A 72,089-nucleotide genomic window follows, 5' to 3' on the forward strand; every position below is an offset into this window, starting at 1 on the left:
ATATATTTTGAAGGAAATGATCGAGTTCTGGAAGGCAAGAATTAAAAAAATGGCATAAAAATGTGTAACTTTGTGGAAAACCAGGAAAGTCAACACTCAAGAAAACCAATGGCAATGGGCGAATATTGGACCTTTTTGAAGAGGTAACTTGTGTTTAACAGAATATGTCGGCGGTAGCTTCTTTTGAATCATGTGAAATTCAATAATTTATTGCATCATGATTTTACCAAATAAATTCTTCGAAAACGAGGACTTGTCACCCCATTTTTTTTAACGACAAGTCGACAACACTTTAAAAATGGGCAACTCTAAGTTCGAATTCTGTATTGCCTTAAAGAATTGGTTCTCTTATATTCTGAATGGGTATAGCATTACAAACGTTTACTCCCCTAGATTTATACGTTTTTTAAGAAACGAGCAATAGTATCCGCGTAATGCGGTGGGGAGATGGTGGGGGTGATAGGTCATAAGGTGATAAGTCATAGAGTGTGATAACCAAATGACTTAGTCGTACGGGCTTTGTATTCGGATTTTGAAAATTCGTCGAAAGTATAGCGAATGACATCTCTAATGAAAGAGCATGGAATTTTAAGAACAGTCACACAATTTTTATAATTTATCGATATACGGTTTTTTAGATAAAAGATTTTGAATAAGTTAGAGGAATAAAATGATTTATGGAGGAGAGAGAAAAAATAATGAGTGGTTGAGATTTGAGGAGAGAAAAAAAAAAATGAGTGGTTGGGATTTAAGAGTATTATAGGTATATTAGGTAAAAATGTTTAAATTAATGAATAAAGAAGAAGGGTAATTTAGGTAGTTCAAATCATCTTTTGAGATTTTAAAAAGGGCAAAAAACTTTACAAGATAGTATAGATATAGATAGATATCTTAACTACTGGACCAAAACCTACCCAATTGTCTTTGGATCATTTCAATTAAAGGTATATTTGAAAAACAGATAACTAGAATCTACCAAAGGGTGGGTTTTTTAATACCAATCTTAAATTAGGACCATTAAGACTAAATCTCTACAATTCATTTTCCTTTCTCTCCTCAAATCTTAAATTCCGTTTTCCAGAATCCGGCGACATCTCCAGCGATATTTCTGGCGAGAATAAGTTTCGTTTTCCGGTGGATAAGGTATGGACGTTGTCCTCATCCGTTCAAAATAAGTTGTCACCGGATGCATATGTGAATCGTATAGATTTGATGGGCGACGATCCAAGAGATGGTGGCGATTTGATACGATACGGGCGTAGTCATTCTTGTTGGCGTCATGGTTGGGGTGGTCGGAGATGATGGTGGTGGCGGTGTTTGTCTCGCTGTAGAAGAAGGAAGGAGGAGAAGGTGGTGGCTGGAGAGGAAGGAGGTAGGATGAGAAAAAAAAAACTACCCGTAATGGTTGAGATTTAAGGAGAGAATAAAAATGAATAGTTTTGAAATTTTTTCCTAATGGCCCTAATTTAAGATTGGTGCTAAAATAACTTTTTCCAATCTACCAATAAACAAAAAAACATGATTGATACTCTATTTAATCGACATTGCTTCCCGAATGCTTATTTTTATTTGTCAAATTTATTTACAAAAATAAATAAAAATATATATCAAAAACGAGTAACTATTAAAAGTTAAGAGTGTATTTTTGTGACTTTTACAAAAATCAAAGGCGTATATATAAATTTTATAAAGCCGAAGACACACTTTGCATAGACCAGGTCAGAAACATTAAAATTACCAAATAAGCAGCATTCAATCTTCACACGTACTCCATAATGGTTTGGCATCAGCAACATTCAAGCTCAATCCCACTACTCTCTTATAAATACATCCATAGCAGAGGTGGATCCAAAGATTTGATTTAGTGGGGCAAAAAAAATTTCATAGTAGCCAAATAGCAATACACCAACATAATATCAACTAAGTGTGTGAGGCGGCTACACCGAAAAATGCAACAAAAGTAGTAAAAATAACTTATTATTTTGATTTTATTAATTAAAATTATTAACTAATAATTCAATAATACAATAATTATTAACTGCATAATAATAAAGAGTTAATATTACAAAGAAGTCCATAACAATATTATCACAAATTCAAAACCTCATAGTTTATATAGATCAATGTTCCCTAGACCGTAATTACGGTACGTTGAGATAACTATATGAAAAGTTAATGTTAAACAAAAATGAAAAGCCAATTTGAAAGAAAATCAAGATATTCAATTAGATTTAATTTTGAGCGATACTTGAATTAGTATTACAACATTTAATTAATAAGTCTTTAATGAACATGTTTTCACACAGTTAAGTTTTCATAATTTTAATCCTCAAAAAATTGTGATTATTTCATATTGTTCTTGATTTATAACTTCTAATTTACGAATGACCCAACAAACACAAATGAATTCTTTTATCTATCCCACATCTTATTATGTAAAAACTTTAACAAGATTATAGAGCTATATATATATATATAAGACTATCATACAAATTTAATACTTATCTCCTTTTATTAGTTTTTTGACTTTTTCCTTAAAGCAAACAGGGCACTACAAATCTGGGCTGAGGGCATCATTCAATTGGGCCATAGCATCCGCCCCTGATCCATAACATATTCTCTCGACAGCTGAATTTGCATCGGGTTGGTTGACCAAGTGACCATGATTATTAACCCAAAAGAAGGGAGATTGCCACCGCTGACATAACCATATCAGCATTGCTCTATCGATCGATTACCTCTATGGATGATACTATATCTAATTTCCACATGTCTCAAGTAAACAAAATAGCTTCCAGCAGCTTGGATCTTACGACTCTTTTTCGATATTCCATCACACATTACTCACATCTCACCATGCATAATTAAGATAGTGGAGTTGTATGTGAATATTAGGTAACTTTCATTTCAATTCTTTTAAACGAAAATGTATGATCTTCTAATATGATATTTTATCTAGTACTCGTATTTATTAGTCCATGTACATGTACATCTCTCTCTCTCTATTTTTTTTTTTTTTTGGTACCACTTATATATTTCAAAAACTACATATAGAAGCATATCTTTGATCTATTGTCGATTCATAATTATTGAAAGGATGGACAACAACAATTGAAGGCTGAGAGAATCGAACTACTTATATTGTTAATAAAACAAGAAAGAATAGTAAAACCTGTTAATTAATTACTTACCTCTAGCTCTGTTTTTTTGAGGGTCAAAAGTTGGGTTTATGGTTATGGCAATATGAATGATATTCTCTTGGATAGAAATGTTGTATGGATTTTGCTAACATGATATTATGATTAATGCAATGACATATTAGTCTTTTGCTTTATATAGGGCGCCAACAAGCCACTCATTATATGAAAGAAAAAAGACTAGTTGAAAATTAATGGGAGTTAGTGGGATTTTCAAAGGAGTTAATCAGTCAAAAAAGGATATATTTGATGGCTTTGGCGCATAATAACTTAATAAGTGAGCTCTAACTGTAATACAATTAGACGACATCACCTTAATTTATATATTAACTAAACACTTAGGCCTTTCCTTATAAGGACTCTGTCTTCAGGACTTTTTCACCGCCACATCAGCATCACATCATTTAAGACTTACCTCAGGACTCCCCTGTCTATAAGACAAGTTTCCTTAAATTTCTTCTCCACATCATCAATTATTTTATAATTTATCTCACACATACAAATACACATATATATACACTAGACACACATAAAACAAAAAAAAGAAGCCTACAGCGACCCCACTTTCGTCGTCCTTGATAGTCCTCGGGAGGACTCTCACTCTCCCTTGAAGACGCTCTAACCGGATGCACCATGCCGTTAATGTCTTGCGTCCTTGGTGATTGGGACGCACCATGGGGACGTTTATAAGCAATGGCTTACAAACCATAGTTCACACAACTGCTCCAGAATAAGTCTAAGGATACAATTGGTTTACAATTAAATGATTAATAGGTTTAGTAATAGATATTATATTATAAGTTTGAACAAAATAGATAAATAAATAAATAAAAGAAATGTATTTGGTTTGATGGTTTCCAAATAGGTTTACCCAATTAAGTTATGTATTTTGCCCAATCCAGATGGCCGATTCACCTAAGTGTAAATACCAACAAAAAGTTATTAATGGCTAGCCGATTCGCATAAGTACGGTCTAGTTCTTTATCAAATTTCATTTAATTTATACCAAACTAACGAAATCTTTTATCTTTATAATAAATAAAAGAAAATTATCTTCCTAAAGTATTTTTAGAAAAAATATTATGTGGCAAATCCACATATTTTTTTATAAAAAATTTCTTTGATTTATGATGTCATATATAAATATATATTAGGTGTTTTACCCGCATGATGTGCGGTTATTAAATTTATTTTTTAAAAATAATTTTGACACGGATAATAAAAAGAATTGGTTTAATGATAAAAAGTTTATTTATAAATTACCGAGTATAATTTATATGCGTGAGTAACAAACAAACTTATATGTTAATAATTTTATTGAACCTGATTAAGTTGACTATACATGTAAAAATCTAAATAATTTTTTTTTTGTCAAAATCAAACGATGACCATAACAAATTCCATAAACCCCAAAATAGTTTATTATTATTTATATTTGATGAGAATTTATTAAAATATCTTTGCCATATATAGAATTTTTGGAATTCATTAAATATGTTTAAATAAGATAATTATTATAAAAATTTATAAAAATGACACAATGGATAAAAGCTTATGTGTCAATTTTTAAAAATAGCTTTAAATTGAAAGATGTTTTAAAATATTAGGATAACTACTCTTTTAATAGATATATAGATATGGGTTTTAGGTAAAATAAAACAAGTATTAATGTAAAACAAATAAAACAATAGGTTTTTCTATAGTGATAATCACCGTGCATCAAAAAAATCAGAGTACATCAATTGTTTCATGAATCTTCGTGCATCGATTTAACCATGATTTAAGGGACAAGATCTTGTCCTATTTGTTTTACTTTAATACTTGTTTTACAATACCCAACCCCTATATATATGGAAAAAAAAACCCATTATATTAAATGCTTATTTAAAATTCTTAATCTTTTATTAGAATTAAAGAAAGTTATCTTTCAACATAAATTTTTGAAATTTCTTTTTGTTTTAACCCAAATGGTAATCTTATTTTATGTATTTTTGTCTTAGTCGATTCATTATCTTTATATCAATATCAAGTTATAATATATTAATAACAAAAATTACATAACTTTTTTTTACTACATATTTTTCATTTCTAAAACTTTAATTATAACTAAATAAATCTAGATTTTAACAAAAATCACCATTAATTTAATTTAATCTCTATCTCTATTACTTTATAAAGTATTTAATTACATTTTAAAAAAAAAAAAAAAAACCTTGATGTTCCTAACTTGCCTCCCTTTTTTATCCATTAGTTTGAATATCAACACCTAATATACATATAATACCCTTATATCTCAACCGCTCATTTCCTCTCTTTTCTCAAATCTCGACTACTCATTTTTTCTCTCTCTCATCCATAATTTATTTTATTTATATAATTCATTCAAAATCTTTTATCTCAAAAACCGTACATCGATAAATTATAAACATTATATTATATGAGTGTTTTTAAAATTTAATGTTCTTTCATTAGATATACTTTTGATGAATTTTTAAATCTGAAGGCGGAGTCTGTACGACTAAGGCATTTGACTATCATACTCTATCACCTATCACCGCCACTATCTTACCGCTGCAACGCGCGGTACTTTCTCTCCTGTTTTAAATAAAGATGTACAGTTAGCGAGTTGCTTTAAGCTATTTCTTGATAATAAAAAGTTTATCATATTTGTAATATAAAATGCCGTGAACTTTTAGATGTAATAAATCAAAGTTTTGTATCACGTATTTCATCTTTTGGACGTAATCAAGGCCGTTGGTAAAAAGTTTTTGCTAAAACATGTAGGCGCGCGGTGTAGCAACTTTATATCCATAAATTTTTGAGAATGGAAGGCAATAAGGCATGTGGTAGACCCTTGTTAATTTGTTATCCAATACAAAGAATTCGTGGAATTTCTGTGGATTGCGTTGAGGGAAATCTACCAAAGCTACCCGCGCGATGCAGCGTGGAATAAGAAAAAAACGCCGGTGGTTTGTGAGGCGGCGGCAATGAAAAAGAAAAAAAAAAATAAGCCGGCGGCGGTGGATGGTGGTTTGATGGTGGTTTTTGGGGCAGTGGTGAATGGTGTTTATGGGGGGAGAAAATCAGAGAAGGGGGGAGGGAGAGAAAATCAGAAATCGGATGAACGTATGTGTGTGTAATGAGCGTGATGGAGAAAAAAATAGGGTAGTGTAAATTAGGAGGGCATAAAAGACATTTTAAAGGTAGAAGTGTTAAAAGAGAGGTGAGGTAGTTTGCTTATTAAGAGAGTATAGATATATGAGTCAATAGTCAAATAAAACAAAAGAGCCCACGTAATAAATAGACTCATCCATTACTTTTAGCCTCACAAAGACAAACAATCATACAAAAAAGTTAAAACATATATACATGATGATAACCAAAAGCGTGACAAATAGGACACACACTGAGCTTAATCACTCACTCATGTTCTACTATATCTTCCGGTCAATATCTATATTAATACATAAAGGAAAAATGAATATGAGGTTATCCGATACTTAAATTTAGGTGTGGAATCCTTCACAAATTAATTTTTTAAATATTTTTGTTTAAAGAATAAATGTTTAAATGGATTAGAAAACTAATATGTGAGTATGTCACACCTAAAATTAATTAGGTACCTAACAGCCTTATATTACCATCCCTTTATACTTATATATAAATAATAAAAACATATTGAATATCCTTATTTACAAATTTTAAAACTCTTTCAACTTTTAACTTAAGATAAACCTTGATCTATCCATTTTTAACATATTAAATCAAGATTATCCATTCTCATATTAAATAAAGAGCAATATGGTCATTTACACACTGTTAAAGTATAACATGATCAACACGAAAAACAGAAATGCTTACATATTCAATATGGAACTATAGTATTAAATAATTAACACAAGGTACGTACAGAGAATTATCGAAGACTATCACAATTGATTATTGATCAAAATAACACAATCTACTATAAACTATCTGCTACCGCCGCGTATTACGCGGCTAGTATATATGCTAGTATATTACTACATTATTGATATATATATAGAAGATTAAATCACCAGCAATTAGAAGCAGTAGAACTGATCTCTGACAATCTTAAAATCTCTTCCAAGTAATCAGCACCTAAATCCTCAAACACAACGACCTCATCATTATTCTTACTATCATCATCATCTTTCATTATTCCTTTCCTTTTATTTTCTCTGGCTACTGCTTTTCTTCTCATAGAGTGACTCCTTTTCAATGCCAAAACAGGTGAACTCCCTTCTTCAAACCGATAATCCATAGCTTGAAGGGACTCGTAAACCGTCTCTACCGGAAAGTTAAGAACCGCCATTGGACCCCTAGCGACAAATGCAGCTTGGTCATAAGCCAAAGCAGCTTCTTCAGGTGTATCAAATGTACCTAACCAAACTCTAGCACCGTTTCGTGTGGAGTCCCTTATTTCGGCCGCAAACTTACCCCAACTTCGTGGACGTATGCCTCTGTAGCTAATCTTTTGATCAGCTGGGTATGCCGATGATGTGTAGTTTTGGTTTGACAACTGATCGTCTTGATCTTGGTAAGTAGAAGACTCGGACAACATTCCGTAAAGAAGCATTTCTTCGGAATCGTTTTCGTTGAAAGCAAGGTATTGGTTTGGAGTGTATGAGTAGAATGAAGTGTCCATGGAAATTGATAGTTTTTAAGTATACTGTATAACCAAGTGTTAATTTGTGGCTAGCTTGATGTTTATGCAATGATAATAAGTTGGTTAGTGTAACGGGTTAGTTACAAGACTTATATATAGGCACACAAAAGCAGTTATAATATGAAGAAGATAAATAGAAAAGAAAATAAGTGAAAACGAGATAGAGTTAGTGGAATATTCAAAGGACCTGAAGCCGCACGTGTGGGTGGTCAAAAAAGTAGAATTGTTGGTGGCTCTTGCCATTTGTCACACTAACAGTAGCTATCATTTGACATCAGCTTAATTAATTACTGTAGCTAGTAGTAGTTTCACTCCAACTTTTAAGATCTTTGTTATCTAAGCATTATTCAATCTTAGCGTTCATTCGCACTACTTAACTTCAAATTAAGATTGAATATGTTTAGAAACAGCTAATTGATAGTTTATTTTATTAATTTGTTGAGGTCTGGATGAGATCATGATATAAGTGTGTTAGTTTAATGTTACAAAAAAAAAAAAAAAAAAACTGTGTTAGTTTCTATAAATCATTTTTCTTTGAACGATAAATTAATTAAGGTAGATACTAGCTAGTATATATATGTAGAAAAAAGCTTAGGGGGTGCTAGCTAGTACTTATATTACAATGCACCAAATTAAACAAACAGTAAGCTTTACTACGTACCTTAAACCTTACAGCGTCTTGACAACTCCTAGAAGTCGATCGAATTGCTCTCTAGTGCAAACTGTGGTCTGTGGACATATCACTGCAGCTAGCTAGCATAGTGCATGCAGCACTGTAACGGTTCTCAATAGATTTTCGTTCGTTAGTTTCATTTCATTTTATTCTTCCTGTACATGTGTCGATTTAACGAGATGAAGATCGATCTTAATTCAATTTTAGTACTTGCTAGCTAGTAGGTAGGGCTGCATTTGAGTTTTAACTATTGAACGTGCAGTGTGAACACAAATATTAAATCATTAGAGTTAACAAGTAAAAGTAAAACATAGTCAATATCTTTTCTTTATTGAATTTTCAATAACATTATTATTTACACAAAGGTAAACAAAAAAGCTTAGTATTATCAAGCTAGCCGCATAAAGTAGTGGTACATGCATGCATCTAGAAAAACTTTCTATGAATTGGTTGTTTGAATAATTCTTAGATTATCATTTCATCACTTAAATAATGGATACTGCCGGTCTTCTTTATTTCAAGTACTCATTTTTAATTTCTGAAAATACCTCCATATATAGTTGAATGGATAAAAAGTATGTGCATGGCTAGCTAGGTCGTCAAGCTAGAATACTTTCCTGTGATTAATTATTAAGACATATGAATGAGCTTAATTGGTGAAGATATATACATACTCAGAATACAAGAATTACACATAACTGCTCTATGTATAGCTTTCTTTTTCCCGAAAGAAGTGTATGTGATTGTTGAAAGGTATTGATTCTCAAAGTAATATATGTATTATCCAACGGGCTGAAGTAAATCTTGCATAATTTTTCGTGCGATTTCACGATTGTACATGTAGAAATCATTTTTTCTTTTAAAAGATCACGAATACCATGCGTGTGTCCGGCCTTCTGATAATAAATATCTCTTTTTGATATTATATGCTAATTTTCCAGTGTGTTGTGATCATGTAGCGCTAAGAAAATTTTTAGGTTGGATTTTCATTATTCTATAATTGATCCAAGGGCAGAACTACACGGGGTGCTTGGTCCCCCAACAACTAGTTAGATCTTTGCCAGAAGTCGCAGGTTCCAGTCATCACATTACACAAGTCAACATATATATTTTCAAATATATAGTTATATGTATGTGGGATTAGATAGATAGTTATATGTAGTTGTAGGTTAAGACGGAGAAAAAAGGTTTTGGTGGTGGATTTGTATACTTGTATAGTTGTATGTATCAGTAACTTTAGAGATGGAGGATTTTTATGGAAGACTGAGACGAGAGTGATGACTGATGATTTTTTCTTTATCCTTCATTTATTAATAAAGTTATTTATAACTTAGACCCTAAACTATCTGTTGTTTATAAAAGTGGTAGCTTACTTTGAAGATTAGAAGATACAAACATTTCAAATTGAAATTCACAAAAAAATGTTTACATTTTACAACTACAAACCAAGTTCACTAAAAATGTTAAGAAAATATTTTTCGTCTTCCGGCCCCCGTCAACCGGATTTCCTGGCTTCGCTCCTGATTTGATCTAATGCTTGAAAATGTCAAGTATATTAAGGAACGATCAAATTCAGTGGTTACCAAGAACCAGGTCGAACTAATGTTAATATAAATATAATATGATTAATTAGTTCTTCATGCAACGATCATTTTCCGAATTGAACAAATTAACATATATATTGTGTTTCTTTTCACTATAATGTTATAGTACGTTTCCTCTAATATTAGTTTTTGCGTGTATAATATGCACGATCATGATGATATGATCTTGCATCTATATGATTATTGGCATGTTGGGGACTTGGGTTGTTTGGGACACAAAACTTTGAATTAATTAATTTGCATCATATATCAGCCAATTAAGTCTGCACTTATTCTACATTGCAAGTTATCAACTTCAATTTGAAATCATATAAGTACCTTAGCTCGTGGAATCTTAATATGCCTTTGATCGTCTCGGTAAAATCTCTCATCTCTTTGGCTGATAGGAAGAAGATGCACTTGGATGTCGTTATACAAACTGCTCTTTGGGTTGAAAGAACAGGAACCACACATGCTTCCAAAGTATCAATACAAAATCATATCGGAGGCTACTTTTGATGAAATAGTACTACTTTCTTTTAATTGGATTATAAATAAAGGCAAAAACTATAATTTTAGCTCGTTAGATTGGAGTCGATCAATCCATTCTCTTGTTAACTCTACTATATTACTCTTATCTTTTAGCATCTTGCTAGAGTATATAATATATATTGCACTGCTGTTCAAAAGCAAATTATCTTAATTATATTATCCAAGTCTGATAATGATCAACAGATCAAAACATCCTACGTAGCGAATTAACTCATTCAATATTAATTACGAGTACTTTAAACTTCACAAATATACGAAAATTAAGTTGAAAAACAAAATTAAAACTGCATATATCTCAAATAAATAAATAAATGAATCAACATATATAGAGACACTCGATCTGCAGTTCAATCAGCTGCTCATGATTCCTGCCAATTAGAACCGGGGCATTCAGACAGACTCAAAATCTCCTCCAAATAATCAGCACCCAAGTCTTCAAATACCACCACATTATTCTTACCATTATCATTATCCAGTTTCATCTCTTTTCTTTTCTTCTCTCTAACCGCCGCTTTCCTTCTCATTGAGTTACTTTTCTTCAACGCCAAAACCGGAGAGCTTCCTTCCTCGTATCTATAATCCATAGCTTGAAGGGACTCGTAAACCGTCTCTACAGGAAAGTTAAGAACCGCCATTGGACCCCTGGCGGCCAATGCAGCTTGGTCATAAGCCAAAGCAGCTTCTTCAGGTGTATCAAATGTGCCTAACCAAACTCTAGCACCATTCCTTGACGAATCCCTTATTTCCGCTGCGTACTTACCCCATCTCCGTGCACGAACCCCTCGGTAGCTAATTTTTTCGGGTGGAGAAGATGTGGTATGTTGTTGTGAGGATTGGCCATAAGAAGATTGTGGCAACATTTCATAGAGAACCATTTCTTGGGAATCATTTTCATTGAAAGGAAGGTATTGTTGGTTTGAACTACCGTTGGAATAGAATGAAGAGTAGTCCATGGAAATATATATATAGTTAATTAATTTGACTGATCGAAAAGTTAGCTATAGTATGAGAATGAGAGTTTGAGTTTGTTTTTGTATGTGATGATCGAGATGCAATATATGATAAGTTGTTGTGTTGGTGTTTGGTGGAAGTTCCAGAAGAGTTGTATCTATATAATCTATGGGAATTGAAGAGAGCGGTTATTCTAATTACTATATATATACGTTGGGAAGAATTAGTAGAAAGCGGGAGTTAGTGGAATATTCAAAGGAGAATTAAGATGCACGTGCGAGTCAAAAAAGCAGATTTTGGTGGCTCTGGTCAGACGCTAATTCTATTTGACATGTCATTTGATGTTTGACCTCTTCCATGTCATTTTTTATGGCATATATAATTAATTACTCGATAAATATAACTACTTATAATAAAAGAAGGGAGGTGATATTAGTACGTAACATTGGTTGCCATACATGTACTCAACATATGCAGAATTGACTTATACGGCTCGTAAAATTAAACTTGTACATCATGATAATTAAATACATCAAAATAGGATGAGAGATGCTAGAGTGACAAACAAAATACAAAAATTTTTTTTACAAACTCATGAACTACCAATTAAAATCAGAGGGGAAAGAAGAGAGAGAAAACACAATCAAATATCATTGGTACAATTTACATGACATATTAACTTTATGTTTGTAAACCTAGCATTTTCCAAATAGGATATACTTATATTTTGTTCCATTAAAAAAATATATCATTTTTAAAAATTAACCTAATAATGTTTTTAACAACTTAATTATGACATTTGATAAAATTTAACAATGAAATCTCTCTATATAACTAAGAGAGGATATGTTTTTTCTTAGGTAACACTTCTCTTTTTATGCCAACTAGGCTTTTTTCTTGGATGTCATGACACTTCATTTACCACGTCATCCTACGTGGACATTTGTTTTTTTTTAATTAATCTTAAATAACAAATAAAAAAGTCAAATACAAGATTAGAACTCATGACCTCTAACTTTTCATATGATGCACAAACAACCTGATCTAACTTAATATTTATTTATATTTTGCAAATTACGGTAGATGTTCATTGAATATTAAAACTAATTAAAAGAAATTGATAATATATTGTCAATCTTCGTAGCTTATCTCTTTCTATTTTCTTTTGTATTTTGATATCTTTATATGTGGAATATAATATAATCTAAGTTTAATATAATATAAAACTAGATTATATTGATAATTACATATAATATTTTACTAACAGATTACATTATCAAAGTTAAATTAGAAATTTACTTTATCAATTTCACACATATACTTTTGATATTTAAATCTATATTTGTAACTTATCTTCATATAACTTAGATTCCGTATCTTGATAATATATGAGCGCAAATATGTTTATATATGCTTTAGACCACGTCTTTTTATAAATTCAATAATAATCATCACTGTGTCGTTCAAAAAATTAAAAAATAATGATCATTGTTTTAAATGAGATTGTTTTTTATATTATATTTAATATATATATATATATATAGATCACTGAAAAATAATTTTATGATTTATAAATATTTACGTTTCATTAGTCATGCTTTAACAAATTTGATAAGTATATATTATATATTTATAAATTTTAATTTTATTATATGTATCAGTTGTATATTGATTATTTTTTATATTATCATAAACTATGAATAATCATGTAATTATCAGTTAATTTTAGTTTACGTTCTTAGTCAGTCTCACACAACGTGCGAGTTTAATCTAGCTAAGATACAAACCTAATGGATTACGTTATATCAAATTATTAAGAATATTATTAAGGGATTATTACCTATAAATGTAACTAACTATAATCAAATGTTTATGTTATATAAAGATCTTGTAAAATGTCTATATCATGTAATAAACTTTCAAATCCCGATTATTAAATGTATCTGACCAATCAAAAACTTACACGTTGCAGCTTATATGGTTGCTACATATATCCGGGTACATCTCATAACCAGGATTTGAAAGTTCATTACATTACATAGACATTTTACAAGATGTTTACATAACATAGACATTTTGTCATACTTAGTTACATTCAGAGGTAATAATCCTTATTATTAATTATTTAATTTTATAAAAAACACAAATGTACCAAAAAGAATAATCCTTCACATATGAGTCTAGGTTTCATTGGTAACGAGTACCTTAAAGGAATTATTATTTTTTTTGCCCCAAGCGGGGATCGAACCTGAGACCTTAAGGTCACCAGGTGTTTGCCTTACCATTAAGCTAATTCCTTGTTAGTATCCATTGTTAAATTTATAGGTGATGATATTAGTACCATCGAATTTAATAAAGTTACCACATAGTATAATATTTATAGTTGACTATACAAACACATATTGCATAAATATGGTAAATCAATAAAGTTTTATGCTACTATTATCAATTCTCTAAATTTATGGGATGAAAACGTACTGTTCTGCATGTGTGTGTAATTAGCTAGCGATCAAGTCAATTGACCATGTGTGAACACATTTTCATATTATTGTAAAGAAAAATGAGAAATCCTCTTAAAGATTAGTCTAAAAATCTATCTAAAACTATAAAAAGGTGACATGTGTTATCCATTAATTCACTTTCCTAATCTTGCACTCTGATTTTTTCACACCGCATCATCTCATAATTAGAAAAATATTTAGACTAATTAATTAAAAGGATTAATCATTTCCTAATTGTAAATGATCCTATGAACTTGACACAATTTCGTGGTCAATGTTTAGCTTTATAAATTTCACCTTTAGTGATGGCAGTGTTTTGGTTTATTTACGCAAGTGGTGGGGTACATCTTATGAAAATGAAAGCAACTAAAGCATAGTATACAGATTAAGGAGCATATAATATATGAAGATAACTTAAATATTCAAGAATTAATGAATAGCCCAATAATATGAAATTTTTTTGTTGGAGATGATAAAGCTAAGTTTTTATTAACTTTCATAGTATAATTTATAAATAGTTGTATAAATTTGGACATCATAAGACAAATTGTGGAGAGGTCACAACCCCTTTGTTCCTATTAAACTCCGTCCTTACATATGCTCTAAAACCATTAATAAAAGGTTTAACACCCATCGAATTATAAAATTTACTTATAAGAGTATCTGATTTATGATGATGATGGCTTTAAACAAGTTTAAACAACTGTCGAACAGCCAATTTTGATGTATGTGTATTTGGGCATTTGTGGTGATAGTGATAATTTTGATGATAATTTGATATGCAGAAAACTAGATGCACAATTTCCTTTAAAAACACCTCAAACAACCGATAGGTGAAGTGTGTCATATGGTTACATGATACTGCAAACTACTAACTTTAACTTATCATCATATTTTAACTTTAAAAGTAGATTGACAATCTGACATATCAACTTGATTCACTTCAGCTATATTTATTCTATAAGTCAAACATTAGCACTATGTTCCAGTAGTTAGAACTTTTAAGAATTTTTCTAGGGTCACCTACTCATTACTATATTGCAGGGTGTCAGCAAGAGTGACTAACCTTGGCCAAATGGGTGTGCCGGCCAGGTTAGGTAACGTGAGAATTTGGGCTGGGACTGGTGCAACTCTACATTTAATTATGTGGTTATCTCGAATATAGTAGTAGTAAGTTTGATCACCGGTGTCAAACTGGGTGGCAGGGACGGGCTATGATGATCAAATTTGTTACAGAATAGTGTAAGATAGAGACTCTGCTAGCCTGCTAGGTGAGCATATATAAAAACTATAAAAGAAGCAATCCAATCATTTACAGCTTAAATAAGATGAACATTGTTATAGTGCTCTCATTTTTTAATACATTGTTATTTTATTTTACAATAATGGGCCAGTTTTTTATGTTTTGGCTCATGTCTACAAACTTTTTTTAGTGCTTGGTGCTTGTGTTCGTTCTTTCTAATTAGGATTCAAATTATTTTTATTGTTTCCCACCTAAACCTGTTTATGACTATAACATAAGAGATTCATGTATAAGTAAATATGTCCAGCCCGTCGATTTCAAAAAAATCATGAGGGTTCAAGTCCCTCTATCCCCAAAAAGACCATTTGCGGAGTTTGACTTCTTCTTTTATCTTTTATTTTCTATTAGACCTAATAAATCGTTACAGTTGACTCAAGAATATCAGCCAATATGGGTGAATGATTGTAATCAGGTTTGAAAGGATGGTAGCTATTTTGGTATGTGGAGTCTTCATTAGAAAAACTCCTACACTTCCTGATGCTTAAAACTTTTTTAGATTTGACCTAATAATAGAAATACAATTAAACAATCCAAGTCAATAATATATATTGTTACATTCTTTAGAAAAAAAAAATAAAGTTGGAAGCGCATCGCGAATCTAAGCATTAATGTCTCTGGAATAATTCATCATGTTCTTGCAATAATGTCATGAATACAATAAGTTCATTGAATTTTACAAGAAGATGAGACAACTCAATGAAACCGAAAAATGTAATATTTAAGTATGTTGTTTGTGACTTTTTAATGTCTAGTTATATTGTAATAAGATAAACAAACTTATGTTTATAACGTTATTAGCTAATGTATAAGTCTGTTATTTTTAATGTTATGGATATGACGCTTTGTAATCTACTTTCCCGTTTATGATCTTATAAGCTAACACACTTATGTTTATAAATACTTATGTTTATAATTGCTGAATCAATAACGTTTATAAAAATTGCTTACGATTGAACGTGCATCGCGCTGGTCTAAGCAGTAATAATTTATAAATAGTTGTATAAATTTAGACATCATAAGACAAATTTTGGAGAGGTCACAACCCCTTTGGTTCCTATTAAACTCCATCCTTACATATGCTCTAAAACCATTAATAAAAAGTTTTAACACCCATCGAATTATAAAATTTACTTATAAGAGTATCTGATTTATGATGATGGCTTTAAATAAGTTTAAACAACCGTCGAACAGCCAAGGACAAGAAACGGCGTTTAAAACAAACGTGCAACAGCGAACAAAGAAGAAAAATGGCGAAGTTTAAAATAAAAGGAGTATATAGTATACACTTTAAGTTACCAAAAAATATAGATAGATAGAAAAGGCCTAACAAATAAGTTCCAAGCCCAATAAGAAATGCAGCCCTATAAGAGCTGAAACAGAAATATAGATAAAAAGAAGGCCCGTTCATATTATTTTGAGTTTGGAAATATTTAAGGTATAAATTATAATATGCAGACTTTACTAAGCATATAACAACGAATTAATGGCAATTAGGCTATTAGAGTTCAGATTGTTAGCATCAAAATCTTTTCAAAACTTATTATGGTATCCTTTTTTTTTACACCCCATTGTGGTTTGTGGTACACTCGCTTCAATGATACTTAAGTTTTACCACTTAAGTTTCAAATACTTTTTATTCTATATCTTCTTTTTTTTAAAGTGTACGATTTTATTTCTGTTTTGGAAAACTCGATTCCTGAAACGGTTCCCATCACCCAGGATGGTGAATTTCGCTGGAAACTCCGTGTCTCCGTGTCGTAATTCGACAGCAGAAGGTCTAGCATACGTTGTCTTAACCGGGTCTGCGTTAGAGAGCTCCCTCGAAGTAGAAATACCTATTTCAAATACCTGATGGGGAAAACCCCCTATTAATCCGCCCGAAGACACGATGATCAATAGGAGTTAAACTCTAGCCCCTCAGACTTGAACATTGGTATACCCAAACCAAGCCTTCATAAAGGGACTTTCTAATGTCCTCCCCAAGGTTTGAACTCAAGACCTCATGGATAAAGGGATGATATTTCAAAATTTCACCATCTCTTTTTCTTTGATCTATATGTAGAGAACTACTAAAACCCACAACAAAATACGTAGACATATAACTGTCTCGTTTTCAAACATACTCATATATCTTAAGGGTTTTGTTAAACGAAACCTCAAAACTTTCGTTAAGATTCATTAAATAGTTATACACTTACTATAAAATTCAGTAAGTAGGTTTTTCATATAAAAATGTATAACTTTTTTATTCATATTAAGTGAACTATATAATAAATATGACTGATTGTTACTAGCTTATTGGTGAACTAATAATCCTTCATTTAATGCTTTCGAGTTTTGACATTGTGAATGTCAACCATTTGGTTATCTCTATCTCATACACTTGAATGATTAGAGTAAAAGTAGCTGAACCCTCATGTTGTAGACAATTAATTCTTTAGCAACAATCGGTTGGGGATGTGAAGTTTGAAGCCTTTGAAATAATTCAATCCAATCATGCATGTTAACAAAGTCAACTCCTACGTACAATCGATCATAAATACAGATAGCAAATATATGATGCATATATAGTCGAAGGGCGTGAAAAGGTAGGAAACGACACTGTGATAATGAAGATTTCAGACTACAACTCTACAAGTAACCAAACTATATATAGGAATAGAGCTAAACCAGTTTCAGTTAGTTGGGAGGAGTGATCGATGTAAGCATGTTGGTCTGCCTGCATGTTGCGGGGGCTTATTTAAATAAAAGGTAACTTTCAGAAGAAAAAAAAGAAGGTAACCGAATAGTCCAAACTATATGGTATCATTTTGATATATATTAGTATAAAAGCGGCCTTCAATTGGTCAAATGAATCTCAAATGGTGCTATGAACTTTCTCTAAAATTTAAGTTACTACTGTATTAAGTATTGCTAATAATTAATTATCGTTCAAGAAAAAAAAAAGATATCCTTAACTAATGGGATACTTGTACATTGGAAAGAATCGATAATCAGAACAAGATATCAATATATCACTATATATATCGAATAGTAAAGTACATGGAAAAAGCAAATAATGCCACAAAATAAGGTATAATCCGGTTCAGATCCGGTTGGTTGAGCCTAATCCACCATCACAAAGGATATATATGCGGGTTAATTGCAAGCATATTATACGTTTTTCTCGGCAATAAATTTACAACTCGATCTTACTCTAAGTTGAAATTATGATAAATAAAGAGACATCATATATATATATACATATTATTGGATATCCACACACATGGAGCTAGGGATGAGGACTCTTGATCCGTTATATGTCATGTTTTCATACTAAAAATCCCTAACCTATCTATAATTCCTTATATAAACAAGTTACCCTTTCCAAATTAAACACTCTACCTTTACATTCCCTATTTTACCTTTTTAATTTACACTACCACCAAACACTTTAATCTTGAAATATCGAAAATACCCTTAAGAAAATATTACGCCCAATTTGTCTCCCTTGCCCTAAAGCTGCTCACATATTATACCAAAAAACATACTCATATATCCCCCAGAACAAAACACACACATACATCCCTTGAGAACCGCCTCCCTCTAGAACACACATAGCCACCGCCCCGCAAAACCGTCGCCGTCTCCGCCGTCTAAAACACACATAGCCATAGGTACAATGATCCGGTAATCGCGCAGGTACCACTACTTAACCAGCGTTTTTTTCCTATGACTCGCTGCATCGCACAGATATAAAGCTAGTTGCTTCTATACATAAACTTCTTTCCTCTGTTCCATGCACCAACTTAACTTAATCTCCAAAATTAACTCTCGATAGAAAACATACCAAATTGCCTAAAACTATTTTAAACTTATAAATCACATACCATGAGCTCTAAGTACCTTAAAACACATGTGGTGTCGGTACATTTTTTTTTTTATGCATAATACAAATTTTCTATGCACAAGTTTACTAACTTTTCCCTGAATGTGTTTACATTCTTTTTTGCATCCGATACACCCGACCAAATTTCCGCTTCCTCAGCGTCAAACACCGATGTGTTTGATTACCGGCAAAAATCAAGAGTAAAAAGGTAACTAAAAATAGCCTGACGAGAAGCTTTTGGATAAATCAAATGCTAGAGAATAAAAGGAAACCATTTTGCTTTGGGTGAAATATGTTCCCGGGGTGTCTACGAGCATCGTACAGATTTATTTTCTAGTTAATCACGCTACTAATCTTAATAATACCACAACAAAACATAGCTGGATTTTACTCATTTTTTTTTTAATAGTTAGAAGACCTTTTTGAAGAAAACATAAAGGAGCTAGACTCATTCAATGAAGCATGTCCCAGCCAGAGTCAGAGAGGAAAGGAGGAAGAAAAGGGGAAACAGGTAGAGCCCACATGTTACAGTGTTTTCTTCTTTTTACTTTCTATAGTAAAGCATTATATTATATATTTGGATTTTGTGACGATAATCATACAATTAAAGAAAAATTAAGGGCTTAATTAATAAGTGAAAAATTGTGCCCAAAAGTAAGGAGCAGGGACATGTGAATTGAAGGAAGATAAACAACGTGGAAACCTAATTACTGGATGATATGAACTCTTACGAAAAGAAAACTTAGTAGTATTATAATCATCTTTTGAATTTTAGATATATTTGCAACCACACTATATGTCTAGCCAAAAAAATTAAAGCATTATTACAGAACATAAAAAATTAGAAATTTCAGCATGATCAAACAATTATTATAATCAAAGATAAATTATAAACTGTTAATAACATATCCATTCATTCCGCAGCGACCGTTTCTGTCCAAAACTATACATGATAACTTAAATGACAATTCATTCATACTAGTTTTACTTGCAATTTTAAACAACATACTAACATATAGTTGACAAGGTCGGTCCTACGTACATATATAGGGTGGGCAACGTACATACCCGCCCATCACACTAGCTAGCAAGCTAGCGTGACTCATGATATATGATCGGAGAAGTATAATGTGTAAAAGCAGAGATAATCTACAATTCGAAATATATAAAAAAAAGCAGAGAGTAAATAACTAAAAACAAAGAGAAAAGACATTAAATTGTACTAAATGAAATATATATAGATTTGGATCACTACTAATGTGTAAGTTATTTTGTATGTTGCTATATATACTGTGGCAGCATATATATATAGGTAAAACACAAAGCAACTTAGTTGGGGGGATAATCAACTCCTTGTAATCGATCTGTTTGTGATCTCCTCTTGCATCAATTACCTATTAATGATAGAGGATCAATCGACAAGTGGCCAGGTGCGTTGGATCGAGTTATTTCATTCACAATGTATATATAATATGATGACTCATACTCGATTTTACACTCTTGTTTCCTTGTACGTAGTTTTCAGATGAAATATATGTATATATCATGTGATCGATGGATACATAGTTATTGCATTCGGTTATATGTAGAAATTAAAAAAGAGATAGATGGATACATAACTTAAGTATAACATATATAATTATGTATGTATGTTTATCTTTGTATATGATCCAACATTGTAACTTTTTACAGCTTAATAAATTATTTCAATTCCTGCTAATTTTACATTAATTAGATCCTTTTGCCAATATTTGTATCCACATATATCCTTCCTATTTTCTTTACCAATGCATGCTATACTAGCAGTATGTTTATGTGTTTAATTTTAAGGTTCAAGTGAATGAAATACAAATAATAAAAAGAAAAAAGTACTTTAATATGTTCACCAATTAACTAGAACTACTGCTGCTGCTGCTACTACTACTTGCAGAAAACCCCAATAACTCTTCCAAATAGTCGTTACCCAAATCCTCCAAAACGAAAACGTTTTCGACCTTAATCTCTTTCTTCTTCTTTTTCATCATCAAAGATTTCCTTTTGATGGTGTGTTTCCTTTTAAGTGCCAATATAGGAGAACTCCCTTCTTCATACTTGTAATCCATCTTCCTTAAAGACTCGTAAACTATGTCCGCCGAGAAATTGAGGACAGCATCAGAACCACGGACAGCAAAAGCCGCTTGGTCGTACGCTAGAGCCGCCTCTTTCGCTGTATCAAATGTTCCCAACCATACCCTCACCCCGTTTTGTGTGGAGTCACGTATCTCCGCCGCGTACTTCCCCCATGGCCGTTTCCTCACGCCTCTGTAGCTACACTCTTTCTTCGTCTCCAAACAGTACTCTTTTTGCTTTATGCTGGGCGGCGCTTGAGCGCCTGAAATGACTCCGAAGAGAAGCATCTCTTGGGAGTCATTTTCGTTGAATGGAAGCAAGTGATTATTGGTGGGTGGATGATGTGAATTGTTATTATCACTACATGAGAAATCAGAGTAATAGTGGTAGAAATTGGGACGATTATTCATGTTTCAACTTTACGATCGATCGATCAAAAGTGATGGATTTTATTGATTAATTTGGTATTAACTTTTGTGTTTCTATATATAGAAATGATTTGGTATTTATATATGTGTTTCTATATGTAGGAAAGAGATCGAAGAGCTAGATGTTGAATGAATCGTTCGTGGCAACATGGATCTCAGAGTTAGTATTCGCAAGAAGGTCAGATGGTCAAACGACTTTGTTTGGACATGGCGGCTGGTCAGAAGACTAAAATAAATAATCATGCTGACATTACTACCAAATGACTTTTTTTTTTCTCAAAACATTGATCACAATATTTTATTTCATCAGCTGATCTGGTATACATCAATATATGTTGCTATAAAAGTTAGAATCTTGTTGCAAGTTTAATTGAACGACTGAATTTTGTCACAGAAAATTACAAACTAAAAAAACTGATGATTAAATATATATATGGACCTACTGAATTATAACAATGCATTCGAGTTACCTTAATTAGTAAAAACTGTACATAAATTGAATCAATCACGTACCCCAATGATTGAAACATATTATTCAAATGGATTCGTACAGTAGTATTTAATTATCCAGCATGGCAAGTCAAACCAACTAAAGAAATGATTGGCATGGGTTTGAATATAATTGGTATTCCATATTAAAGCGCTAGCTAGCTAGAAATGCATTTGGTATATATATATGGACTTTAATTAGCTTGTGAGAACGCGGATTATCGGAGGCTGTCTCGGCGTGCTAGCTTAATTGGCATGATTTGATGATCACATTGTATACGGTGAAAGGAGATCGAGGTAGAGACGTGGGGCGACACAATGCAATTTTGTGTATGATACGTACAGTAATTCGATCAGAAAATTTGTTCGAAGGGGTAACGTACTATATATCACGGCAAACATAATGTAAATAGATTAGAGATAGATATGGTAGTTTTTACTCGAATCAAATATATATTTTAATAATACCGGGTACTCTGGGTACTCGATCTGTTATATAATTTGTTTGAAGGGGTAACGTACTATATATCACGGCAAACAGGGTCTACTTCGTGATGAACTTTGGGTACTCTGTTATATAATTGAATTAGTTAAAAAAATTTGAAAGGCTTCAACTCATATGGATTGAAGAAAATTTGAACTGGTTAATTAATATAGCTTATCATTCATATAATCAGGGGAAAAAAAATTAATTAGATGGATTAATATTTACCTGGAGCTTATTTTTCATGATGATCGACTTAAACTCGACACATCAATTCACCATCTGTAACATTAACTAAATAAATGTTCTAAAAAAAAAAAACATTAACTAAATTCATTAGCTTATGAGTTATGAAAACGTTGACCATTTCTAGTTTCTTATATAACACGTATATGAGGAGCGTAGGTAGTGTCATTATCTTATTAATACAATAATTATTGTGTTCAATTAATTAGTTTTGGTACATGATTAATACAGATATGTTATGCGTGTAATTGTAGTAATGTGACTTGAGTATGATCTGTGTATGCATCACAAATATATATATATATTGTTGTACGTTCTATATATATGTTTGTACTTTAATCTGTAGTTTTGTTCCTGATCGTATCCTTAAAATTAAAACAAAAGGGAACGATATATATGATCTCATGGAAGAAGGCCTCCGATTTAATCTTGTCTTGAAAGCATTCATGATATATATATATATATATATATATATATATATTGCGGCTTCTCCACATTGAGCAACAGGAAAAGTCTGAATAAACGAAGTCAAACCGAGCAGATTTGGAAGAGTCGACCAACCAAGTAGGTCGAGTACGTCTCCCGAAGTGATTAGCTAGGTTGATTTTTTATCGTCCTACTATATGAGGCCGGGCACATAGAGACCAGGGCTTGATGAGCGAGATCCAGCATGCGAACCAAAGTGGTGCAGCTTAAAAACAAGTTATTGGAAAAATTGTTGTAGACAGAGCTAGCGGCCGAGGTCGATCAAGGTGATGTGTTTGGCAATGAGGTTTGAGACTTTGAGCGGGTACGTAGCTAGCTAGCTGGGAATTCTATGTTACGAGCGTTGCAACCTAGCTAGCGCGCTGCAACAATGAAATTGATGCGGAAGCATCTAGATTGGTGTGAAATCATCTAGAATTTCTTCTCTTTATTATTAGAGTTTTTAGTTTCTTAAGTATTTAAGTTCATAAATTTCTTATCATAAATCTCATCTATAAATAGGGAGTTAAGTTATGTTAGAAATCAATTTTTGATGATATGAAATGTTATTTCCTTTCGTCCCTATACACAAGTGTGTTAATGTGGGAAATTGCCTAATTATCGGTATTTTTTGAATCAACGATTATTAGAAGAGTTGTTCATGGGTATTCTTATAATTAACAGGTTCAATTTTATTTTTTTTTCTCGCTGCGTCAGAAATTTGACTTTTTATCGGAACAGTAAGTTCAATTCAATCTAAGATTTTCAGACAATCATAAGAAAGATGATTGACATTCATGGTAATCCAAACTTCTTTATGGTGTACGTTGTAGAAACACAGGAATTCAATTCCTGTGTGTTCAGGGTGATGAAGTCTCGCGATAAATATTACTGTAATTCATTAATTGATGACATTAAATTAAATCACTTAATTTAATTGGTATCGATCGGTCTTTTGCTCTAGCTAGAATATATATATACATCTAGGACGGATTAACATTATTGTTGTCTAGCTTGTGACGCTTGTTTTTCTCTATAACGTGCATCGTGTACAAATTACCCATGTCCTAACATCTTGCTAATAACATACCATGCCATATATGCCATGGCATTCAAGAAAAAGCTAGTCTAACATTTATATTTGACTATATATGAAATCAGTACAAATGGCCAACGTGGAAATAATATTACCGCCAGAATATACTTGTAGGAGTAGAAGATGAACTAGCTAGTTACTAGCTACTCCCAATTAATTAATGAATTAATTTGCGGAGAATCGATCATCTTTTGTTTCCTTGTGTGTGAAGACATACAATAACGTACTTCTGGCCTTTTTCATTTAACTATATATTGAAATCGATAGTATGATCGCATACAATCAATCAATAGACGTACTACTATTGTTATGATTGGAATTCATATATTTTTTAAATCAATATATATGGAACTTGATCGATAATAATATAATATGGATATGTTGATTATCTTGTTCAATTCACACATTAGATGAAAATTTTATTTAATTTGAAGATATTCATCATATCTCATGGTGTATTGCTACTACTAAACATAGAAATTAATCATATACACCGTACATGACATTTGAATACTACTTGAAATAGTTATGATTATTAATATCAATATTAAACTTAATACACGTAAGAAACTATATTAAAAGTTGGTGGTATCTTGATCCAATCTATACTATTATGGTTATCTAATATATTTACACATACATCATATACTTTTTAATTTGGCACTATCCAATCTGTCCCAACATGCATTACTAACTTACGTCTCCCTTTGTCGCTCAACTTGAAAACAACATATTTATCCAAAAACATAAGTTTATATATATGCGCGCTCATGGTGTATGTGTGTAATTAAAATAAAAGTTAAATATATAGTTCTTAAGTATATTCTTTTCAATTTTTTGGGGTCAAATTTCAGCAACTTGAACTACTACAGCTTTCAGAAAACCACAATAGCTCTTCCAAATAGTCCCTACCCAAATCCTCCAAAACGACAACATTTTCCACCTTGACGACCTCCTTCTGATCATTCTTCTTCTTCTTGTTCTTCGACATAGATTTCCTCTTGATGGTGTGTTTCCTTTTGAGTGCCAGAACCGGCGAACTCCCTTCCTCGTACTTATAATCCATCTTCACTAAAGACTCGTAAACTAAGTCCGCCGAAAAGTTAAGGACAGCCGCCGAACCACGGACAGCGAATGCAGCTTGATCATAAGCTAAAGCCGCCTCTTCTCCCGTGTCAAATGTTCCTAGCCATACTCTAACCCCGTTACGTGTGGAGTCACGTATCTCGGCCGCGTACTTCCCCCATGGCCGCTTTCTCACGCCTCTATAACTACACTCTTTCTCATCCGTCTCAAAAAACACATCTTTTTCTTCTTTAAGTTTTTTTGTTTGGTCTAGTGGTAGCTCTTGGCCATCGGCCGTGTGGTCTATGATTCCGAAGATCAGCATATCTTCGGAATCGTTTTCGTTGAAAGGCAGCTGGGAGTAGTGGTGATTTTTGGGTGTTGGATGGTTAGTAGTAATATTTAACAAGTTACTTGAGGTGTACTCATCCGGCGAAGAGTAGTATTGGTAAAGTAAGGAATCCATATATATGATATTCCCTTAAAATAATATAGATTTGGTTGGTTTTTTCTTTGTTACTAATAAAAAAAGGTTTGTTAATTTGATATACAACTTTTGGAAGTTTAGGAAAGTATATATACAAATTCGGGAAAGGAACGTGGTGCATGAATGGGTCATATATATTTTGTATAAGGATCGAGTTAAATGAGGTATGGTCAAACTATTTTTTTGTTTTTTGTTTGCACATGGCGGCTGGTCATTGTCATATGATGTCAGGCTTCATAATTAACCACAGTTTATGGAATATTCAACTACATACTGTTAAAAACGTACCTGAGGAGTCATGAAGTGGATCCAACTTTCACCTTTTTACACAGGAAATTGCACACATTGTATCAATAATTTTTGGTGAAGTCATTCAATCTTTTATTTGATGAGTATATATTATAATTATAATCCGTAAGACTGATTGACGGTTATCTACATATTCAAACCAGTTCCTTTGTAAGAGGAAAAAATAAAACCAGTCAATTCCTTTAATTTGTCATTGAGTTTGCTTATCTTTTAATACTTTTTGTTTCCCATATGAAAATACTAAAGTGTAGTACGTAAGACCGTCACGGTGTTTCTGAAATCTGCATGGCAGATGGCATCCCGGCCGAGAAGTTAATAACTTAAAGCAAATATTAATTGAAAACTTAATTGATTTACTAATTAGATTTTGGATATTATGATGTAATCGGATTAAATTACTTAATTATTATCGTCATAATAAGACATTATATAAGTTTGAAAATGTGAAACACGCACCTATTTGATCTTATTATGAACATAGGAACGAAATCTTTAAATGACAGAGTCCCAAAGCAGTGCCCCTGTAAGCAGGGTCCAAGCCCTGATAGGGAAAGTGTTGTAGTAAATTTTCTCAGCAATTCTACTTTTTGGCTCTTGAGAGAACAAAAATGACAACATGAAAAACTCATAAAATTAATTGTCTAAAAGGTAGTTAACGGGTCTAAAAACAACAATTTGGTCATGCATCACATTCCACTACTACAAATTTTTGACTATAGAGACCGGTTATTAGCATAAAGACCAGTTGTTTAGTAACAAAGTGGTCTCTATATTTATACAACCGGTCTCTATAGTCAAAAAATCTTATATCACTGATTGTATCTAATTGAATATTTTGAGATGAATTATCAAATTCATTCAATATGAAGGTGATTATACACCTTCAAAGATTACAGTTATCTTGTACGTTGTTACTGGATGTCCACGACAAAATGTGTGCAAAATGGCCTCGATCGGCAGTACAATTATGTGCATGTGTGGGGACCTGTAGATATAGTATGTGTTTTCAATATCAGGCCGGGACTGTGCATGGAGTGAGGGTTGAGTATGGTAAGAGATCAAATTAAACATCAAACAGGTCGGCCAATTTGAGCTTGTATTTGACATGTTTCTCTGATTACGACCCATGGATCAAATTCACAATAATGTTATCTTTCAAACTTCTTTTTATTAATTTCTTGACTTTTGAGGCTTGAATTGAAAATAGTTAATAAACGTAATACTATTTGCAATTTACTAATTGGTCACTTCTGGCATGCATTAATATATATAGTACTCCGATCGTCCAATTTTAATTTATAAATTCTTTATTTTCAACTTTAACTTTACTTATTTTGTTATGAACTACGTAGTAGTTATTTGGTATATTTTTCATTAAGCATTACATAATATAAAATAAATTTAAAAGAAAAAGACAAAAGTTGACAACGGTATATACTTTTGAGTTTTGAGATGCAAAAATTTAAAATTATACTTCTGCTACTCAATACCCATGTAAATTTAAAACTTATTATAATGACATTGGATCCGTTGGTCCCTAAAATAATCTATATATGACAGTTTAGTTAATGTTGATCACAATTACATCTTTTTCCCGTTTAAAAAGAATTACATGCACCTATTTCAGATATATTATATACTAGTAAAAGTTCGTAACATGGATAATAATAAATAAATTTATTTATAGGAGTTTTGATAATAATAATTTTAATCAAATTTTGTAAAATTTTATCACATATGCACCTTTTAGAAAATATTGATTGACCTAAATGTTTATATAACTATAAGCTATAATTATACACATTAAAATAACTCAAATTTTTTATTTTTAAACCAATTTTATGACTTATTTATATTTCCATCCTTTAAACGTTAATTTGCTACAGAACAAAAAATATCTTACATGACCAAGTATGTATATATTAGTACATGTCCGCGCGATACGGCAATATGATAATGGTGTGGCGGCCAAATTAGGTGGTGTCGGCGGCGTTAGCGGTGTATTTATTAATTTAAATGTAATTGATGTAAAAGAGAGTGTAGTTATTTTAAGAGTTGAGAGATGTATGTTGTAAATAATTTTATTAAATGTATTATAAATAAAGAGTAAATTGGATGGATCAAAATCATATTAGAAAAAAAATGATAAAGTAACTATATGTTTTATAAAAGAATATAGATGTTAATAAATTAAGTAAATTTGGATTTTGGAGGGAAGGAAAGAAAAACAATCTATATTCATATATAAAACATATATTTAAAAATGACATATTAGTTGATTAGTGGTGTCTACTCTTATTTAGAAAATTTAAGATTTCTAATTTTTAAGTTAAGACATGATCCTAATCATTCATTTTAATTCATTTTTTACTAAAGATAATATGGTTATTTAACAAAATTTTAAATTATGACAAATGGTCATTACATTTGTGGTCCTTTCAAAAATTTCGTATAAAAAAAAAGAGAAAAAAAGACGGTATAACCTCTTTATATTTCTTATTCTCTTTATCTCATCGGATTTCAAGGATTTTTTGAAATTATAATTCTTGGTGAAGTTAATCACTCGTCTCAAACTCTTGAGTTAAATACATGGGTAAAAATAAAAACTATGAACTCCATCTATATGTGTGAGCAATTTTCTATACTCCATAACTAGTAAGCAGTGCAGTCAAAAACAGCCATTCCGAAAAAAAATTAAATTAAATTAAAATAGTAAGCAGTGCAGTGCAGTCAAGAAAGATCTCAAAGTGGGCTCCATAACGGTTCCCCAACTTGCAAATAAATGTCAATGGATAGCCAACATTGATTTTGATTTATATCTAATATAATAATAATAATAATAATACGATTAATATAATGAACTGTCTCTTTCAGATTCTTTATTTCCATTAGAAAATAGCATACAAACAATATTACTTAGCTACAACTTGTGCCATGAAAAATAAAAAATAAAATAAAAAAATCTAGCTACAACTTGTTATATTAAAATAATATAAAGTTAACGTTTCATCTTTTTGCAAACGTGATGCATGAACCTAACTATTTCTCGCCTCAGTTCGCATTTAAATCTTCATCAATCGAATTTGTAAAGACTCATAATTACATATAATATACTAATTGAATTGTTGGTGAATAGTAACTCGTCTGCGTGGCGAGTTACTATTCATTCATAAAATAACCCGTCTTATTACTAATTGAATTGTATGTGAATAGTAACTCGTTTACGTGGCGAGTTATTATTCATAATTGTATGTGACGAGTTACTATTCATTCATAGTATAACCCACCTTATTACTAGTTGAATTGTATGTGAATAGTAACTCGTCTACGTGGCGAGTTACTATTCATTCATACTATAACCCGCCTTATTATTCAGATTTTGCCAAATCGCATACCAATTGAATTGTATGTGAATTGTAACTCACATGCGTGGCGAGTTACTATTCGTCCATACTATAACCCGCCTCATTATTTGGATTTTGTCAAATCGCATTTCGTTCGGGTATTTTTTTTTACGAGTTACTTCTTGCTTTTTTTCATAGGAATGTGAATAGTACTCGCCTGTGTGGCGAGTTACTATTCGTCCATGTTATAACCCGCGTCATTATTAGGATTTTCTTGTTACATCGCATCTCGTTCAGGTTTCTAATATGGGTTACTTCTTGGTTTTTTTCATATATTTTTGGGAAAATTACACTTTTGGTCCCTGAACTTGGCACATTTTTTTACCTTTAGTCACTAAACTTCAAAAATTGCAAATTATACACTGAACTTATCACTTTTATTCACTTTTGGTCACATCGCCCAGTTTCGTTAGTTTTACTCCATTAAGTTGCCCAGATTTGTTAGTTTTTTTTTCCACTTTTCATCCTTCCCATTATTATATAACTAAATTCGATAATCGACAAACTTCAGTGATAAAAAGTGTAATTTACCTAATTTTTTTATATATACCTTATTCGTCCAAATTTAAATGTTATTATTTTGATTTTTTCTTAGTATATTTTTGCTTTTAACTTTGACCCCAAACATTTTTATTTCTAATATATAATAGTTGGTGTAAATTAAATCAATGAAAAGTATATTTAAAAACTAGTTCATTATTCTATGTTTATAACAAATTTATATAACACAGACAAAAATACTTACGATTAAATCATAAGGCGTTATAGATTATCAGAAAAACCTACAACACGTTACTTCAGATAAACATTACAATATCATTTTTTTTATTTTCGTTTATTAATAGTTAATAAAATGAATTAAGAAAAACTATATAAGTTTATATAACACACAAAAAAAAACTACGGTTAAAGTAGACATAAGAAGACTCAAAATTCAAACATAGTCACTAAATAAATCTATCTTTATAAATAAAAATTTCAATAACAATTATTTCATTGTCGTTTAAGAAAAAACAATTATTTCATCTAATCAAACTACTATATAACCAATAGATAGTAAACTGTAAACATAAAAAATTTGTTTCAAAACATAATAAATGAATATGTATTTTCACTAATCGACCAAAACAATATATAAGACCTGAAGTTGGACCGATTATCGATTTTAGTTATGGAATAATGAGAAGGACGAAAAGTGAAAAAAAATTAACGAATTTGGGCAAGTTAACGGAGAAAAACTAACAAAGTTGACGCAGTGACCAAAAGTGAAAAAATATGTCAAGTTCAGTGTATAATTTGCAATTTTTAAAGTTTAGTGACTAAAAGTGAAAAACGTGTCAAGTTCAAGGACCAAAAGTGTAATTTTCCCTAAAATTTTTTTCCTATTAGGTTTTCAAATTATTATATCGAAAACTTTTTTTTTTTTAACAATATTCAAATTTTATCACATTGAATATCTTTTAGGTTTAAAATTATGGGTTATTTATTTGTTTTCTTACATATTTTTTTCTTTTGGGTTTTCAAATAGCATATCAAAACTACTTTTTTTATGATATTGTTTTTGAATAAATATCATTTCATATGTTAGAGATTTTAACATATATATATATAGTGACACATCATCAATAACAAAACATAATCGTTTTCAAGATTCCAAACAATATATTAAAAACTTTTATTAATTTTTTTTGTGGTATTGTCTTTGTATAAGTATATATTTTATATGTCAAAGTTTTTAGAAACATAAATCATCAATAACAAAAAGTAATCGTACTAATGGAAACTGCGCAACGCGTAGGCAAAAACTATTGTGGTTTTGGCTTTAAATAAATTTAATTCAACACAAGTATACTAAATAACCAACCAACTGGGTTGGATCAGTGGTTGAAGCTCATGCCTCTAGAAACAGAGGTCATGGGTTCGATCCTCATGCTTAGCAAGGCTGGAGGTCCTTTTCTACCTATGGTAGAACCTGAAAGCAGCCTCTCTACCTTTGGTAGGGGTAAGACTGTCTACATATCGTCCTCCCCATACACCGTCGAAGACCGTATTGGGACCAAAAACCCGTGAAAGACGGCATTGAGAGTTACTTTACTTTTACAAGTATACTAAATAACACAATCGTTTTAACACGACAATTGATAAATAACACAATCGTTTCAATACGGCAATTGAGCCCCGCAGAAATTTCCTAGTTATAATTATATAACTAAACTGCTTTTCTAGAGGCATATTTTGTTTATTTTCAATGTATTTAATTTGGTACTGTTTCATATGGTAATGGTAAAAATGCTTGTATTAGTTATTAGATTAATTAGGAAGAATAAAAAAATCCCAGATTAATAATATTACCACCCCTTACATTTTGATGAATATATATATATATATATAGGACAGATATTATGAAAACTAAGAAAATGTCAAGAATTGCGAAAATTAATTTGGTGTGTTAGATTAAAGTAATCAATGGTTAATAATAAACAGTAACATTAATGTAAATAAGTGAATTCATTTAAATAGAATGGACGACCAACAGGGTATTTCGGATAGCAAGAAACAAATATATAGTACCATCAAGGCTGACTAAAAATCAAAAAATTAAATAAAAACGCACACACATATCACTTCCAGCAAATTAGACGGCTATAAATTAATCAAAATCCATTGATGAAGATTCAATACAATATATTAATCAACACAAAATCTAGATTGAAGAAAAAATTTGTGCTTTCAGTGTGATCAACAAATGATACGTACGGAATTTAGTTAATAGCAATTTCAAATATCATCTTTTTGTATGGATGTTGGTCGTTTATGTAATGGACTGGAGTAATACGTTTTCTAATTAATGTCAAAAAACCTTTAAGTTTCAAACAGATTGTACATGTGTTTTCTTTAATCAAAAACTATTTTTTCTCTTAAACTATGGTTTGTAGATCTTTGATATGCAACAGTTTGTACACACGTTTTTATCTGAACTTGGAGTAATCTGGCTTATTTTGGTCTTAATCGGCTAGTATGCTTATCTCCATTGGCGTTCACCTGTGTTTGTATATGTCATATGTCATAGGAGGTCCATGATCACATGTGTGGTTCGGTGTACACATTTGTATTTGACTCGTTTCACATGTGTTTGTATGTTACAAATGTGATAGACTTATGACTATTTATGAATGGGGCTCGGGATGTATCACGTGTGGTAAACACGTTTATGCAAATGAGTTACAACTTTGTTTCCCTTTGGTTTATCGCAAATGCATATAGTCCACGTGTTAACGGGTTTTTTCTGATTTATTAAATCATTCACATAATCAGATGTGTGAAAATGATGTTGTTATGAGGAACGAAGGTGGAGCAATGAATGAACATCATAGAACCGGAATTAAAGGAAACGCATACTACATGGTGTACGAATCTGTATGTCCCTCGGTTCACATGCGTTTGAAATGGTACAAATGTGTTATGACTATTTGCATACGATGTTCAGCGTGTATCATGAGTCTTCTGTTGCATGACAAACAAAGGAAGTCGAAACACCATTACGGTCTCTTGATTGCGTTATTCAGCTTTTTATAGAGCCAAAATTAAAAGAAACTTATAGTTCATGGAAGTATGAGACATAAACATTGGACTTTTTATATAATATCAGAATGAAAGGTAACGAATATTATTGATTAAATAAAAAATCTAACTTACTCAAAATTCCGTGGTTGTATATGGAAATAAAAGAGAGGATTTTTTTCTTATATGGTGGAAACTGCAAGAGAGATTAGAGGGAGGTGGAGCGATTCAGGGGTTATTTTTTTATTTTATAAATAATTAATCTAATCTTATTTATAAAATTAACATATTAACCTTAAACTTTTTAATTAAATACTAGTTCTCACTGGACAATTTTTATAATTATCATTTTAACTTTTGACTATACATACATATATACATATGAAATTAACTAGCTTCTTTCATATCCATCAATATCCAACATAAATTAATTAATCCGATCCGAACCCATAATTTCCATCACATCGTCACGTGATTATATTTATTGGATCATGAAAATGGAGAGGGGACCAAAATAATCTTAAAAAAACACATGTGATTGATAAAAACTCTTTAGACTATGGTGATTACGTTTCAAATGAAGATACATGCCATCATGCATCGAGTCAAAGTTGTTCACAATGATCATGTAGTTAAAATTTATGAGACATCGCTAGTTTTGTACGTATGCTTAAATAAAATCAATATAATGTCTTTTATATTGGAACTATAATTCTACACGTATAATGCACGAGTGAATAACTTTAAATTTTCAGAAAGGATATACATGCAGCTAGAGGTGGTGACGACCAGAATTGTCCACCGATGTGTTAGGCCGTGTAATAAACTATATTTGCTGGTGGTATATTTTCAAATAAAAGTTCGTATATATCTATACTTTATTATAAAATATACTACCCTTCCATCTTTTTATCACCAATCTACCTTTAAAATATTCAAAGTACCTTTAATTTTCAACACATTTTTAACTCACACACTAAACTACCCGATATATCCCTAAAATATTTTTCAACCATATCTATCCAAATTATCTATTTCCGTTATTCATTAATTTAAATATATTCATCTAATATTACTATAGTACTTTTAATAAAATTATTTACAAAGATACATCCCTTAATCATAAAAAATTATACTACCATTTACATCAAGTACTTTTAGATTAATAACCACATATCGTTACCACCACTACAACCATCACAACTTGTTGCCGTCGCCGCCGCATTACGCGGGTACTCATTTAGTCTTTGTAAAAAATTGAATCAATTTTGATTTTTTGTGAGGTTAATTAAATTAAATAAATTTGAATATTAGTTGCTTTTGAAAGTTGAAAGGTAACTAAGGCCTCATTTTTTTTTTAATTAAGTGTTGAGTGTACTAAGTGGCTGAATACATTAAGGATGTATATATATATATATATATTAAGTAAAATATTAGTAATTTACGGTTATTTTGTTTATTAAGTAAAAAAAACATAAAATCTAACTGAATGATTAAATTCTTAACTATTAAATTTAGTTATTAAGTTAAAAAAAAAAAACAAGGCGTTAATAAGTTCCCTGTATATAAATTTTTAAATTCAAAATATCGATCATTTATATGTTTTACGAAAGAGTTTATTCTTTTTTATTATAAGATGTTATACATATCTGGTCGCGATTTAGAGCAAGAGTAGTGTGCATAAGATTTAATTACTACTATATTTGTTATAAATGATTCTTTTAAAGTAAATTAGTACTTATGATTTGACCAGGTGATTTGAATTAATGGAGACTTTGAAAACTTCTCGAAGTTTGGAACTTGCGATACATTTTATTAAACGTGACTGTATCGATCCGATCCTCTATCAACTTTCATATAGAAGTTGGATAATTTTGAAACTTTGAATTGAAATAAGGATCGACTAAGATTTAAATTTCACATTTGAATCTTAAGCCTTTATTTTTAGGCGCCTGGTATCCCGATCATGATTTTGATAACCCGACCAGATTATTAATGACAGGGATCTCGTTTTTACTCTACCATATTTGCCATTATAGACATGGGGGCCCACACTATTTTAGTGAGGATACCAAAAACTTTGGTTGGGATACACATAGTGTTTTTTAAATCTAAAGGTTACCAACTTTATTTATGAAGTTGATCTAACTTTAAAAAATCTTGATTCAATTCGTATCAATCATATATATATTATGAAAAGGTTCATGTGATAACCATTTGAATTGGAAGAACTATGAAAACATCTACGAGTATATTATAATTTGATGTTAATATGTGAATGGTATATGTGAACATATTCGCTCACATATGAACTATCAAGTTGTAGTTATAATTACCTACTTTCATATGTGAATAATTCTCAAATGACCCTACCCTATATATATATAACCCTTATTTTGATAACCCATTTTTTTTGTAAGAACCTTGAGAACTCTTAAATAATGTATTTGATCACATGTTTTTTTGTTCATTCACATGTGAAACGTTATAAAAATATATGTTGCAGAATTTTTTTTTTCAAAACCCTATATATACTCATTTGTTAACATGTGAATAAAAACGTGAACATATTCATTCACAAGTTCACAAAAGCTATTTTGAAGGTTTTTAAAAAAAGTTTTTTCTACAACATAATTTTTTATATTATTTTACATGTGAATGAATAAAAAAAAACATGTGATCCAATTCATAATATGAGAGTTCTCATAGTTCATACAAAAAAATGGTTCTCAAAATAAGGAAAGTCTATACATATATAGGTTTTAGGTAAAATAAAATAAGTATTAAAATAAAACAAATAAAACAATAGATTTCTCTTTGATGAAAATCACAGTGCATCAATTGTTTCGTGAATCTTCGTGCATCAATTTAACCATGATCTAAGGATCAAAATCTTGTTTTATTTATTTTACTTTAATAATTTTAATAATACTCAACCCCTATATATATAACAAACTTTTATGTGATATCTGTAATTTATATTTAATAATAACTACCAACTCATTACAATTTTCCAGTACATACTCGTGAAAAAGAAATAACTGACAAGTGCCAACTCATTACCACTCAAGTTTTTTACACTTATTCTAAAACACTACTTTGACAACTTCAAAATAAAAATGAAATTAAATAACTGGAAATAGAAAATAATCAAAAAAATACTTTTCGAAATAAAAAAGAAGAAAATAAGCAAAAATAACAGAAAAATATCATTACTGTAGAACAAAACGCGGGGGCTTCAATAGTTTTTGGATGGTCCAGTTGGGCCAACTTACCCACTTCTGATTCGGGCTTGTGAGTGGTGGGTTGTGGGCCGGGGCTTCCCCACTAAAACCACTAATTAAAATCAAAACTATACTACAAACCATTGGGTTAAGGTAAAAAAAAAAGTCTCCACATAAGGACTTCAATTTGAGAAAATATAATTCAAATCTTAAAGTACGAAGTTTTCTTTTAATATGTTATCGTGTCTTTTGATGGACAATTAAGGAGTTTTCCTTCTATTAGGTGTTGGGTGAGGGCTCTCTAACGTAGACCCGATTATGACAACATAACCTAGATTTTTCACTGTATTACTCGATCCGTACCTATCAAAAAAAAATATATATGCATCATACAATATTTATTTATTTTATTTTAAATGCAAATTTTTAAATCACTAATGATGTGTATTATGACGGTGCAATGCAAACTTTCAGGTTTGACGGCGCGTCTATTCTCTTAAATTACAGTGAAAGAACTTTTTTTAACAACATATCTAAACTCTTTTATAATAATTATTCACCCCCTATTTTAGGAAAGGGTTAGAAAATAGTTAGATGAGAAATTACTAGATTGCCCTTAATAAACAATCCATAAGGAAAGGGTTATTAGATATTAACAAAATTACCCTTAATGAATAAATTTACACTTTAAACCTTTATTTTCTAAAATATCACTATCACCATTGTATCAACTTACACGGTTAGACCACTCAACACCAATTGTCGATGTCATCGATTACCACCCATCACCGACACCACTAACCACCGTCGCGACCGCCGCCGCATTACGCGGGTACAATGCTAGTATTATTTTACTAAGAAGAAAGAATTAAGAGAAAATGTTGGTGATAAAGAGTAATAACGGTAGATAATGCACTTTAATTTAGGTGAGATAATATGTAAATAAACATTATTTTTAAACAACATCATTTTTATTTGTATGAGTTTATGTAGGTATACTAATTAAAAATTTGAAACTAAAAAATATATAAAAATATGTATGTAATTTGTTGTCAAAACATTATAATCTGATATGGAAATAGCAATGTGTTGACATGCTTGAAAATGCTCGGGCCACAACAAATCGGTTGGTTGTATACATATAAGGTATTGATTATTTGACCAAAATAAAATGACTTAATTACACTTTTCTTCCCTGTGGTTTGTACCAATTTTTAAAGACCATCCCTGAGTACACGAAATTACGTGTTTCATCCCTGAGTATGGAATTCTGTTAACACTTTTAGCCCACGACCCAAACAGACGTTAGAAATGTGGTCACGTGACTTGCACACTGAGGGTATGTTCGTCATTTCATATTTCCAAAGATGAAAAGTGTAATTAGTTTCTTTTTTAAATCACAATATAAATGAATAAAAATAAAAGAATTACATTTCATCCCAAATTTCTTTTCCAAGACCAAACTACAAAAACTATATGTTATATCACAACATCATTAAAAAAAAAAGTATTTGTGTGTGTATGTACTACCACTGCTCTCTCACCTCTAACGACTCTTTCACCTGGATCTTGGATCGGAGATTAAGCCTATGATTTCGAGATTCAGATCGTGTATTTGAGATCGAAATTATTCCCATCCGGTTAAAACTTCCACTCCGGTGGATCTAACTCTATTTTTTACACTCTTTGGGCCAGAGGTCCCTTCCACTCCGGTGGATTCGGAAGCAGCCTCTCTACTTTATGTAGGGGTAAGGTCTGTCTACATCATACCTCCCCCGTACCCCAGCTTATGCTGGGATTGGGTACCGTTGTCGTTGTCGTTGTCATATAACTACCAGATATGAAATAAGCAAAAGTCAAACTGGGAGCAATCAGGATATGTATATACACCTACCCAACATGAATCGACTCATCCTCATCACTTGAAAACTTTAACATCCCCAGCCACCACATATTGAAAGCTTAAGCATCTACCATCTCTTGAGTAACCTCTACTCACCACCATCTCCAGCCACCACACATTGTTAGTCATCAGCAGGTAGCTATGCCAAGTAACGTAGCGGTGGTTCTTGCCGGAATATTAAGAATTTTTAACTTTTTGAATTTTAGATGTATATACTTTTTGAATTTAGAGTTATTATTATTATTTATAAATAATAACTTTTATTGAAATTTCAAAATTTTACAAGAAATTAGTGGGAGAGCCGCGATACTATCTGGGCCCCACTCCTCTAGCTATAGCAAAACCAATCCTACTAAATATATAAGCAGCCGAACGTGCTACAACGTCATGAGTCACGGAGAACTTTCGGATCCGCTTCAGGATAGTCACAACATCCTTTTCAAGTTCCCCCAAAGAAGAGAATGAGAAGGGAAGAAATCCATATCCAATATCCGCGCACTTAGACTTATATTTGGCGCGTTTACGTTGTGTAGCCTCAACCAATGTTGTTGGGATTTTGATGTTGAATTCACGATGAACCCGATCTATGTTGTTGTTACTTCCATTTTAGTTTGATCAATTAAAGATGAAATAGATAAGTGTTGAACACTGCCATTAATGCTATGTTTTTGACTTGTGAGATCATGACATGTTTTTGTACAATTTGTGGAGGGGTGAAACGCAGTGATGGTAAGGGAAGGTAGTGTCCGTCAAAGCAGTGGTGGAGGTGTTATGTATATATGTTCTTGTTAATATGTTCTTAATAGGTTTTGTTTTGGTATTCTTGTGAACAAGAAGATTATGATATATCTATTTATTATTAATTAAATAAAAAGTAAGAATAAAATGACAAATATACCCTTGGATCAAAAGTGTAACTAATCCCTTTTTAATGTCTTTTTCGGTCATGGACTAAAAGTGTTAACGGAATTTCATACTCATGGATGTAATTTTGTGTACTCAGGGTTGGTCTGTGAAAGTTGGTGTAAACCACAAGGACGCGAAGTGTAATTAACTCCAATAAAATTGGTAACAAATATATGCATTGATATATATATATATATATATATGTTTCAGGTGACATAAAACAAGTATTAAAGTAAAACAAATAAAATAATAGGTTTCTCTTATGTCTTAACTGAAAATCACCGTGCATCAATTGTTTCGTGAATCTTCGTGCATCAATATAACCATGATTTAAGGGTCTATTTATTTTACTTTAATACTTGTTTTACAATACCCAACCCCTATATATATATATATGTAACACTACGTTAAAAACACTCTTAAAATAAAAACGGTGAAAACACTTAAAAACATCATTTTGATTCATTAAAAGTCCATAAAACTAACATAATACATAACTAATTATCATTATTTAAGTGTTTAACAACACATTTATCCGTTAAAATAGGAAAAATCATGATATTTGTTGAATAAATCATTTTGATTAATATGAATCCAAGATGGTGCACAAAACATGCATTAAAGCCCATTAATTGATTTCAGATTATGCATCAATTGATTTTAAATTTGTGGTCTGGTTTTCGGCCCAACCTGCCTCCACTAGGGTTTATATGTTATGATATCAACAGCGACAGTGTTTATATAGTGACTATTGACATGGTATAACAATATTGAAATGAAATGCCCTATTATAACATAATTAAATTGGTTGTAATAATAGATAAAACAACAAGACGAGTAGGGTAATTGAATAATCTCTGTGGTAGTCATGGATAATTAAAGATCATTCTTATTAACTAGTGTGTTTGAATAATATTCCATTTTATTTCTATAAATTGCTGTAGTTATAAATCATAAAAATATGGGGATGATATGATTATGGTTAGTCTTAGAACGAAATGATTGTGGAAGCAGAAATCAATGTTGCCGTGTAGATTAAATTTGACAAAGCAATTGTGAAAATGGAGTAAGCTTTGGGACCAAAATTTACAGGGACCAACTTTGCATTTGATTTTAGCCCTAACATCTAGTTCTTGCTTTACAAAATCATATCGACATCTTTTTATTCATGGTGTACATAACTTTTTAAGCATGTGTGTTGAAAGTTTGAACATACCCTTTTATCAACATACTGTAACTTTTACTAGAAAACTATATATACGATATATGATTATACGGCCTAATCAAATGTTAACGTGAGATTTCTATAATGTTCGGTATGAATGTATCTTTTTGTGTCATCAATCAGCCAAGCGATCAACATTGGTATGGTCATCTATCTATATGCTTTTCACTTATATATTCACTACCCGCAACCTAAAAAAAATAATTACAGATTTACCCAAAGCTGTAAAAATTTTCACCTTTATTGAAATGTAAGGGGAACATAATACCTGATGATAGCGTTGTCGTTATTGTGCATAATAAATTATACATTTTAAAAGGAGTGAAATTTTAATATAAAAATTGCAATTTCTCTATTCACTAACTTAACTTTTAAGACTGTAGTTAACATTTTCAAAAAATGGACACCGGCAAAATGAAGAAAGGGTGATAATTATAAACAAGTTGTCTTGCGAAACAAAAGAATACAAAGAAGGTGTGCCGTCACAATTACGCGAAGGCGTTGAAAAAGGAAGTGAATTACAACATATCTATGTTATCCTTGTCTAAATTTAAGTTAACATTGCCTTTTCCAAAATGCCTCTTATATATTATACGAGAGGGGGGCCCGCACGATGCAGCGGTGATGGTGGTAACGACAAAGGTGTGGCTGCGGCAATTGTGGCGATGATGTGCGGCGGTAAGGGTTAATATGGTTATTTAAGGATTGGAGAATCTATGTTGTAGTTTATTTTATTAAAGGTATTATAGGTATATAGGTAAAGATGTTTAAATTAGTGAATAAATAAGAAGGGTAATATGGTCATTTCAGGTTCTTAATTACTTAAAGGGAAATGGCAGTTTGCTTTATATAGTAGTATAGATATAGATATTACTATATTATCTTTTTTCACTCTTTAAATCTCAACCAATCATTTTTTTTTCTCCTCCATAAATCATTTATTCCTTCAATTCATTCAAAATATTTTATCTTAAAAATCGTATAATGATAAATCATAAAAGTTATATGTGTGTTCTTAAAATTCCATGCTCTTTCATTAGAGATGTCATTCAATATACTTTCAGCGAATTTTTAAATCTAAGAGCGGAGCTCGTACGGCTAAGGCATTTGGCCATCACACTCTATGACTATCACCTTCTATGACCTATCACACTCTATGACCTATTACTTCACCATCTCACCGCCGCAACGCACAGATACTTCCTCTCGTCCTTGTAAAAAAAGAAAGAAAATGTGTATGCATCATGGTGAAGCTTTTCGAACACCTCACTTTAAGTTTATCACCACAATCCAGATCGATCATATACACATACATACATATATCTCTAACAATTTATATTAAATTAAGAGATAAATTTAGATAATAATACCGGTTCAGCTTGTGTGATTATCTTGGTTTTATTCGTGTAAATTCAGCCTCAGCTAATCGCAATCGTTAGGAGGGATTTAATTAGTGGGGTTTTCTCTTGGATATCTAGTCAGTTAGGATATTGGTTAGAATTCCCATCGCTGAATAAGCCCTCCTCTTTGGATAGTAGAGGGCAACTTCTATTCGAAAGTTAAAAGTCGTCATTAGAAAAATTTAAATCAAGAGACAAATTTCTTATAACATATACGTTATCTCATTTGATTCTTTATACTTTAGAAAGTTTCATTCTCGATGATGAACTAAAATAAATATTTTATTCCATTTGCATCCCTCATTATGCTTTAGAAGTTACAATTTCATGCACTATAGTAGATAACTTGTTCCATTTTCATAAACTAAAGTCTTATTAAAGCGATCAACCACCTATAGATGGATTGAGACTATTTGAGGGGACAAAGATTTTTCAATATAAGTTTTATTGTGAACAAATTATTTTTTAGATCAGATACAAAGATTTTTTTCAATATAAACTTTATTTGGAATTGAAGTTGGATATACGTAAAAACATAAAGTTATAAAGTTCAAATTACCGTTAAAAAAATCCCCATTAAAGAGTCTCATCTTTTCAACAACTTGTAAAGTACAATAACTAATTCGAGACTTTCAAAAGTACGATGATTTATATGATACAACCTGTAAAGTTTGTTTATATTTATGGAATTTGTATATGTTAAATAACATATATATAAAGCTCAAACTGATAAAAAGAAATGCATTTCTTATGTCATACACAAATAAATATGGAAGATCAAATCAAGAACGAGTTTGAATACTTGGGTATCTTATTCGTCCCCACTATAACACTAGTTATTAGAGTACTTTTAAGGTGGTAATGGTTTTATCTATTAAAATAATTGGAAGCTAGCTAATGTCTTTTTCATTTATCTTATCCTGATCAATAAAAGTAGTGAATTTGTTATCTATACAATGAATTCTTTCTGTTGTATTTTACCATCAAGATAAACCTTACAACTATTGAACTATATAATAAATCTATAATAATCTTAATCTTAATTAATACATAAAAATGATGTATTCGCTTGTAATGATTCAATTCAATACGCGTGGTTTTCATCAAGGGGGGATGAAATCAAGATCATGAAAGCATGCACACAATTAAATTAACATAGATGAATCATATATGAATGATCATTCCATTACTTACACTTCAACCAACTGTAATAGTTCTTTAAAATGTAATCAACATATATATACATAGTATGTTATGCCTATCTAGAACCAGCCTCCGAGCTCGTATTGAATTATTGATAGTCATTGTGAACATTGCACCTTTCGATTTATATTTTACGACTATGATCTCGTCTCTTACATGATTCGATCAGGTAAATTGTACCATGATTTGTTAGGAATATTATGTCATGTTCTCAAAGTTTTTCACCAACTGTACAAAGTCATGATAAATTATTATATGTACTCTAAATACCTGATTTAAATCATCTTTGACTTAATATTACCTTACATGATTATCTGCTTGGACATTTACAGCAACAATTCAAAAGAAATCCATCCATTCATATTAATTTCTAAAAATAGCACTGTCACCGACTTCATTGTTTGTTTTATTTTGATCAGGTACTAGATTTAGTTATCAACGTACGCAGACTTGCCAAATACAACCATCCAAAATGTTGTATTCATATATGGAAAATGTTAAATAAAGCCTTCAGGCTTTACTTAACGTGCATAAAAAAGTTGTATGTTTCCATATCAAAAACCCACCCCTAAATTTTATGATAAGTATACAACTATTTAATGCATCTTAACGAAAGCCTTAAGGGCTTGATTTAGCAAAACCTTCATATATATCCATTTGAAACTTTTTATTTTTGAGGGGCCACTTTAAGGACCAAGAAACGTGGCTTTGGGATTAATGTTGATGATGACTTGCTAGCTCATTCTAAACGGCAAAAGCAAAAAGACTAATACATATAGACATACAATTCCAGGAAGCTACGATATAAGAATTTAACAATCTTTCTTTAGAAAATATATATGGAAAGTGATGGAAAAAGTTAAGTTACAACAAATAAAGGGTTTTGTTAAATACGGGCTTTCGTTAAGGGGCATTAAATAGTTGTATAGTTACTATAAAATTCAGCCGATAGAACTTTCAAGTTTTAATATGGGAAAGTATAATTTTTTTATTTACGTTAAATACAACCCTAAGGGTTGCGTTTAACATTTTCCTAAGACAAATGTATAAATAAATCCTTGTAAATAAATAAATGTGCGTCTATATATAAGAAACAAACTTGCCATATGCTACCTCATTATTTGTTTTCATTCCTCTGCCTGAAAGAGCAAAATGCAGAAAATGCATCTAAAGGTTGTACTTTGCTTCTCTTTGCTTCTTAGGATCGGATTAACCACTATCCATGCAACACGTACAAGCTTTACCACGACAAACGACCAGAGGGTCGGCTCAACATTTCCTAGCATGTATAACAGGAGGAGCCTTTTGGAGAATGGACTCGGACGCACTCCACAGATGGGGTATGTACATATTGTGTCTGATTCTGTGGTCTTTAACCATGCACTTAACTCATTACACCTACTATATCACTTATATAATAATTCTTCAATTGCTTGATCGTTACCACGATCTCATATGCTGACCTTAACCATGACCAAGGTTTGCCGGATGTTTTCTGCCATAACATTTATCTTCAACAAGTGAAATTTGTATTTGATATCGATAGACAGTTTTCATCATTAATGTGTATTACTTTTGGGATGCCATGTTATCAGGTGGAATAGTTGGAACCACTTTGCTTGTAATATCGAAGAAAAACTAATCAGGGAAACAGGTAAATAATTTTTAACTAGCTTTTTTACTTAGCATCTTTTTAACAGTACTACAATGCAAGAATTCTGATAATACTCATTTTAACTTAATATAGCGGATGCAATGGTATCAACTGGACTTGCAGCTGCAGGCTACAAATATGTCAATCTGGGTAAAAAAACACACTGTCTACTTAATAATGCTGTTATGAATAGACAAGATTCCTGCATTCATGTGGTGGGCCGTATGATATCCTATCAAGATCTACCAAAATAATTTTCAATATATAGAATTGGATAATCTTATTTTTATATATTTCATTTTTATGGTGTTACAACATGTGTCTTGTAACATACAAACATATGTTACAAAAACCAATTTATTACTGTTCTTATATACTTTATTTTATTTTTATAAAAAAGGCAAACATCCATATAACTTCGTACATAACTAAAATCCGTAATCACAAAATAAAATCTTAATTTTCTTTTGTTGACGAGTCAACTCAGAGTATCAAAAATTCAAGATAGAAAAATAGTACTGAATTGTTTCAATATATATTTGATGAGCACCTATTTCTTTTTATTTGGTAACAAACTGTATTAAGGTTATTATTATACTCCCAAATGTCTATAGGCCTATAGCTATTTTCTATAAGAAAATCAAATCATCAAAGTATTTGTTTATTTTGCAAGCTGAATATTTTTTAGCATTCATTATTAAGTATAAGACCTTTGTTCTTCTTTGTGTATTGTTTTGTAGATGATTGTTGGGCTGAACTAAACAGAGATTCAAATGTAATTCTCCATCTATCTTATTTTACTTGCTTACATTTTATATTTTTTTCAACTAGTCTTAATAAATTACTTATTATTAAATTATTTAAGTAAATATTTATCATCAATGTCCAGGGAAGAACTTATACAGTTCATGTATAAATTATTTGTCCTTATTTGCATCAGTCTATCATTGTAGGGAAATTTCGTTCCAAAAGCATCTACATTTCCATCTGGAATCAAAGCATTAGCTGATTATGTTCATACCAAAGGATTGAAGCTTGGAATTTACTCTGATGCTGGGTATATCATCTAAATATCTAAGACTTAGCAATACTATTAATTACTTAAATCTGCACTTGTTTTCTAATCCTAATCGCCATTTCTCCTTTTCTTGTTTTTGAACAGAACTCAAACATGTAGTAAGCAAATGCCGGGATCATTAGGCCACGAAGAACAAGATGCGAAAACCTTTGCCTCATGGGTACATGTCTTCTAACCTTTCCATGAAGATTCTTAGTGTAGGTATAAAATTTATTCGACATAAACTAATACCTGATTATGTTCTTTAATACAGGGAATTGATTACTTAAAATATGATAATTGCAACAATCAGGGTATAAGCCCAAAGGATAGGTACATTTTGGTCTAGACATTTATATTGTATTTTATGGGATTTTCTTTGTAATATAACTTATATTGGAATGGGTGCCTCTCTTGTGACAAAAGGTATCCAATAATGACAAAAGCTTTGCAGAACTCAGGAAGGGCTATTTTTTATTCTCTATGTGAATGGTTAGTGTCATTGGCTATATAATCACATAGTAAAAGTTAAACGTAATATCCAAAAATGACCAAAAGATAAATTACTGTCATAACACATAATCAGGGGCCAAGATGATCCTGCTACTTGGGCACATGCAGTTGGCAATAGCTGGAGAACGACTGGAGATATATCTGATAATTGGGACAGGTAATGTATACTATTATATCAAGAAGTTGTCAAAATATAATGTATTTTTAAAAAAAAACTTTCAACTTCATAAAGAGTATAACGATCTAACACGATCTATGATTTAAATGTATGATTTTTACAAGTTCGGTTACCATTCTAAAATTCATAGAAACTACAATGCTCTAAATGAAAAACAACACATGAGTAACATTTCAAGTATGTACGTATATTCTTTGATAACCTCAACCTTTCTAAATATATAAATCTTTTATCATAACGTAACTGTTTACTACAGCATGACTTCACGGGCCGACGAAAATGATAAATGGGCGGCTTATGCAAGACCTGGAGGGTGGAATGGTAAATTATGTTTATGCATCTTATGATAGTAACTATCTTATAGTCATAAGATAGTTTAAGAATTCTTAAGCTTGTGTTTTTTGTGTTTTAGACCCTGACATGTTAGAAGTTGGCAATGGAGGAATGACAACAGAAGAATATCGTTCGCATTTTAGCATTTGGGCATTAGCAAAGGTATGTAAGCTGTTCTAAAATATATGGTACTTACATATGAGAATTTTATAAAAGCTTAAGAGGGATCGACTATACTTTAGGCACCTCTATTGGTTGGTTGTGATGTACGATCAATGAGCAATGCAACACTTGCAATACTTAGCAACAAGGAAGTTATCGCTGTGAATCAAGGTCAGCGAAAATCCAAGAGACTGATATACATCTTTTTTTCTTTTTAATCTCTTGGTAATTTACAACTTATCTGGATGCAGATAAACTTGGAGTTCAAGGGAAAAAGGTTAAGAAGAATGGTGACTTAGAGGTAGCATTCTATGTTAATTGTTGGTTGATTTCAAACCAGAGCAATGTTGTTAGAGCAACTTGTGCATTGTATTATCTCTATTGTTTACTACATAAGATAGAATCGAAATAGAATTGACAAGATAAAATGCAGGTTTGGGCTGGTCCTCTTGCACATGGAAAAGTTGCTGTAATCCTATGGAACAGAGGAGGTTCAACAAGTCAAATAACCGCTTATTGGTCTGATATAGGACTCAAATCAACGACAGTTGTTAAGGCTCGTGACTTATGGGCGGTAAGACTTTCAAAGAGACTATTCTGTTATCCTAAAGTGATATATTAAGTCATTCTAGCATGCAGTAACAACATCTCGCACTTGTATATTTCTGCAGCATTCAACTCGCAAATCAATCAAGGGGAAAATCTCTGCAAGTATAGGATCTCATGCATGTAAAATGTATGTTCTTACTCCACAATAAGGAGTTAAGGAACATGATTGATCAAATGCAAATTTTATTTGAAGGGGTCATACTGTAATAACCTGTTATAGGAATAAGATTTGGGAAAGCAAAACCAATTCAATTTCATATGAAACAAAACTATATTTGAAAAGGGAGAAGTGCCCTTTCGTGGAAATAAAAACAAAATGGGAAATGCGTTATATTGTTCCATTTGTGATTCGTTAACAATCATATGTAGTACAAAGTGAAGTTACACGGGTTCTTGGAATTTGCATGAACTCACATCTTAATCAGCATCCTCTGTTTTTAAACTGATCTTAAGAGAAAGATAACAGTTCAAAGGGTATATATTTCATATCATTATAACGGCTTTAAAAATTTAATAACATTAAGAGAAAGATAGCAGATGACCTAAGAGAAAGATAGCAGATAACCTAACATCCCAAATACGTTTAATTATATAGTTATATCTTCGATATAATCGGTCCTTACAGGTGAAGGTTTAAACGTATAATTTGAAATTCATCTTTGGTTTTCCTTTTAAGGAGATTAATAATTGAGGATGTATAGATACGAGTACCATGTATAGGTGCTACGCTTGCCATTTCCTAGCTCACTAGTTGTTTTCTGTCTAAAAGAGGGAAATGAGAAAAGATGCATCTAAGAGTGGTACTTTGCTTCTCCTCCTTCAGTCTAAGCATCAGAACTACCATTATCGATGATTCGATGCAGCACATAGCCACATACAATCTTTACCAGTACGTTCTTACTCCACATTAAGAACATTAGAAGACATGATCAATCAAATGCAGATTCTATTTTAGGAGATCATAGATTAACACCCGTCACAAGAATAAGATTTGGGAAGGAAAACCAGGACATTTTTCATGAAGCAAATAAGATAAGTTCGAAGGGACACATTCTCTAGGGACTTCCAATATTTTTTTTAATTAGGAAATGCTTTTCACTGTAAGTACTGAGGTCATTTTGATCCTACTGTGTGTGCGATTCCTAAACAATCATATGCGGTACAAGATGAACTTACATGGGTTTTTGGAACTTCCCATGAACCCAGACCCTATGCATCGTCTTCTGTTTACGTCGATTCACTGACTTCACGCAGCAATAATCAAGCTCAACCTGCAAAAAACGTGCTCCACAGATTAATACTGCTTACATACAAGGCTATATTACACTTACGGCGCGTTTGGTTCACAGAATGTTTTTGGAAGGAATGGAATCTTTTGAAGGAATTGGAATCTGAAGGAATGGAATTTGACGGAATGTTTTTCATTTTTTGAGATCTCAAGTAACGGAAGGAATGAAATTCCTTCCTCCATCCCCATGGAATGGAGATTCCATCAAATGATGTTTAAAGAATTGGAAACATTATTTTCCCCAGATGACATATGGCTATCATGTAACAAAAAATTAGTAATATGACTTATGTTTAATGTAAATAAATAAGCAAACCATAAGGAGATACATTGCTGTAAACCAACCGCAGCAAAAAAGATCATTACCTCTATGAAGCCAACACCTAGAAAGAAATCTCGTGCACAATCCAAAGAAAAGAAATACGAACGGGTACCATCCGAACGTTTGTATTCCCTAAATCCCACTCTTTGTTCAGGCTCAAATCGAAGCATGGTCATGTCATAAAGACCTGAATCAATCCACATCATATTTAGCACACGCCACAAAGAAACACTCAAACAAGACGGTTAAAGATCGTATCATGTATAAAGTAGACATTTACATATGGATCATGTCATAAAGACCTGAATCAATCCACAGCATATTTCACATATTTCACATTTACTGAGCATTACCATAATCCCTGAAGAAGAGCAGTCCACCAGGTTTTAGAACAGAGAAGCACTCAGCAACAGCCATAGACATCCTATCAAATGGTACAGCTGAGAGTGTAAAAATCTGCCAAATTACACATAACATAAGTTGAAGACATTAGAATTATTGTATATTTTGAAGAGTAAGGGACATAATACCAATGTAATGAAATCCACACCACCAATACAGCACTCACTTTCCTTCAGTGAAGTTATATCAGTAATATTTCTCTCATTACAGTCAAAGCCTGAAAGAGAAATAGAAAAGAAAAAGAAACAAAAAGATTAGTCCATTTAGCAAGTAGCAGTTTGTATATATATTAGGGGTGTTCGTGGTTTGGTCTTTACCCGGTTAAACCGTAAACTGAACCGTTTAAAAAACCGAAAAAAAACAAACCGTTTTTGAATTAGGTTTTGGGTTTGGTTTGTAGCCAAAACCGAATTATATATTTGGTTTTTGGTTTGGTTATGGGTTTATGATAATGAATTTGGTTAAACCGAAAAAACCGAATAACTTATATTCCTTTTATGTATTATCAAAAATATTTAATACATATATACTTTTTTGTATGGATAGTTATTAATGTATTTTTTACTTTTGTTTTCTATTTGTTTATTATATTGATTTCTTCTGAAATTAGAATAATTCAATTGACAAACAATGTAAGACTTGATAAAAAAATTTTAATAAGGATAACAAATAAGAGTTTAGTTGTTTCAGTTATGTTACTAATTTTTTCATATTGTATTTGAAGTCTAAATTTACTATTTCGGTGAAAATTGAAATTATTTTGGTTGAAACACAACCTAGACAAACAAAAATTGTGAATTTGTGTTTTTCATATTTGGTTTTTTCAGTTTTAAACCGAAACCAAACCAAATTCTAACTTGGTTTTTGGTTTGGTTTTTTCATTTTGAATTAGGTTTTGGTTCGGTTTTGGTTTTGAAAAACAAAAATAAAAAAACTGAAAAACCCGAACCAAATAGACCGAATAACCGAACCGATGAACACCCCTAGTATATATGTTTATATGAGCATAGTTTTAACCACCTGTAAGAAACATATTCTGCTTTTGTAGAGATGTTTCATAGCAAGAATCACATAGCAGCCACTTTGGGAGCGGAGAAGTAGAAAAATCCCAGCAGAATGGATGAAAACGGGTTTTAGCTGAAACCACATTGGAAGCATTTATGTTTTCAGTTGACCTCTCAAGCGCCTCTGTACTACAATCACATGCGTATACAATGACGTTCTCTTTGCAACTACACACCACCGGGGGGGATCACAAATTCACAAAAAATTCAATGTGTATTAAAAAAAAGGTGTTCTTGTGTTAAATTTAAATAGACAAAGATACAAGAATGAGTACCACATAAACAAAGCACATATATGAATTACCGTAAGATTGGTAGAGCAGTACTTCCATTACCACACCCAATTTCTAATACCTTAGAATACCCCTCTTCACAAGGAGTTGCTAGTTCGGGGAATTCCTTGAACAAATACCGTCTCTCCTGCACAAACAAAGTAAGCAATAGAAATTGGGTGTGTTTAGTTGCAGAATTTTTTCCAGTTCTCCATCTAAGTTCTTTAAGAAAACCAAGGTGTTTACTATCTCTAGAAACATATTGAAAGATTTGAAAACAGGCTCATATTTATTCATTTTTGAGTTCAGAGTACCCCTCCACTTCTCTACAACTATAAACTCCACTTTTTTTACATGTAGAGCTGTTTGGCTCAGCTTATTAAGGGGGCATATTAGGTTCTTAAGAGCCTAATAAGCTTCATTATACTAATCCAAACAGCTTATCGGCTTATTTACCTTAATAAGCTGATCTTTAAAAGCCAAAGATGTGGAGCATTATTATATTGGCTTAGTTAGCCTTAATAAGCTTTTTGCTAATAAGCATAAGCTCAACAAAAAAAACCAACTGGGTTGGATCAGTGGTTGGAGCTCTTGTCTCTGAAAACAGAGGTCAAGGGTTCGATCCTCATGCCCAGTAAGGCTGGAGGTCCTTTTCTACCTTTGGTAGAACCTGGAAGCAGCCTCTCTACCTTTGGTAGGGGTAAGGCTGTCTACATCTCAACCTCCCCCATACACCGTCGGAGACGGTAATTGGGACCCAAAACCCGTGGAAGACAACATTGGGAATTACTTTACTTTACTTTTTAAGTATAAGCTCAACAAAAGAAGCTTACACAAACACGAAACACCCAGATCCTTTTTTTTTTTTTTGAAGAGCTTAATGGCTTATTGGTGTAATCTAAACACATAAGCTTCATTTTAATGATTCTTTTTACTAAAAAGCTTATAGCTTTAAAGCTTACTTAAGGCTTAAGCTCCAACCTCAATAGTGAAACAAACTCTTTATGATTTGATATTTATACGTGTTTTTTATAAATTATCTTGAATCTAAACCTAGTAACCAATCCAGTATAAACTTAGTTGATAAGAGTAATTAATCAAAAACAATTATATACATACAGATAGATAGATAGATATAATAATGGGGGTAGTGGAAAGAAAGAAAGAAAGAAAGAAAACCTTAAAGAATTTGCCGGTAGAGTGACGAGCGTGAAAGTGATTCCAAGAATCATCATTATCAGCGGAATGATGAGTGGTGGCGGTGGTGGTGAAAGGGAGAAGATGATGGGAGTGTGTGGGATCGTTGTAAACGCGTTCCCGCAGCTCCTCCCAATCAAAATCATTCGAGTAATACTCCGTTTCTCCTTGGCTCCTACTCATCAGACTGGCTGGCCGGGTGGTGTACTATGAAATCAATTCACCGGCAGTTTTAATTGTTAAGCAGAACGGTTAAACCGGAGATTTTTATTAGTTAGCAACTTTAGTAATATTGTCAAGGGTCAACGTTTGCAACTTTAGTAATATTTGTGGAATTCATTAATTGGGCTCGGTTTGACTCGACCTAATATTTTGTATTAGCTCCACTCAATAGACATGATTTGGCATTTGGCGACACTATGTTAAGATACATACCACAAAGATTTGTATAAACTCATTAAGATTCACAAGCTTAACAAGGTGAATCTTAACCAGCTCATATTTTTGATACTTGAGTTTGGTTTGAATGTATACTTGAGTAGCTCAGGCTTAACTCAAACTAAACCAATTCGATTTAAAGTATTATGTGAGCCAATCTTAATAGCTTATGAGTTAGCTAGCACACAAGGTTACAATGTGTTTTCTTTTTTCATTGAGTCATGATCCTTAAATTTTTCAGTTGTGGAAGCTAGCTCTCAAAAGACAACTCACTAATGAGGTCTTACCGACCATCAAAAGTAGGCCTAGTGACATGATGGCGCCTGCAAAAATTCTCACGAATATAGACAAAAGAATGCTCCGGAGGGATGAGAATAAGCTCAACAGTTCTTTGATTAGATGAAAGATAATTCTCACGAATGGAGACAAAAGAATGCTCAAGAATGATGAGAATAAGCTCAACAGTTGTTTTATTAGATAAAAGATAATTCTCACAAATGGAGACAAAGGAATGCTCAACAGTTGTTTTATTAGATAAAAAATGACATCCTTCTTAAAAACATAGTGGAACTTCACTATTTAGCACTTAGATGAGTGTTTCCGAGAATGACCTCATACTTCCAAATCAACCAACCCACTTCCTCAACAACTAAAAGGCGTTCCCGATGAGCTCATAAGAGAAGTCAAAAAACACGACATAACAGAAAAATTCCTCATAAACTGGAAATATAGAATGGTTCCTTGTAAGATATGGTACTCGAATGAATACTCTCTTTTCTTCATAGGTATACAAAGACATTTATGTATCACGGTAAAGAAAAATAAATACTCGTAAATAAAATGCAAAGACAGCAAACTTAATCTGAACTAATTCTAAAATGAATAAATAATTATATGAATTATATCGCTTGAGATACACTAAAAGAACAGTCTTTGAGTAGTCCGTATCACAATTACCCTTTACACGCTACCAATACTTAATTGCATATTCAAACCTATATAGGTTACGCATATAAGAAAAAGAAAAGAAATTTACACAATTCAAATATGATTTAGGTACAATTAACTAATCCAAAGTTATGCAAAAGTAAGTTGAAAACAAGTGCTATATGCTACTAATTAACTGCTAAGAGTACGTACACATCAAAACATTTAATATGAAGTATGTTCTTGGGTTAACTGTACAATGATGATGCATTGTGTTATAGTAACTTCCCACATATCCTGCACAAAAGAAGCAATTATATCCACCAGCTAGTTAAAACCCCAATTATCCACACTTCAAAGCGTTTCAGTCTTGAAAATGATCATAATCACCATTCTTCGGTGACTGCTGTGCCCCATGATTCACTCTTCCTGCAAAACCAAAAACGTGACACCAAACCATTAAACAGACCCAATTAAACTAGTACTTAGAAAAATGAGACGTTTGAAATCTAAACATCTTATTAGCCTTTTAATTAAGGGGTAACGCAAGTTAAACTTCAAAGATTATGTGCATACCTGAGAAGTCATAGCCAGCAGTGTTCCTAGAGTCATTATTACCCCTCCAGTCCCCAACAGGCATATTCCGATTTTGGACCATGAATTGGTACCCATCGATATTTTGTTGCTCATCGCTGCCACCTACATTTCTTCCAGAAGAATCGGGGGGTGATAGAAAGCCTAAGTTTGAAACTGATGGCGACCCAACATTTGGTGATGGCAGCTTATTGATAGAAGCGTCACTCCTGATAATAGTGGCAATTTCTTTCTTACTATCGACAGAAAATGTTCCAACAATTACCTGAAAAATAAAATTCAAAGATTAAACTTAGAAAACAGAACGACGTGGCATCTCAATTCTCAAGTAGAGTGCACAAGTTTTATTCTTGGCATAAACCCCTAGTGGACATGGAGGTTCACCCGCTATGACTCTAGACTCGCAAAGCGAGCAGGACCACCCAAGCTCGTAATAGTATAAAAGGAAGATATTATCACCTGCACTGGGCCTGCAGCTATCACTGGCCCATCTATGCTACCTCCTATGATTTGACCGTCATTACTTGATAAACACACACTTAATCCACCCGTGGTACCACCGAAATCAGAACGTACATAAGATCCACAGAGTGATAGGATGTCAAAACGGCCCTGATAATTCATAGAAACCATACGCATCAATTCATGATTATTTCATGTTCTGAAAAATACAAATGAAGAGCTTGTTTACCTCATAAGAAATGTTGCCCCCGGATGTGGCTGGCTGGCGAAGAGATGCATTAGATATTGAGCCAGATGCCGAGAGGACACACATCTCTTGCTTGCTTTGTTGTAGAAACGACATAATTTTCTGGCCGATATCCTATCAAGATTTTAACAGATGACAAAAGTAAAAATTGTGTCATTCAATATATATTCACAACAAAAAACGCAACAGTTGCACTTTGAATACACGAGTATATATATATCCCAATATACAAATAAATAAAACACGGAATATATGACAGTATGAGGTACATAAGTATAGGTTCATATTTCATACCTCTCCAGCATTAATAGAAATAACATGAGGTGTAAAACCTTGGCCTGTGTTCCCTGACAGATAAAGAAAAGCAATACTAAGTTTTCATTCATGGTCTGTTAAACAGATGACACTGCGGATAAAGGTTATAATTTATAAACCATATGCAAGTACATAAACCATCTATGTTTCATTAAGTAGCTCATCTTAGCAGACAATTTAATCACTTGGCAGCCAGCTACAATCAATAATGAACAGCTTTTGCAAATACTCCCAAAACAATACATTGTCCTACACTTAATCAGGTACAATGATTTAGAAAGTGATTCCATTAGTTTAATTAGGGGGGAACAAAAAGGTGAAAAGTTCACATACAAAACAAACACAACTATTTTGCAAATGAAAAATTGCTCTACTTTTTAAGATCTTACACAAGAACTTTACATATATAAGCCTACATAGTTTGAGAAAATGATGGTTGCTACTTGTAGTAACAAAGTCATGTGTTTCTAAAGGTAAATAAGGAATTATATATGTTTTAAAAATAGCTAGAAAACCATAAATAATTATTGTTCTATGAACTTGCCTTGACTAAATTAGGTGAGCATAAAGCCATAAAGGTCTATCATATAGTCATTTTCCAAGTGTAGCTAACTAGCTCTTTCTTAATTTAAAAACTAAAAAACAGTCCAACTTCTGCAATGCATGCTAAAGTACAATCTACGGGTCCGTTTAGTACCTATAATGTTCATTAAGGAATTGAAATCTATCAAAAGAGTTGGAATCTGAATTTCATTGGAATTCTAGTCTTCCATCCAATTGGCTAAGGAACTTGAATTCCTTCATACGATGGAATATGAAGGATTTCAATTCCTTTCCTTTGTTAACCAAGCAGCTCATGGAATGGAGTTTGATTTCCATTCTGTCAAGTAAACATGATATCGAATGGAACTCAAGTTCCAACTCCATCAAACTCCATGGGATTATATAAACCAAACAAGCTATAAGGTCTTGGTCTATTTTATACCTAAAGAATTAAAATGCATATACTTATTTATATGGAAAGTTAAATCAATGCATTAAAACCATACTAAGTCACATGAATGTGTTGCTGCTGAGCACAAATTAGCCGTTGTAAAAAAAGTCACGTAAATGTGTCAAAAACAAGGCTAAATATATGTACATACACAAGAAAAACTTGGTAATACAGTACAAATGTAACTAATGCATGGTGTAAATCATGAAATTGCTATATATACTGTAGTTTGTGTTGTACAAATGACATGCCTAAAGAAAGAGGGAAGAAGGTAAAAACACAATATTGATATTACATATAGATACATTCCGCCCTTTACATGTACACCATGCAAATATTATCCTTGCAAATAAATTGCAATGGTATAATGCAAACTCTTAAAAAACATATATTCATACAAGAAACACTTTAAAACTCATATTCACTTCAAGAAATCACAAGGGTATAATAACTAGTATATGAGAATTTCATTCTTTTATATAAATAAATTAAAGGACTAAAAAGAAACACACACCAAGTGAAGATTTCTTGAAAGAAGAACCACCCACTCCTAGAGATAATTCTTTCTTTCTTGAAGGAGACAACGGCGGGACAGAAGTTGACGGAGAAGATGAAGACGACAGTCTTTTGGCCGCCGCAGCCTGCTCCGGTGTACCGTACTTTCTGGGTCTACCTCTTTTCCGCCTTACACCGGTTTCTAAAGGAGATGAGACAGCAGAAGGTGCAGAATGATGTGGATAAAGCATTTGAGATGGTCTGGGATCATTGTTGGTGGTTGGTAACATGCCATTGTTGATGGTGGTCGGAGGTGGCGGTGGATGTGGGTGGCGTTGTGGTGGTGGTGGTGGCTGCGGTTGTGGGTGGTGGTGGTGATAGTAAGAGCCAAGACCAAGGTCATCCGGTTCCATTAGCATATGGTGGTGGTGTGATATGGAATAAAAAGATTTTATTTATTTTTTATTTGAAATTTTTGATTTTTCTTTTTGTTATTGTTTTTTTCTAATTTTGAGGAATATGGATTGGGATTGAGTGTGTTTTGTTGGTGGTTTTTTTACAGTTTTTTCGGATGAGGTTTTGATCCTCTGCCGCATGATTCGTGGGTGTGTGTTGATAGTTGATTGAGTTTGACCCCTTTTCAGTCTTGATGCACAAGATACTCACCAATATTCAAACTAATTCAACTCTTTTAGAATTTTGTCAATATTATTATTAATTTTTAGTGACAAGTTCTAAAATATCGTACATAAAAGATAACCCTTCTTAAAATGATCGACCTCTTAATTTATCCTCCTATATGATCATGTGGGATGAGACTATGATAGAGAATTAATGAATTACATTTGACATTAAGTTTAGGTTTTAAAAGGATTAATCATTTCCTAAAATAATTTCTAACTACTATGAACAATAATTTAGTATGATTTATTCATTTATACATACTTCTTCGTATTAGAGGCATGCATACAATCAGCAAAAACATCGACACTATTTATCAGCAAATCGGTTCTTCATCATCTTTATCGGTACATTTTGAGAAGGGGTATCGGCAATCAACATCGGTCATATAAACCTGATGCTAGTTAACATTTAGAGTTTTTCTTTTTTTTTCTTTTCAAATTTTTTAAACCTTTTAAGTTTTTACCCCTTTTTTACTTATGCAATATGCTAAAATAGTAAAATCTTACACTTTTACTACTCGTAAATAAAATACACAATACATTACTTAATTAAAAAACATTTTACTTTTATTAAAAACACGAAACTAAAAGCATACTTGGTAGAGATAAATGAAAAACAAAATACATTAATCAAGGTTTTATTTATGAACTTTCTCGAGGAAAATTCTCAAATCCTTGACATACCAAGGTTTTGGTCCAGGTGGACACTTAATTTCATCGATGCTTTTGTATTCACTGTAGTTTTGAAAATACATTTCTACCTAGTTGGATTGCTCTTCCAACGTGTGACTAACAGACCACATGTTTTTATTAGTGGTTTGTAACCTGTTGAAATCTCCTACAAGTAGGTAAATAAATATTATTCTTCAAGTTTGGAAACCTTATGCTTGGGTGGCTGTACTTTAAATATCTTTACCCTACACCAATTCCGTTTTTCCTTTAGTTTTTGCATCAATTTTGACATTCGGGCTTAAAGGAGGTCGTACTCTTTGATATCATCCGTGATAATTAAGTGTCTTTATCGCGTCGACGGTCATACGAGGTCAGTGAACATTGTTTGAAGAAGAATAAGTCATTTGAATGTAAAAGGTAAAGTAAAACGTTATAGTAAAAGACTAAAGATGATTGTGAACTGTATGGTGAAATTCACTTTATTTGAAAGTGACATTAAGTTTTAGTTGTTCAGTACTTCAATGTCAAGGTGTAAATACTTTGAAATTTTGAACGAACCCTCCAATGACTTAATACGTAATTATTTTTGAATAATTGGTTGTTTCAGAAACTAAAAGTATAACTATTTAAAATTATATTCGTTTAGGGACTAGAAGTGTTAAATAATTTTGACACTACACCACACATTTTGACAGTTCTTTAACGAAAAAAAGTTATAGACCCGTGCTAAAATTTACCAAATTTTGACAAGTTGACACCATACCTTTCTCTCTTATAATTAGCAAAATCTAGTAAATTAAAAAGTATTTATATAACAAGAAAGAAAACAATGTGTTACACATCTAAGTTAGATATGACAAAAAAAAATTAAAATGTGTCAAATCAATTTTACATGTAAATGTGTTTATATATCCCTCAAACATTTATTAGGTATATGACATAGTTTTTTTCTAAAAATAATATTTCTTTATTCCAATTTAAATTTTTTATTTTGATTTTTGAAATTTTTTCTTTCGTAATTATGACCGTAATTTTTGCTTTTGTGTTATATAACACTTTAGGAAAATGATAATGACAGCCCTAACAACTTATTACATGCATAAAAAATACTATAGTACTTTATGTATCAATAACTACCATTAAATTTACCATTAAATTTTCACAAAACAAAATACAAATTTTAATGTATCAAATTAATAGTCCTAAATAGTGCTATTAACAAAACCCTATAAATTAAGCCTTAAATGTATTTTTTTAATTTAATTTTCATCAAAGTATTATTTTTAAACATTACTGTTAAAATTAGAAAACAAAGATTCTAGCAAATTGATTTTGTACATTTAAATTGGTACACATTACTCGTACATTTACAATAATTAGATTCACCAGAATCCACCAAATCTGCCACCCCCGTTATTCCCTTCTCAAAATCAAATCGTTGATGCACCAGAAGAAAGAAGAATAAAAGTTGATGGTCAGTTCATTCTTTTACTAGATCTACTTTATGTTCCTTACATTTACAGTTTATCTTGATTCTTGTGGACAGTTTATAAACTGTATCGATCTATATGCTCACTACTTTATGTGCTTTGGTTTTATAATTATGCTTTTTGTGTCGGTGCAATTGAGCACTTAACTGATAGTTATATCAGCATACACAATCACTTTTCAAAAGATTGCATTTTGGGTTTAAAATGACATGTTTTTTTTTTTTTTTGGCATTTCTTAAAAAAAATCTTTCTGCAAATAAGTTCATATCGCCACTGGCGACCTGGCGTGTAGGTCAGTTGGTAATGAGTGTAGTCATTTTGATACATATAGCACAAGGTCACTGGTTGAAGCCCGGGTATGCCCCACATTATGGATAAGCTGCCGATTTTGGGCCGGTTTGGGTTTCTCGTGATAAACCTTTGCTACAATTAAAGTTCAGCAAATTTTTTTGAGTTAAAGTATCTAGATTTATGAGTTGTTAAGGAAATTCATTGAAAATGACTATTTATGACAAAGAAAAGGAGCTGGCTTTTGAATTTTGGGAGTTACATTGTTCATTTATCAAACCACATGCGAATAATAGATGTCAAATTTATTGATAATCCGCATAATAACAGGCTAAATAGTTAACTCGTTAGAGTACGACTAAGCCATTAGGGACCAAAGAGCTCTTGACTTGGTTGTATTCCATATGACCCATCAACTAAGTTGTTGTGAAAATGTATGGACCTGTATTGAACGGAACAAAGCCCTACTAAAAGATGGTTCAATAACTTTTTAAATCAGTTCACATATTAATAGTTACTAATCCTAATTATGAATCATTTCGTTAATAATTCATGCAAACTTGCTATGTTTTATATTTGATAAGCACAATTCTTTGTACATTTGTTTGTTTACAGGAGAAGGAATCAAAGAAGGAAGCTTTTAGGAAGTATTTAGATTCTAGTGGTGTCCTTGATGCTTTAACTAAAGGTTTCTTGTTTTATCTTATAACCGTGTTCATATATCTTCTTTTTTTCACTATATGACCTCCTTTGACGTGCCATAAATGTGTAATGATGATTTGATTTGATATAAAACTTATGCATAATATTGCAACCAGATTCACACTTCACAATCATTTCTTGATATTTCATTATCTTGGCAATCTTTTCAAACCTTAAATGCAATATGCCTCAATTACTGAAAACCGAAGCACACTGTTTTGAGAAGACATTACAGAATACAGAGTTGTGGTGATAGTTAGCTAGTGTTCAAGAACATGGATTACAGGGTCTGAAATATGGACTGCATCTCGCCGTTACATGCTCACTTTTAAAATTTTTATTATATGCAGTTCTTGTGGCTCTATATGAACAGAATGACAAGCCATCCTCAGCTGTTGAGTAAGTTCACGTCTTTGAACTACTTGATTTCTCTTTTTGTATTAAGTATGCATACTTTGTGTAATCTTAATTTGTAGACAATCCTTCATTTTTCTTGATATTTTCACCCATCATGTTGGGATTCATTTCTAAATTCATGAATCAGGTATCTCATGTAGATTGAACCTCACTTCTTTAGCGTACGCCTCTAAATAGTTTATTATTGGATTAACAGGTTTGTCCAGCAAAAACTTGGTGGTCCTAGCTTATCTGAATTTGAGAAACTACAGGCTGAGATGTCTGATTTGCAGATTAGATACAACGAGCTCTTGGCAGTTCACCATGAAAAATGCAGCCAGGTACATCTTACTCTTTGTTATTTCCTTTAATCTGTATCAGCCATAGCAGTACAAGGTTGGAAGTTAAAGCCAATAGTTCAACTAATCTATATTTCTGCTCCATTTGACTTCAGCAGTCAAAAGATGTGTCCCTTTTAAATCTTTATCCATTGCGGGTTTGTAGGATGGAAATTAAGTGATGGGCTGAAGGCCTAAAAATGTGTACTTTCTGCTGTAAAATAATATAAGTTGTCTTTATGTAGCTTGAGAAATTAAAAAACATCGACACATTGGCATCATCCAAAGAGAGTGTTGAAGAGGAACTTCCGAAAGAAAGTCTATGAAGGAAGGTCAGTAATATATGAAAGAAAAATGAGATGCTTAATAACTCTGCATACCAAAAACTGATGCATATCTTTTTCTAGTTGATGCGTGTAGAGGCTATTTTTCTTCTGCTTTGTTCTCTACCTTGTGACATTCTTTCTGACTTCTATTCTAAGTTTCTAACCTCAAATAGTCAAATGTATACTTACTGTAAAACATGTTTAATAGTATTGTGTTATAATGTTCTTGTTCTTGTTTTTGTTCGGTTGGGTATCTCTTGTTGCACTTCAAAGTTATTTGAAATGTTGTTTTAAACTATCACTATCACAGATATTGTTCTTGGTGACAAGTTTCTCTATGGATCGAAAGAGGCTTGCAAAGCCTCATATGTGTAGCCTAGTTGGTTCCAAAGATGGGGGCATTTTAATATTTTATGTATCACAGGTTTCATTCCCGTTGATTTATAAGAAAATTTCTTTGGTGAAGATGGATTGGTTAGCTAAGGCGCTAGGCCAACACCTTAGTGGGCTGCTAAGCGATTTAATTTACCTATTATGTGATGGGCCTGTTCGCATGGTTGGTTGGGTTACTCGTGGAAAAACCTTTTGGAGAAATGCCCGATAAATATTGTTTTAGAACTTTCACCTTATGCTGGGTACATCCGTCAGATGACCCTCTTTATTTGTGCATTAGTGGTATGTACAGTTCTTTGTGCATTTATCAAATAAGGTGGTACACTGGTTATATATCACCACTCTATTTATATATGCTGAGTCATGATGAATCCTTCCGGTTTTATAGTTAGAACAGACATGAAAATGTTGCAAATTTGTTTGAGTTAATTAGGGAAACGTATGGTTTTATGGATCATGGGCAATGAAAGTCACTTTTCTGTCCCAAAAGGATCTCATTCCGCATTACTCGGATATAGAAAACTAAGTTCACTTAAAACTTTTGTACTATGAGCCCTACATTTTAACACATACTAGCATGGTGCCCGGCGACGGTGGCGGTGGCGATAACGTGTAGTGTAGGCTATTGAAGTAAATGTAATTAATATAATGATTAATCTGTTCTAAAAAAATATAATAGTTAATATAGTTATTTTAAAAGTTAAGGTAACAGTGGTGTATTTATTTTATTTAGAGTAGAGGTGTATTGTATTTAGGGTATGTTGTTATTTTATTTAGAGTAGAGGTGTATTGTATTTAGGGTATGTTGTATTTAGGGTATGTTGTTTTAGTGGAAGGTATTTTTGAAATAAAACAGCTACATAAACTTATGCTTGTCTCTAAATGATTTCAACTTTCAATATCATCACCTTTCTTTATACACGTATGTCGAAAATTGTTGAATTATTCAAATGTTTCTTTCAGATTAATGGGCCAATAGATGATGCAGTCTTTCAAAGGCACCATTCTCCCAAGGCAAATACCTTGTGGGTCCGAGTGTGGACCAGAAACTGGTCACGTGTTTGATCCCAATTCTGACAACAGTCATCAAATCCAATTGTTCATTTTCTAAGGTGTAGTCTTTGTGGAAGGGTCATATTTGGCACACCCAAAATATCGTGGTGGAAAAGTTGACCGTCTTAAGAAGCATTGGGAGTGATATACTTACAATCAACAATCGGTTTTTTAAATCATATGTAGCACACCAACTAAACTTGGAGTGATGGCATCCCATGGATTATGGGTGCGTGATGGCATCCCATGGATTATGGGTGCGTGGTGGGCGTGGCACCACCACAGAACGCTGCCGCCAACGACCTATCACACGTGGTGGTGAAGAACTGCATGGTCAAACTACGCCAAGGTTAGATAGTGGGAGTGACGATCGAGGTGCTTGCAATGGCTATTTTTTAATTTTCAACGATTGTTTGCTTTTTTTTGTTTTTGTTTTTTGTTTTCATTCATTCCCTATATATATTTACACACAAAATCCATCATATTTTACACAACACATATCATATCTTACAAACACCTTCATTCACCTATACTTCAAATTTATACACACACCTTTCCTTCCATACTTCAAATCATGAAAAAAACAGGGCGATGACCGTTCTTGATGAAAAATAATGGCGATGCAAAATCACATGCTTAACGACGCGTCTGAAGTAAACAATGTAATTCAGAGCGTAACAGACAACAAGGCAGCTTACATAGCCGAAATCGAAGGAATTAAAGTTGTAGGTCGAATTCGTAGCGTCGTCGAAAATGAGTATGATGTATATTTTTGACAGAAGATCGATTGGCTGAATCAATTTTTTTTCCAACTTACCGCCGCCCCTTCCACATTAACAACCACGGTAGACCACGCGGAATGCTGGCAAGGCAGTGTCGGTGGGGGTCGGCCTGTAGATTACCAGACTGACCTGCGGGAGGACTACGCATCTCCTCAACCCGACGACGCTGTCGGGTCTCCTGAACCCTATCGATACATTTATCGCAACGACGACGATAGTATTGCTGACATGGACTATTCCGATTGTTAGTATCATGTGTTTTATAATTATTACTATTAAAATTTATTATGTAGTGTTTTAGTTGAATGAAATTTTAATTATTAAATAAAATGAATATTGTAGTGAGTAGTGGGATGCCAATAAAATTTGAGTGAGTGGTGGAGTTGATGTGACGTAAGATGATTGGTTAGAAGTGAGTGATAAGATATGACATGGAAGTTCGGATGCCAACACTCTTAGAAGCTAGAAACCTGATACGAGACCTTTTTGATGTATAAACAACATTCTATCTTCCAAGTCTGAATCATCGAAGATTTCAAGTTCGAATCTTTGTAACTTCAAATGGTCAAGGAGATAGTTGGAACCGGGCACGGACAAAACTGCAAAAGTACCCTGTTTGACCACTAGATTTCAGTAAAAAAAATTTTTGTCATTCAATTCTTAGATTGAAAATATAGATGCATTTATTAGAGTTAGCAGCAAAAAGTACTATATTCGAGTTTTAGTAACATTCTGTAAAAAGTATAAGAGCTATTTTTCACAATTATTTGCTAAAGTGTAGATGAAACTGAAGTAGGTAAAAACTTGGATTTAAAGCTGAAACTTAGTTCTATATTTTAAGTTTTCTTTCAATGTAAGTGATGAAATACTAATGTAGATGATGTGCTTGTAAGTTTTGTTCTTATGTAAGTAATGTAATCTAAAAGAATACAATTTATGATATCATACTCTATAAGATTGTACCAATATCAACAAGAAATCTTTACGTGTATTGCTTACGTGAAATAATCAACGACGGATCATCTATATTATACTATTAAACATTTACTTAATTAGTCATTAAATATTTGTGTTTGGTAAGCAAGTATTGTACTAATTAGTACGTAATACATCTAATTAAGTACGAGTAGGTTATTTGAAACTCGTTCCTCTTGAACCTTTCAGATACAAAGTCGTTCACGACTATGTAGTCAACAATTTAGTTTGAAATATTTATATAATTGCGTGATTGGAAGGGTGCATCGATTATGACGTGGGTGGTTGAGTTTTTTCTTCTATGATATAACACTACAAACAATATTGTATTTGTTCACATTTTTAGGTGAGTGTGAACAAATTAAAAATTTTGTCACGCTTTTTAGTGTGTAGAAATATATTGAATTAAAAGTATATGGAAATTTCTCCACACTAAAAAGTGTGTATAAATAAAAGTTCACACTTTTTAGTGTGAACTTTCATACTTATTTTGTCACACCTCATTTGTTCATGGTAACTTTTTTAGTTGCCGTGGATAAATGGAGTGTGACAAAATAATTATGAAAGTTCACACTAAAAAGTGTGAACTTATTTCTACACATTTTTTAGTGTGAAGAAATTTCCACACACTTTTAATTCAATATATTTCTACACATTAAAAAGCATAACAAAAATTTTAATTTGTTCACATTCACCTAAAAGTGTGAACAAATGCAATATGATTTATAGTGTAATTATAACAACAATATACATATATTTCATATGAACTTGAAACTTATCTAGTACGGAGTATATAAATTACGTTTCCATCATATCTTGATTAAAGACTATGTACTCGTAATATATTTAGCTAGCTATCAAGCCCACATTAATTTATACAAAACTCGATCTATGCATATTTTGTCCCTGGAAAAACATTTGGTACAAACTTAATATTATATATATAACTAATTTTGTTTCATCATCTAACGAATAATAAATATATTACTTGAGAAATTATTATGTGACATACTAAATAAAGGTTAGGTTAAGTTGGAAATTAGGTTCGGGATAATTTTAAAGTTAAGAGTGTACGTTGGCAGTCAATGGATCATAGTCGCGGTAAACACCTTTGCCGCGGAATAATACCACCGCCAACAATTTTTGACGTGGTGTAGAGAAGGTTTTGTGGCAAAATTTACAACACATGAAACTATGAAATATGGATATTCTTTAATTTCTTGTTTGTTATGGGTTACTTTTGTATTTTTGTTGGGTTTTTATATATCAGGTATAGTAATGATGTGAGTTATGAGTGAGCTAGAGATGAGTTGTTAATGAAAACTGAAATGTGATATAAGAAAGGAGTAAATCAAATGACATAAAAGAATGAGAAATGATTCATACACAACACCTTTTAGCTATATACAACACTGTATGCATTATATAGTTGTACAGTACAACCATATAATGCATATATTTGTTGTGATATGAGGAAAAAGTGAGAGATGTTATATAATATCTAATGAAAATTATACTTACTAATGAAAATTATACTTACTAATGAAAATTATACTTAATAAAAATAAATCTAAAAACTCAATCAATTCATATAACTTTTATCAAATATTATATACCACAAACAAAAGTATTTAAAGTCCAAAGTAAAATGTAAAGATTTTGAAATTTAAAAAAGACACTCCTAATAGGACAAGGACAGAAGGAGTAATAGATAATACTCCGTAAATGATAAACTTATCACTATTAACTATATATGTTTTTATATACGAGCATGGTACTTGCGTAATGCGGCGGCGGTAGTGGGCACGGCGGTCTAGTATTGTTGATGACGGTATTATTTTTGGTGGTGGCGGTGTCAAGTCTAAAATGGTATAGGTTGATATAAAGGTGATATTGAAATATTTAAAAAGATAAGAGTTTAAAATGTTAATTATTAAAATAAATATCAAGGGCAATTCTAATAATTTAAATACAGAAATTACTAAAATTAAAAAGGACCCTTTTACTTTATAAAGAAGTAGAGATAGTAAGGCATTCGGATTCATGCTTTTAACTTCTTGAGAAATTTTTTAAGATATACTTTTTAAAAGCATGGGTCTTAATTAACACCATCTCATAAGTTCAAGCATCGATTTCGCATACATTGGTTCAGTGATGAGCTTGTGATAAAGGTGTGTGCAATCGGTCCGTGTTATTTATAATGTTTATGTATGCAAAATGTTATTTTGAGAACTTTTTTTTTTTTGCAAGAATCTTTGAGATCTTTTCAAATCAAGCCCAACCGATGATTACTCTTTACATGAAAATTGTTTTTTGATTGTTTTCTGAATAACTTATGTGTAATTTTAAAGTTCATAATTGTATGGAGGCATGAATTATCATCCGTTATACAATTATATGAAGATTTGGATTCTTGATTATATGTGACAAATATTGCTGTGATTACATGTGATCGACTTGCATACATGTGATCATAGCAATATCCGTGCACATGTGATCAAGAATCCAAATCTTCACATAATTGTATAACGGATGATAATCCATGCCTCCACACAATTATAAACTTTAAAATTACACATAAGTTATTCAGAAAACAATCAAAAAACAATTTTCATGTAAAGAACAATCATCGGTTAGGCTTGATTTGAAAGTTCTCAAAGGTTCTCGCAAAAAAAAAATTCTCAAAATAACTTTACCATATATATATATATATATATATATATATTTGCATGCATAAATTAAAATATTAAAGAGATAAAACAAATGATGAGGAAATAATATTACACCATTGACATGCATAGTGTCCAAGTAGAACTCCTAGTGTTGGGTACCATTTTATAATTGGGAGTGCTTTATTTTTTTTTCTCACGAACTTTCCATGTTATTGCATTAAATTAGGTTAGCAATTAATTAAGGAGCTAGTAGAGTACAGACAAAGGAGTAGATAATAATGTTTAAAAAAAAAATAATTCAAATGTTGAATTTGCATCATTGTGCCCATTCTATATGTGATGGTATCATATTCTATTGGATAGCCACAGAAAACCGGTTGCTTTGATTTATAAATGAAGGCAAATCGTATTGACAGGGCTTTGTAAAGATGTATTCATTTCTAGTTCCAGATGGTCCAACAATCAATGGGCGGTTCTTAATTAGTAGTAGTGTTGACGTAGATTATTAATCATGGACCTAGGTTAATAATTAGACTGGCAATAATATTTTAACAAGCATATAGAAAGTTATGTTTGTACCAGTGTTGTCAAAGGCGAGCGCCTCTTGCGCCTAGACGCAAAAGGTGGGCGAGGCGCATCTCCAACGCCTGAAACCCTAGGCCCAAGTCGACCATGAAAAAGGCGATCAACAACGGTCAACTTTGAACTCTGGTAGTCAATGGCGATCAAATTGGTTAAATGGGTCAACATTCGACTAAATCAATCAATATCCGGCCAAATCGTGGCTAGATCTAATGTTTTTCGGCCAAAATGAGTGACCATAGTTGTTTAAGAAGATAAAAGAAGAGATAGAAAATATAAAATGGGGGAAGAAGACACAGAGTAGTGACCATAGTCTAATAATTTGAAGTTTTTGGTTGAAAAGTTTTTTTTTTTTTAATGATATTTGGTTTTATGAATGACATTTGATTTTTCTTAACTATTAGTTTTCACTATATATAAATATTTTATAACTATTTACTTAGTACGTTTTTTTTTTCCGGGCGTGCGCTTTTTTTGCGCCTCTCACCTTTGCCCTATTTGAAGTTTTTGCGCTTTGCCTTCGCTTTTGACGACTATGGTTTGTACACATGTTAAGCATTTTAAGGCATTTGAATTGGTGGATGAATTGTAATCGGACATACGTGATTCTTAATTTTAGATCCGTCACTGCCAACAATAGGATAGGCCGGATGACGAGGTTGATTAGTTTTCTAAATTTTTTTTTTTTTTTTTTGCTCAACAGGCCGGGGTGATTTGTGAAGTTGGGAGTGCTCTAATCGATCACTAGCGCTTTAGACCTCATATATCACATACAAAAACTTTGATGCCTGTGCATTGTTCTTCCTGGATATTTCTCTTTCTCATTCTCATAGAGACCGACTATTACACAAATCGATCATATGCACATACATTATTGTACGTAGAATATAATTTAAATTCAACAACATGCATGATATACAAGAAATAAAATAAATACCACTGCTTGTATTTAACTTGATATATATAATAAGCTAGAAGATGCATACTACGTTATATATATGTGGTTTATATTATAAACATCAACTGCAGTATCCATTGAATGAATTACATATATATTTCAATGGCAACGATACATATAAATATTTGGTAGACTAGTTACACACACACACTTACACCATAAATCAGAATTATGGTATTACTACTAGTTTATTTATAGCCAGGATCGACAAGACGAGAAGCATATATATATATATATAGACCACACATACATATATATATATATGCAAGGCGAGATTAATTAAGTTGTAAATTATGGCCAACCCCCGGGGCCATAAGCTAGTCGGCGGCTAATTCCAGGGCCATAAAAGCCAGTATGATAAGTTCCTTTTTGTGCTTCCACAACTGCAGACACACGTCCATATGAATAATTTTTATTCATGATTATTAATCATCAAGCAAATATATATATATATACATGTGCATCATGCATGCAATTATAGTAGTACTAAAATTTCAAAGTCCTTTTTTTTTTTTTAAAACTTTAACCGTATTTTGATTTGTGTGTTATATTATTTGATGAAAATTATATTAATTAATTGAGTTTTAAATGTAGTTTTATTGGTATATTTTCCATCAAATATTATATAACACAAATCAAAAATATTTAAGGTCAAAGTTTATAAATGAAGACTTTGAAAATTTAAAATAAGACACATTTAGTGGAACGAAGGGTAGTTATGGAGTAGAGTATGTAATGACTAATGTGAACGATTTTATAAGTGTGTGTCTGTGTGTGTAACATAACGTACATACCTTTAGTATTTTGAGTTTGCAATGGATAATTAGTTCTTCCTGCTGCATAAGAAGTTACAAGAATTGCAAGGAAAACAATAAAGCACAAAATGAAGCCATAGTACTTCATATTCCTATACCGGCAAGTAAGGATTTTTTCAAACTCACTACGTATAGATTCTTTCAATAATAGTCCGACATATTCGGTTTATATAGAAAAATGGGACCAAAGTAGAGCTAGCTCTTGACTTAATTGGTTGTATACCATATATATGACCCATCAACTAAGTTACGTACGTTGTTGTGAAAATGTATGGACCTGTGTGATTATATTATTTACTATTAGTTAATAAATTAGGAGAAACGATCATTAGAGTATTTGTTTAATAAGGCTGCTTCTTATACTTTCACAGTAAAAGGAAAGTCTAGCTATCAGAAATTCATGAAACCGCCTTTCTTTATGCTAAATGATTAGTGTACTATGTGAGATGGTTAGCCATATTTTTTGAACCAAAAATCGATTTGTGAGTTAGGGACTTGCTAGAATAAATTGTTGATATGTAGTACGAGTACTTCATAATGGTCAAGGCTACATCCATTTATGGATCAATGTCATTGACTAATAGGTATAGAGAAAGAGAGATTGTGGCATTGAACTGATCACAGCCCTTACCAAAAGATGGTTCAATAACTTTTTAAGTTATGAGTCCTTTCGTTAATAATTCATGCAAACTTGCTATGTTTTTTTCTTTGTTAAGCACAATAATCCTTTGTACATTTGCTTGTTTACAGGAGAAGGAAGCAAAGAAGGAAGCTTTTAGGAAGCATTTAGATTCTAGTGGTGTCCTTCATGCTTTAACGAAAGGTTTCTTGCTTTATTATCTCATAATCATTTTCACTATATGACCTCCTTTGGCGTGCCATAAATGTGTAAGAATAGTTTGATTTGATATAAAACTTGTGCATAATATTGCAACTAGATTCAATATTTCACAATTATTTCTTGATATTTCACTATCTAGCTTGGCAATCTTTGCAAACCTTAAATGCAAAATGCCTCACTTATTAACTGAAAATCGACGCACACTGTTTTGAGAATAGACATTACAGATCGAGTTATGGTGATAGTTAGGTAGTGTTCAAGAACATGGATTACAGGGTCTGAAATATGGACTGCATCTCGCCGTTACATACTCACTTTTAAAACTTTTATTATATGCAGTTCTTGTGGCTCTATATGAACAGAATGACAAGCCATATATCCTCAGCCGTCGAGTAAGTTCACATCTTAATTTGAACATATTATTTTTCTTTCTATATTAGGTATGCATACTTTGTATAATCTTAATTAATTTGTAGACAATGCTTCATTTTTCTTCATATTTTCACCTATCATGTTGATTTTCATTTCTAAATTCATGAATCGGGTATCTTATGTAGGTTGAACCTCACGTCTTTAGCGTACGCTTCTAAATAGTTTATTATTGGGTTAACAGGTTTGTCCAGCAAAAACTTGGTGGTCCTAGCTTATCTGAATATGAAAAACTACAGGCCGAGATGTCTGATTTACAAATTAGATACAACGAGCTCTTGGCAGTTCACCAAGAAAATTGCAGCCAGGTAAACCTTACTCTTTGTTATTTCCTTTCACCTGAATCAGCCATAGTAGTACAAGTATGGATGTTAAAGCCAATAGTTCAACTAATCTATATTTCTGCTCCATTTGACTAGCTTCACAAGTCAAAAGATATGTTTCTTTTAAATCTTTATTCATTGAGGGTGTGTGGGATGGAGATTAGGTGGACTGAAGGCCTAAAAATGTGTACTTTCTGCTGTAAAATAATATATGTTGGTTGTTAAATGTTCTTTGCAATTTATTAGCATAATAATGCATAAGTTGTCTTTTATGTAGCTTGAACAATTAAAAAAAACATAGACGACATATCGGCACATCCAAAGAGAGTGTTGAAGGGGAACTTCCGAAAGAAAGTCTATGACGGAAGGTCAGTAATATATGAAAGAAAATGAGATGATAAATCACCCTGCATACCAAAAACTGATACATATCACCATCACGGATATTGTTCCTGGTGACAAGTTTCTCTATGTATCCTAGTTGGTTCCAAGTTAAGATATGGGGGCATTTTATGTATCACAGGGT

General features: G+C 32.0%; 9 protein-coding genes, 3 long non-coding RNA genes and 1 pseudogene across 16 annotated transcripts in view; 5 read left to right on the top strand and 8 right to left on the bottom strand.

Annotated features, from left to right (window-relative positions):
• Positions 1-122, bottom strand: part of LOC122605019 (serine/threonine-protein phosphatase PP1-like) — a 2,013-nt gene extending 1,891 nt beyond the window's left edge. For all 3 annotated transcript variants that reach the window (XM_043777884.1, XM_043777883.1, XM_043777882.1), the window contains exon 1: positions 1-122. This exon is cut by the window's left edge and continues 244 nt beyond it. The gene's annotated coding sequence lies outside the window, so the exon portion shown is untranslated.
• Positions 123-7,061: 6,939 nt separating this feature from the next.
• LOC122603992 (ethylene-responsive transcription factor 1B-like) lies at positions 7,062-7,964 on the bottom strand. The gene has a single exon (XM_043776868.1). The coding sequence runs from the start codon at positions 7,864-7,866 to the stop codon at positions 7,252-7,254; it is 615 nt and encodes a 204-aa protein (XP_043632803.1). The 5' UTR covers positions 7,867-7,964; the 3' UTR covers positions 7,062-7,251.
• A 2,861-nt stretch (positions 7,965-10,825) lies between these two features.
• Positions 10,826-11,763, bottom strand: LOC122604447 (ethylene-responsive transcription factor 1B-like). Its single transcript, XM_043777341.1, has one exon. It carries the CDS (start codon positions 11,646-11,648, stop codon positions 11,055-11,057), a length of 594 nt encoding a protein of 197 aa, XP_043633276.1. The 5' UTR covers positions 11,649-11,763; the 3' UTR covers positions 10,826-11,054.
• Positions 11,764-20,508: 8,745 nt separating this feature from the next.
• On the top strand, positions 20,509-22,205 carry LOC122606065. Its single transcript, XR_006324788.1, has 2 exons — positions 20,509-20,748; positions 21,958-22,205. It is a non-coding gene; the product is annotated as an uncharacterized LOC122606065 (long non-coding RNA).
• LOC122606063 (ethylene-responsive transcription factor 1B-like) lies at positions 20,985-22,003 on the bottom strand. The gene has a single exon (XM_043779026.1). It carries the CDS (start codon positions 21,835-21,837, stop codon positions 21,208-21,210), a length of 630 nt encoding a protein of 209 aa, XP_043634961.1. The 5' UTR covers positions 21,838-22,003; the 3' UTR covers positions 20,985-21,207.
• A 3,001-nt stretch (positions 22,206-25,206) lies between the features above and the next one.
• Positions 25,207-26,254, bottom strand: LOC122606062 (ethylene-response factor C3-like). Its single transcript, XM_043779025.1, has one exon. It carries the CDS (start codon positions 26,164-26,166, stop codon positions 25,486-25,488), a length of 681 nt encoding a protein of 226 aa, XP_043634960.1. The 5' UTR covers positions 26,167-26,254; the 3' UTR covers positions 25,207-25,485.
• Positions 26,255-44,369: 18,115 nt separating this feature from the next.
• LOC122606148 (tRNA N(3)-methylcytidine methyltransferase METTL6) lies at positions 44,370-52,715 on the bottom strand. Of its 3 annotated transcripts, none has more exons than XM_043779108.1 (8): positions 52,356-52,715; positions 51,209-51,324; positions 50,861-51,072; positions 49,969-50,057; positions 49,792-49,894; positions 49,483-49,625; positions 49,005-49,099; positions 44,370-44,817 (listed from the first exon to the last, which is right to left on the bottom strand). In XM_043779108.1, exons 1-8 carry the CDS (start codon positions 52,554-52,556, stop codon positions 44,787-44,789), a joined length of 990 nt encoding a protein of 329 aa, XP_043635043.1. In that variant the 5' UTR covers positions 52,557-52,715; the 3' UTR covers positions 44,370-44,786. The 3 variants fall into 3 exon arrangements, with proteins under 3 accessions (XP_043635043.1, XP_043635044.1, XP_043635045.1); XM_043779109.1 differs by lacking the exon at positions 44,370-44,817 and adding an exon at positions 48,081-48,270; XM_043779110.1 differs by lacking the exon at positions 44,370-44,817 and adding an exon at positions 48,081-48,275.
• On the top strand, positions 44,442-48,085 carry LOC122606147 (alpha-galactosidase-like). The gene is made up of 15 exons (XM_043779106.1): positions 44,442-44,662; positions 44,918-44,976; positions 45,070-45,126; positions 45,717-45,751; positions 45,930-46,033; positions 46,139-46,214; positions 46,308-46,366; positions 46,460-46,525; positions 46,620-46,703; positions 46,981-47,045; positions 47,137-47,219; positions 47,300-47,390; positions 47,471-47,520; positions 47,653-47,793; positions 47,891-48,085. Exons 1-15 carry the CDS (start codon positions 44,475-44,477, stop codon positions 47,975-47,977), a joined length of 1,245 nt encoding a protein of 414 aa, XP_043635041.1. The 5' UTR covers positions 44,442-44,474; the 3' UTR covers positions 47,978-48,085.
• Positions 52,716-53,824: 1,109 nt separating the features above from the next.
• Positions 53,825-57,465, bottom strand: LOC122603454 (AT-hook motif nuclear-localized protein 14-like). The gene is made up of 6 exons (XM_043776163.1): positions 56,865-57,465; positions 55,336-55,388; positions 55,024-55,155; positions 54,792-54,944; positions 54,315-54,597; positions 53,825-54,167 (listed from the first exon to the last, which is right to left on the bottom strand). The coding sequence occupies exons 1-6, from the start codon at positions 57,262-57,264 to the stop codon at positions 54,103-54,105; spliced, it is 1,086 nt and encodes a 361-aa protein (XP_043632098.1). The 5' UTR covers positions 57,265-57,465; the 3' UTR covers positions 53,825-54,102.
• A 2,069-nt stretch (positions 57,466-59,534) lies between these two features.
• Positions 59,535-61,980, top strand: LOC122605492 (c-Myc-binding protein homolog). Its single transcript, XM_043778446.1, has 5 exons — positions 59,535-59,674; positions 60,594-60,666; positions 61,031-61,079; positions 61,294-61,417; positions 61,660-61,980. Exons 1-5 carry the CDS (start codon positions 59,672-59,674, stop codon positions 61,738-61,740), a joined length of 330 nt encoding a protein of 109 aa, XP_043634381.1. The 5' UTR covers positions 59,535-59,671; the 3' UTR covers positions 61,741-61,980.
• Positions 61,981-63,184: 1,204 nt separating this feature from the next.
• LOC122605735 lies at positions 63,185-64,908 on the top strand. The gene is made up of 2 exons (XR_006324695.1): positions 63,185-64,212; positions 64,311-64,908. It is a non-coding gene; the product is annotated as an uncharacterized LOC122605735 (long non-coding RNA).
• Positions 64,909-69,210: 4,302 nt separating this feature from the next.
• Positions 69,211-70,226, bottom strand: LOC122606102. Its single transcript, XR_006324805.1, has 2 exons — positions 69,950-70,226; positions 69,211-69,538 (listed from the first exon to the last, which is right to left on the bottom strand). It is a non-coding gene; the product is annotated as an uncharacterized LOC122606102 (long non-coding RNA).
• Positions 70,227-70,507: 281 nt separating this feature from the next.
• Positions 70,508-72,089, top strand: part of LOC122604819 — a 1,592-nt pseudogene continuing 10 nt past the window's right edge.

Source organism: Erigeron canadensis, chromosome 6 (assembly GCF_010389155.1).
Source record: "Erigeron canadensis isolate Cc75 chromosome 6, C_canadensis_v1, whole genome shotgun sequence".
In the NCBI taxonomy this organism is placed as follows: domain Eukaryota; kingdom Viridiplantae; phylum Streptophyta; class Magnoliopsida; order Asterales; family Asteraceae; genus Erigeron; species Erigeron canadensis.

Excerpts from the sequence above, each read along its gene's own strand:
- LOC122606063 (XM_043779026.1), bottom strand. The coding sequence starts at position 21,837 with ATGAATAATCGTCCCAATTTCTACCACTATTACTCTGATTTCTCATGT.
- LOC122606147 (XM_043779106.1), top strand. The coding sequence starts at position 44,475 with ATGCAGAAAATGCATCTAAAGGTTGTACTTTGCTTCTCTTTGCTTCTT. Across the intron at positions 47,521-47,652 it reads AGAAGAATGGTGACTTAGAG|GTTTGGGCTGGTCCTCTTGC; the intron begins GTAGCATTCTAT and ends GATAAAATGCAG. Across the intron at positions 47,794-47,890 it reads AGGCTCGTGACTTATGGGCG|CATTCAACTCGCAAATCAAT; the intron begins GTAAGACTTTCA and ends ATATTTCTGCAG.
- LOC122605492 (XM_043778446.1), top strand. Across the intron at positions 61,080-61,293 it reads AAGCCATCCTCAGCTGTTGA|GTTTGTCCAGCAAAAACTTG; the intron begins GTAAGTTCACGT and ends TTGGATTAACAG. Across the intron at positions 61,418-61,659 it reads ACCATGAAAAATGCAGCCAG|CTTGAGAAATTAAAAAACAT; the intron begins GTACATCTTACT and ends GTCTTTATGTAG.
- LOC122606148 (XM_043779108.1), bottom strand. The coding sequence starts at position 52,556 with ATGAGTAGGAGCCAAGGAGAAACGGAGTATTACTCGAATGATTTTGAT. Across the intron at positions 51,073-51,208 it reads ACTGCTCTACCAATCTTACG|TTGCAAAGAGAACGTCATTG; the intron begins GTAATTCATATA and ends GGTGGTGTGTAG. Across the intron at positions 49,100-49,482 it reads TAGGTGTTGGCTTCATAGAG|GTTGAGCTTGATTATTGCTG; the intron begins GTAATGATCTTT and ends CGTTTTTTGCAG.
- LOC122604447 (XM_043777341.1), bottom strand. The coding sequence starts at position 11,648 with ATGGACTACTCTTCATTCTATTCCAACGGTAGTTCAAACCAACAATAC.
- LOC122603454 (XM_043776163.1), bottom strand. The coding sequence starts at position 57,264 with ATGCTAATGGAACCGGATGACCTTGGTCTTGGCTCTTACTATCACCAC. Across the intron at positions 55,156-55,335 it reads TTTCTATTAATGCTGGAGAG|GATATCGGCCAGAAAATTAT; the intron begins GTATGAAATATG and ends AAATCTTGATAG. Across the intron at positions 54,945-55,023 it reads GGGGCAACATTTCTTATGAG|GGCCGTTTTGACATCCTATC; the intron begins GTAAACAAGCTC and ends ATGAATTATCAG.
- LOC122603992 (XM_043776868.1), bottom strand. The coding sequence starts at position 7,866 with ATGGACACTTCATTCTACTCATACACTCCAAACCAATACCTTGCTTTC.
- LOC122606062 (XM_043779025.1), bottom strand. The coding sequence starts at position 26,166 with ATGGATTCCTTACTTTACCAATACTACTCTTCGCCGGATGAGTACACC.